This window comes from Choloepus didactylus, chromosome 22, assembly GCF_015220235.1.
Source record: "Choloepus didactylus isolate mChoDid1 chromosome 22, mChoDid1.pri, whole genome shotgun sequence".
Lineage (NCBI taxonomy): Eukaryota > Metazoa > Chordata > Mammalia > Pilosa > Megalonychidae > Choloepus > Choloepus didactylus.
The window spans coordinates 23,496,184-23,568,272 of record NC_051328.1 but is presented as its reverse complement, the minus strand read 5'-3'; the positions used below and the strand labels follow the sequence as shown (position 1 = coordinate 23,568,272).

At 41.7% G+C, this 72,089-nt stretch overlaps 1 protein-coding gene across 8 annotated transcripts; it reads right to left on the bottom strand.

Moving 5' to 3' along the window:
- Positions 1 to 26,829: 26,829 nt before the first annotated feature.
- ZFP90 (ZFP90 zinc finger protein) lies at positions 26,830 to 71,524 on the bottom strand. Of its 8 annotated transcripts, none has more exons than XR_005213827.1 (6): positions 71,368 to 71,524; positions 70,995 to 71,062; positions 51,388 to 51,514; positions 50,951 to 51,046; positions 43,657 to 43,724; positions 26,830 to 27,047 (listed from the first exon to the last, which is right to left on the bottom strand). XR_005213827.1 is itself a non-coding variant. In XM_037816064.1 (5 exons), the coding sequence occupies exons 2-5, from the start codon at positions 71,025 to 71,027 to the stop codon at positions 39,066 to 39,068; spliced, it is 324 nt and encodes a 107-aa protein (XP_037671992.1). In that variant the 5' UTR covers positions 71,028 to 71,062; positions 71,368 to 71,524; the 3' UTR covers positions 38,721 to 39,065. The 8 variants fall into 8 exon arrangements, 5 of the variants coding, with proteins under 5 accessions (XP_037671992.1, XP_037671995.1, XP_037671991.1 ...); XR_005213826.1 differs by lacking the exon at positions 26,830 to 27,047 and adding an exon at positions 38,721 to 39,133; XR_005213828.1 differs by lacking the exon at positions 26,830 to 27,047 and adding an exon at positions 39,384 to 39,978.
- Positions 71,525 to 72,089: the final 565 nt, after the last annotated feature.

Here is a 72,089-nt window from a genome sequence, read left to right as displayed (position 1 = left end):
TCTTGGTTCAAACCGCAATGAGTCCCTCCCTGTTCCCTTTGCTAGAGCTGCCATTATGCAAAATATCAGAAATAGATAAAGGTCATTTATTAGGTTACAAAGTTACAGTTCTATGGCCATAAAAGTGTCCAAACTAAGGCATCAACAAGAGGATACCTTCACTGAGGAAAGGCTAATGGTGTCCGGAACACCTCTGTCAGTTGAGAAGGCACGTGGCTGGCATCTGCTGGTCCTTAGCTCCTGGGTTCTGGTTTCAAAATTACTTTCTCCAAAATATCTCTGGGACTGTGTCTCTCTTAGTTTCTCTCAGCTCTCTGCTTGGTTCTTCAGGGGCATTTCTCTCCAATCATCTGGGAGTCCTCTGTTAGCTTCTCCAGGTCAAACTCTGGGCTTCATCTCTTAGCGTAGCATTTCCAAATGTCCTTCTGTCTGCATCTCCCAGAGTCTCCAAGCATCTGTGTCTGTCAGCTCTTAGCTTGTCTCCAAAATGTCTCTCTCAGCTTCTCTGCGCTTCTCCTCTCCATGAGCTCTCTTACAGGACTCCAATGATCTAATTAATTCCTACCATCAATGGGCAGGGCCACACCTCCACGGAAATAATTTAATCAAAGGTCTTATCCACAGTTGGGTGAGTCACATTTCCATGGAAACACTCAATCAAAAGGTTCCACCCAAAAAGATTGGGTTAAAAGATCATGGCTCTTCTGGTGTCCATAATAGTTTCAAACCAGCACATTCTACCCCCTGGACCCTAGAAAGACATGTTCCTTTCAAATGCAAAATACATTCATTCCATCGCAATATAGATAAGTTATCAAAATCAGTTACAGTTGTGGTTTGTCCTAAGTCAACATTCTCCTCTGGCTGTGGAACTGTGAAACTCAGAACAAGTTATCTGCTTCCAATATACAAGGAGGGACAGTCATAGGATAAACATTCCCATTGCCATAGGGAGAAATTGGAAGGAAAACAGGGATCATGGGACCGAAACAGTTCAGAAAACCTGCAGGGCATACTTTATTAGGTTTCAAAATCTGAACGTCATTTATAGAATGACATTTTATCCTTAGGGCTTGAGAGAGCAGGAGTTGAACCCCTTCCAAGGGCCTTCATGGCAGCCCTCTTCTCTCCAAATGCTGGGGTGAGTGCTCCAACATATCCACACATTGGGGAGATCACCTTCTTCTCAGCCCCACCCTCCTGAAACATCAGGGAGCCACCCGGACTCTGTATCTCTGGGGCAAAGTCTCTCCCCTCTCCAAACAGTGGGATCATGGCCAGGCTCTCCTCAGTCCCTGGGGAATGTGCTTCACCCTCTCTGATGCCTGGGGTGACAGCACTCTTCCTGAGCATCAAGGCGGAAGTCCCATGCTCTGCCACCGGGCAACTCACCCTTTCCAGGTGCATGGGTAGGTCCGCTCTCCTGGCCTGAGATCTCTTGACTCCAGATCTTAGCTTCCATGGTTCTGCTTTTGAAGTCATCCTTTTCTCAATTTGCCCCTTCTCCATCCCCTCCAGGCCAGCCTGGCAGTGGTTCCATTTATACAGATCTCACAAAAAATTTGTTGGCTTGGCATGAAGCATACAGGGGTCAAAACCATCAGACAATAAGACCTTCCACAAATCTTTCTGAGATAACTCCCCTTTGAAGGCCTCACCCTCATCAAACAAACCACTTTTCAGCTTCCTAACCCTGCTTTATTTTTCACCTTAGCCAATTATCACCTTCTAACTTAGTATATGATCTACTTTTTATTATGTTCATTGCCCTCCCACCTAATGTCAGCACAAGGAGGGCAGAGATTTTTAAGTGTTTTGTTCCAGAGCCTACAAAAGGTGCTCAATTGATAGTTGTTGAATGAATGAATGAATGAATAATCAAGTTGCTTGGTTGGGTCAGCCCACCCTAGGTTGCCTGATTTCCTTCTATTTTCTCTGTAAAGCAAACCCCTGCCCCTTTAAACTCAGGTCCTTTAAACTCCTGTCCCCTCCCCTGGGTACCCAGTCCCGGCCCCTCCCCAAACCCACCTAATTTCCCACCCTGAGATGATGCCTCAAACCTCCTTTCAAGCTGCACTTTTGGTGAATATTTATATACGACAAGCTTCACATTTGTGTTTCATCTTCTGCTTGCCCTCTGGGCCTGCCAGGTGCACAGGAGATTGTAAAACTATAGAATCAGCCACACCCATAGCTTCCTTGGAGGAGGAGGCCCTGGGAATCTTTCTGCAAACATTTCTATGGGTCAAAATTTGTGTTGATTTTTTCATTCATTCATTCATTCATTCATTCATGGACGGATCCCAGTTTCATGGAGTTGAAGAATATACAATTTGCAGAGGCCCTCTTAAAGAAGTATTTCTTTTGAACAAGAAAATAAATCACTACAAATCACAAATTTTAGAAAGCTGACAAATACTGCAAACATCACAAAATCCAGAAAAATGGTATTTTTATTAATTAACAATGTTGATTGCTTTCTCTAACACTTTTTTTCATGCATATTTTTTGGCTGCAAACTCTTGAGTCATCTCTTCCTATGACAATGATTTTATAATATTCCCTACTGAGAGAGAAGAAAGATAATTCAGTCTTTTCTCTAACATGGATAATTGAAAGTGTTGATTATCATTCACAATCTAGAAAAGATTTTTCTAAACTTATTATTGATAAGTTATGTAAATTTTTAGATTGTCACATTTGGGAAAACACCTTTCACGTTTCTTTCATGTATGAGTTGACTAATACTAGGGAATTTTATGTTTTTCTCTGGAAGTAACTATGTTTTGAGTTGAAAACAACTTACTAACCAATTGGATTTTGATGTCCTCATTGTAATGGCATGTTTTAAGTTTTATGTTATTTTCATCGATATCTAAATATTATGTCATATAGCAAGAAATTTAAACAGGAATTCTGATAAATTCTAATTCACAAGATTCTCGTCAAGAAGGAAATGTATGGTGCATCTGTAAGTTTATGCTGCGTATCATTTAACTATTACAGCATAACCAACCACCCCAAAACTTAGTTCTTAAAGCAACAACCATTGTATTTATTCACAATTCTCTGGATCAGCAATTTAGGCTGGGGTCAGCTGGATGGTTCTTCTGCTAGTCTCACCTTGGATCACTCACACAGCTACAGTCATCTTGCAGCTGGCCGGGAACCGGCTGACCTAAAATGGCCTCACTCACATTTCTGCAGTTTGGTGGGGGCTCTCGGCTGGGCCCCTCTCTCCACATGGTCTTCCATCCACAAGAAGGCTGGCTGGGGCTTTTTTATATAGCAAAGGAAGGGCTCTAAAAGGGCCAGAGCAGAAGCTACAGGGCCTCTTGGGGTCTAGGCTTGAAATGCCCACAATATCACTGTTACCACAATCTATTGCTTAAAGCAAGTGACAAGGCCAGGATAGATTCAAGAGGTATGATAATAGACTCCATATCTTGATGGGAGGAGCAAAAACGTCACATTGTAAAGAGCCATTTGAACAGGGAGTGGAAGAATTATTGTGGCCATCTTTGCAAATGATCTACCACACGTTGCATCACAGTGTATGGTTCTTGGCAGGATAAGCGCTTCCGTTTTGGCTTACATTGATGAGAACTTGAATTCTCTGCTGCAATTTCATACATCTGATAAATGGAAGAATTTTCCACAGACTTATTCTGCTTCTCTACATTTAAAATCTTGTTTTTAATGCACTACCACATACTTTTGGTGCCAGATGCCATAGGATTTGTTCATACCATAATAGGGCCTCTGGTCTTTCAACTTTTTATCATAATACTGGTAAGCAATAGTATTTCAGAAACATTTCTACACTAGGAAGACTAGCAATAACTTAACCATACATTGAAGTTGCTACAAACCACATAAATATATCTCACTAAACCAGATTAAATGTATCTCCAATGCAACTTCCCCTTAGTGACTAAATCCCCAAAATGCCCAGGACCATGCCAATGCCACCCAACAGGAGGAAAGGGTGATGGAGGGAAAGTCAGAGTGGAAAAAGATAGCAAGTTTAACCAATCACGGGTAAAATACTTAACTTTTGCAAAGTTTTAAAAACATATGACTCTGTGAACACATGGGTAGGGCCCCTCCCTGGGTCTTATGAGGGGCTTGCGTAAGTGGGCTCGAAGCTTTAGCTTCATTTGTTTCTTGGTAAATACCTTTGGTAGCAGAATTATGGCCCCAAAGGTGTCCATGTTCTGAACCCCAGAACCTGTGAACAGACTCCCTTACAGGGAAAAAGGAGCATTGCCAATGTGGTTAAGTTAAGGACTTGCAGATGGGAGATTGTCCTGGATTATCTGGGTGGGCCCAATGTAATCACAAGGGTCCTTATAAGGGAAAGAGGGAGGCAGGAGGGACCGAGTGGAAGGAGATATGATGATGGAAGCAGTCAGAATGACATGATGTAAGAAAGACTCAACTGGCCATTTGTTCTAGTTTGCTAATGCTGCCAGAATGCAAAACACCAGAAATGGATTGGCTTTTATAAAGGAGGTTTATTTGGTTACACAGTTACAGTCTTAAGGCCATGAAGTGTCCAAGGTAACACATCAGCAATCAGGTACCTTCACTGGAGGATGGTCAATGGCGTCCGGAAAACCTCTGTTAGCTGGGAAGGCACGTGGCTGGCATCTGTTCCAAAGTTCTGGGTTCAAAATGTTTTTTTCCCAGATGTTCCTCTCTAGGCTGCAGTTCCTCAAAAATGTCACTCTCAGTTGCTCTTGGGGTGTTTGTCCTCTCTTAGCTTCTCCGGAGCAAAAGTCTGCTTTCAACGGCCATCTTTAAACTGTCTCTCACCTGCAACTACTCTCTCAGCTTCTGTCCATTCTTCAAAGTGTCCCTCTTGGCTGTAGCAAGCTTGTTCCTTCTGTCTGAGCTTATATAGTGCTCCAGTAATTTAATTCAGACCCACCCTGAATAGGTGGGGCCACACCTCCATGGAAATTATCCAACCAAAGTCATCACACACAGTTGGGTGGGGCACATCTCCATGGAAACACTCAAAGAATTACAATCTAATCAACACTGATACGTCTGCCCACACAAGATTGCATCAAAGATAATGGCGTTTGGGGGGACATAATACATTCAAACTGACACATCATTGCTGGCTTTGAAGGTGGGAAGGGGCCATACACCAAGAAATGCAGCAGCCTCTAGAAGCTGGAAAAGGCAAATAAACAGTTTCTCCCTACATCGTGTTGATTTCAGCCCCGCAAGACCCATTTTGGACCTCTGACCTCCAGAACTGTAAGACAGTAAATGTTTGTTTTGAGACACCAAGTTTATGGTAATTTGTTACAACTGCAATAGGAGACTACTATAATACCTTTCTGTCTTTATTCATTCAGCAAAACTGCATTGAACACTTTCTATTTGCCAGGAGATCCTGGGGTGAACAACCAGAAGTGCCTGTCCTCATGGAGTTTACATTCTAGTGAGCTGTTAAATGAACAAATATATGTGTAATATGCCAGGTGGTATTGAGTGTGATGGAGAAGTCTGAGCAGGGTAAGGGGACTAGAGATTCATAGAGCTGGAGGTTTTGGTGGGATGGGGTGGTGTGCTCTTTGTGATCAGAGAAGGCCTCTCCAGTAAGGTGACATTTGAAGGCAACCATGGGGCCATCTGGGGGAAGAGCCTTCTACACAGAGGGGAGAATGAGGTCAAAGGCCTCAAGTTGGGATTCGACATATTTTGAAGCTAATTATATATTATTTGCTGAAAGATTAGCTGTAGGTACATGCAAAAGAAAGGGGTCAAGGATGACTCCAAGGTTTGCGGCCTGAGCAACTGGAAGAATGGAGCTGTCATTTATGGGGATGAAGATTGTGGGAGGCGTGGGTAAGGTGGAGAAGGTCAGTATCACTGTTATCTATTGCTGCAAAGCAAAGCACCCCAAAAACTTGGTGCCTTAAAACAATTTATTATGTCTTTCAAGTATGTGGGTTGGCAATCTGGCTGGTTCTTCTGCTAATCTTGCCTAGGATCAGTCATGTGGCTGAAGTTATCTGATAGCTCAACGGGGGCTAGAGGGTCAAGATGGCCTCACTCGCATGTCTGGCAGGTGGGGCTGGCTGCTGGTGCAGATGGCCCATTTCTCCTCCACATGGGCTCTCATCCTCAGGTAGGCTCCTGGGCTTCTTCACCTTGGGGGTTCCAAGCGCGGGGAAGTGAAAGCTGCAAAGCCTCTTAAGGCCTAGGCTCTAGAATTCACGCTCTATCACTTTCTACTGGTCAAAGCAAGACACAAAGCCAAAGCAGATCGGAGGGAATGGAGAAGTCAATGCTCACATTGCAAAAGGCATGGATATAGTGTCATCATTAAAACAATTTAACACAGTCAGGAATTTTTTTGTGGACATGTTAAGTTTTTGTTTTTTTTTTTTTTTTTTAATCATCATTTTATTGAGATATATTCATATACCACGCAGTCATACAAAACAAATTGTACTTTCGATTGTTTACAGTACCATTACATAGTTGTACATTCATCACCTAAATCAATCCCTGACACCTTCATTAGCACACACACAAAAATAACAAGAATAATAATTAGAGTGAAAAAGAGCAATTGAAGTAAAAAAGAACACTGGGTACCTTTGTCTGTTTGTTTGCTTCCCCTACTTTTCTACACATCCATCCATAAACTAGACAAAGTGGAGTTTGGTCCTTATGGCATTCCCAATCCCACTGTCACCCCTCATAAGCTACATTTTTATACAACTGTCTTCGAGATTCATGGGTTCTGGGTTGTAGTTTAATAGTTTCAGGTATCCACCACCAGCTACCCCAATTCTTTAGAACCTAAAAAAGGTTGTCTAAAGTGTGCGTAAGAGTGCCCACCAGAGTGATTTCTCGGCTCGTTTTGGAATCTCTCTGCCACTGAAGCTTATTTCATTTCCTTTCACATCCCCCTTTTGGTCAAGAAGATGTTCTCCATCCCACGATGCCGGGTCTACATTCCTCCCCGGGAGTCATATTCCACGTTGCCAGGGAGATTCACTTCCCTGGGTGTCTGATCCCACGTAGGGGGGAGGGCAGTGATTTCACCTTTCAAGTTGGCTTAGCCAGAGAGAGAGGGCCACATCTGAGCAACAAAGAGGCATTCAGGAGGAGACTCTTAGGCACAAATACAGGGAGGCCTAGCCTCTCCTTTGCAGCAACCGTCTTCCCAAGGGTAAAACTTATGGTAGAGGGCTCAACCCATCAAACCACCAGTCCCCTATGTCTGTGGTCATGTTAGCAACCATGAAGGTGGGGTAGGCAAATACCCCTGCATTCTCCACAGGCTCCTCAAGGGGGCACAAAATCCTTTTTTTTTTTTTTTCCTTGTTTGTCTTTTTTCTTTTTTTTTTTTTTTTTTTTTACTTTCCCTTCTTTTTTAAATCAACTGTATGAAAAAAAAAGTTAAAAAGAAAACAAACATACAATAAAAGAACATTTCAAAGAGACCATAGCAAGGGAGTAAGAAAAAGACAACTAACCTAAGATAACTGCTTAACTTCCAACATGTTCCTACTTTACCCCAAGAAAGTTACATAATATAGCAACATTTCAGTGAACTTGTTCCTACTACATCCATCAGAAATTAGACATGTTAAGTTTTGATGCCTCTTAGACATCTGTTCTAGTTTGCTAATGCTGCCAGAATGCAAAACGCCAGAAATGGAGCAGCTTTTATAAAAGGGGGTTTATTCAGTTACACGGTTACAGTCTTAAGGCCATAAAGTGTCCAACCAGAACAATAGGGTATCTTCACTGGAGGATAGCCAATAGTGTCTGGAAAACTCCGTTAACTGGGAAGGCACGTGGCTGGCATCTGCTCCGGAGTTCTGGTTTCAAAATGGCTTTCTCCCAGGACATTCCTCTCTAGGCTTCAGCTTGTCTTCAAAATGTCACTCTCAGTTGCATTTGGGGCATTTGTCCTCTCTTAGCTTCTCTGGAGAAAAGTCTGCTTTCAAAAGCCGTCTCCAAAATGTCTCTGTAAACTGCAGTTCCTCTCTCAGCTCCTGTGCATTCTTCAAAGCGTCCCTCTTGGCTGTAGCAAGCTTTCTCCTTTGTCTGAGCATATATAGTACTCTAGTAAACTAATGAAGGCCCATGCTGAATGGGTGGGACCACACCTCCATGGAAATTATCCAAGGAGTCATCACCCACAGTTGGGTGGGTCACATCTCCATGGAAACGCTCAAAGAATTAAAATCTAATCAACACTGATACGTCTGCCCACACAAGATTACAAAATAATGGCATTTGGGGGACATAATACATTAAAACCAGCACAACATCCAAGTGAAGATACTGAGTAGGCAGTTGGATATATGAGTTTGGGATAGAGGAGGGAAGTCCAGGTTAGAGATATAAATTTGGGAGTAATCCTATAGTAATTAAATCCATGAAACAGGATGAGAGAACTGAGGGAGGGAAAGTAGATAGAGAAAATGTTCGAGGACTGAGCCCTACTGCATTCCAACTTTAAGCGGTTAGACAGATGAGGAAGAATCAACAAAGTAGACTGAAAAGGAGGAGCTAGTGAAGTATGAGGAAAAGGAGGAGGGAAGAAGATCCTGGAATTGAGGAAAGAACATTTTGTAAGGAGCAAGGAGTGACCAACTGAGCCAAATTCTGTCCCTGACAGGTTGAGCAAGACTTGGACTGATAATTGGATTTCCTGCATGGAAATCATTGGTGAGCTTGATAACAGACATCGTGGTGGAGTGTTGGGACAAAAGTTGTTAAGAGATGGTATGAGAGAGCAAGAAGAAAGGAATTGGAGACACAAGCTTGGACAAGATTTTCCAGCAGTTTTGCTGGGAGGGAGAGAAGAGAAATGAGGTAATATCAAGAAGGAGATGTGGGATCATGATAGGAATCTTTCCCAACATTTTATCTGGAAAAATTTCAAACATCTCCAAAAAAGTTGAAAGAATTTTATAGTGAACACATATATACCTACCATCTGGTTTCTACAACTGACACTTTACTACACCTGCTTTATCATGTATGTATCCATCCCTAAGATAAGTTTTTGTTTTTGTTTTTTTAACATTGATAAATTACAGCTTGATTGAAAGCCGATGAGAAGAGTACAGTGGGGGTGGGGGGAAGATTGATGGTGCGGAGGAAAGGGTGGGATTGTTGAAGCAGTGGCTGAGTGGGAGAGAGGGGCTGGTTTCTCGTGCATAACTGACACGTTGGCATTGAAAAAGGACAGAGTAGTCATCACCACAGGAAGGAAGGCAGGACACACAAGGCCACAGATGCAGGGAGGTAGGTGCATGGGGCTAAGGCAGCTTGTGGAAGTTCTCCTCTGATGGCTTCCATTTTCTCATTGAAATCATCAGCTGAGGGTTAGCATGGGGGAGAAGTGTTAAAATTTAGAAGAGAGGGGAGAAGGTGTGAAATAATCTTCTGGGAAAGTGAGAGAGTGAATAGACTGAGAAAAACAGTAAGATCAACACTGAGGGGCCATTTGAAATAAATGGTCAGGCATTTAAAACAAGACAATGTGGTTGTGAGTTTTCTGCGGTCCTGTTCATCTGCACCGGTGCAGGTGAAGAGTAGGAGGGTAGAATTTAATGATGTTTTTCCCAGGCGAGTACAGTAAGAGTCAAGGGAGTTGAGGATGTATATAAGGGAGTGACTATAATGATAGAGTATAGAATTTCAGCCATATGAAGAAGAAAGTGAGAAAATGATAAGGGTGAGGGAGACGACGAAAAGGAGGCAGAATCAATGAACTGCAGGTCCAAAGGGGTCAAAGAATTGCTAGAGTGGGAGTACAAGAGGAGTGAGCTGGAATTAGAGGGGGCGATTAGCAGGCAAGATGCTTGAAGTTGGGATAATGGTGGGGTTGCAATTATTGGAATCATAAAGGTCAAGGCTATGGCCATGAGGAGTGGGAGGACAAGCTCACAGAGGGAAAAGAGATCAAGGGACCAAGAGTTTTTTTAAAATAGCCTATTGAGACATTGATTCACATACTATTCAATTCACTGATTAAAAGTGTGCAATTCAATAGCTTTTGCAGCAATCACAGAGTTGTGCATCCATTAGCCCAACCAATTTTAGAATATTTTCAATACTCCAAAAGGAAATGCCTCACCCCTTAGCCATCATCCTCCAAGTCCCACATTCCCCCCAGCCCTAGGCAACCATTAATCTAATTTCTATCCCTATGAATTTTCTTATGCTGGAAATTTTGTATAAATGGAATCATACAATACGCAGGCCTTTATGCCTGGCTTCTTTCTTTCACTCAGCCTTATGTTTTCAAGGGTCATCTCTGTTGTAGCATGGAACAGAACTTCATTCTTTTGATGAGAGCCTCTTTGTTTATATTGGGATCACTAAAAATGATGATTCTTAGTATCAGAAAGAAGGACAGAGAGTCCAAGGTTAAAATCTTCAAGGAATGAAGAGGAGTGAATAGGGTTTGAAGGTATCTGTTACAAGCAGGGCAAGACAGAGGTATATTTAGATTGATGACAAGAGAGTTGAAGCCAGTTTAGATAAAGAGGGGTTTACTCTGGGGTATCCGTGATAGAAAATGGTAAGGCTGGTTATAAGGAACCAGAGCCAGAAAATCAAGAATCAAGGTTGTGCTCTCAGGTCCACCAGGCTCTCTCGGTTCTGTTTCTCACGGCCATTCTCATTTCTGCCTCTCACTGCCCCTTCCCTCTCCCTCACAGCCCGCTTGCTCTCCCTCGACCTGACCCAACACCATACAACCTGCCTTACCAGCCTGCTCTGTCTTCTAACTGACTTCCCCTCCAGGCCCCAAATTTCCAGGACAGAGAAGCTGATTGGCTCAGACCCACCCTGGGTCTGCTGTCTTCTCTCAGTTCAGTCAGTCATGGCCTGGGGTGGGGGTGGTCACATGGCACAACCTGCAGCTGAGGCAGTGGGCAGGAGCAGATTCTCTCAGAACTGGATGTGGCTGAAGAGACTAGGAGCAGCCCCCTGGCTCCCCCAGGAAGCATAAATGCCAGAAAAACAAGGAGAAGGCAGGGCAGGTATTTTCAATGTCTCCCAGAGTTGCTGGGGTGGACCTCTGGTTCTCCACGGGGCCTGCTGGCTAATCAGGCCTGCAGCGCAATTTCTGGTGCTTCTGTCTATCCTGGCAATAAACCCTCATCGCTTGCTCAAGGTCATCTTCCTCAAGGTCATGGGGCAGACAGATGGTTCCTCTCACGGACCAGGGCTGGGGCATTTGCTGGGAACTTTTCTTCTCATTTCACAAAAGCTTCAGAAGAGAGAATTTCTGTCACAAGAGGTTAGCTGTAGGCACAACCCTGCCAAAGCCCCTTAGCTGGTTCGCATGGAGAAGACAATAAGAGAGAGAGGAAAATAAAAACTCGGGAAAGGGCTCTTCAAGACCCTCTGAAATTAGGGGGAAATGAGGGTAATCTTATCTTAGTTTATGTTTTGAAAGTATTATGAGTTGTTTTAAAAAATACACACTCATGGTAAAATAATCACAAGGTTTGAACAGATTCACAGTAAAATTAGGTTTCCTCTCAGTCCCTGAACTACTTGGTTCCCCTCCCTTGAGGCAGCCACTGTTGCTAGTTCTTTCTGAGGCCTTCCAGAGATGTGTTTGTACACACAGCATTTTACATGTAAGACCTCCTTTCCATTTTTAATACGCTATTCTGTACCTTGCTTTATTTCAGTTAATACATCTTTTGAGATTGTTCTCAATGAGAGTATAGTAAGTTTTCCCACTCTTTTTTTTGTTTGTTTACTGCCTTGTAGTATTTCAGTGAGATGGATGTCCATAACTTATTTAGCCAGTCTTCTATTGATGGATATTTGAGTCAATTCCAATCTTTTACTATAAACAATGGTTCAGTGAGTGTCCTCGTGCATACAACATTTCCCATGACAGAGAATCTATCTGTAGGATACATTCCTAGAAGAAGAGGTGCTGAGTAAGGGGGGGTATATGCATTTTAAACTTTGATGGAATTATCTAAATTGTGGTCTATATCAAACAGGGGTCCGTGCAAGTAACAAAAACTAATCTAGATATTTTAAGCAGAAGATTTAAGAGAGGGAATTAGGGGCTCACAAAACTGTTGTAAGGGCTGAAGGAGTGGGCTTTAGCCTGGCCTCCATGGAGGATCCCAGATCAATTCAGAACTAACCTTTCAGGGAAGCCAGTACCTCTAGGGTCACCTCTGAGCTGAAACAGAAGTTGGGATCAAAACATCACCATTGACACACCTGCCTCTTGATACCTAGGAAACTGGGGAGCGGACCCTGAATATTCACAGAAGAATCTCAGGTTTTGGCAACCTCACTTGCTAGCAGAAACAACCAAAAGAGCAGGGAAAATGGCCTTTTTCTTTCTTTCACCTTCCATGTTGCTCCTTAATTCATTTAACTGGTAGGATCTATTTTTGCACCTGGAACCCTAGCTGCAAGGGAGTCTGGGGAGTGTAGGGTTTAGCTCTCCAAGCTCTCCAACAAGAAGAGAGTGGAATGAGGGTTGAGAGAGCAATCTCCAGTATTTACCACACCATAGAGGTGATGCAAAATTATATTCTCACCAGTTGTGTATGAGAGTGCTTTGTCCACCAACACAGGATATTATCAACTCTTCAAGCTTTGCCAATCCAATCCATGAAAAACAGTACCTTACATTGTTTAAATTGCCATTTCTCTTACTAGGGGGAAGCTGGGCACCTCTCTTACAGCCCATCAAAATGAAAATCTCTGTGAATAGAATACAGTGTGAGTGCTGCCCCCTGAAGTTGTACAGCATAATGACCGTGTAATATGGCTAAACACATCTGACTTTCCTTCTATGAATTGTGTCCCTTTGCCCACATGCTGGCTTTTTCCCCCTGATGTATTTTAACTGTAAACACACACGGGGGCTGGGTATGTGGCTTCTTTGGTGCCTCAGTCTCCAAACATAGACCTTACCCAGCTAGGGGTAGGGAAGGGCAGCTTCTACTTGAAATGTTGCATGTATTTCAAGTTCTGGAGCTCTGGAACTTTGAAGTTAAATTGTATTGCGACTGCTTCCCCAATGCCAGTTGACAGAAAATTCTAGTTTACCTCCTGCCTGCTGCGGATTTAATTATGAATCACACCGGATGGAGAGATGTAGACACAGCGTGTCTAGTGAGCTGGGTTTCTGCCTGCTGGGCTTGTGTTCTTGTGGTTTATAGTGCCATCTCGGTTGAATAATAACCTTGCATTCATGCCAGGCCTTTTGGTCTTTGTCAAGGACCTACAGGGCTGTAAAGCCTGACATCCTCAAATTCAACAGCAGGCCTTTTAAGCCTGGTCAATCAATCAGGCTGCTAGTCAGAGCCACAGAAAATGCTGATGCAGAAAGCCCCAAGTACTCAGAAGAAAATGCCATCTGCCAGGAAGTATGGTGCTGAATGTTTTCTTCCTCTTGAAACTGTCCAGTTGCTTGGGGGCCTAGCAAGAAATGCTCTAACGACTTTTCTTTGAGTCCCCATCTAATGCACCAGATTCCATTATTAGGTATTCACTCCTTTGGCTTAAACCTTCCCCCAGTAACCCAGCACTCCCTCCTGACTTGCCCATTACTCAGTCTCCCCTCAGTCGGGCTCAGAGTGTTCTAGTCATTTTTGATCTACTCCTCCCCCCATCCTCTCCTCCTTCCAATTAATCCTGAAGCTTCCTTGACTATTCCTTCAGAGTGTCTCTACAGAATACAGGCTGTGTGACCTTGAGCAAATGATTCAAACTCTCTCTGAGCCTCAGTTTCCTCAACTGTAAAGAGTAGTCAACAATATCCTACCTCACAGGGTTTTTGTGAGAATTAAAAATAGTACATGGTTTTATTAAAATGAGATCATAGTCCATGTAAAAAATATGTAGTGCAAGCTGGTCCCTTCATTTCTGTTCCCTCCTCCATGACCCTAATTAGGCCCTTATTTGCCTCATTCCTGCAACAGCTTTTTTTTTAAATACAATTTTATTGAGACATATTCACATACCAGCCACAGCGTACAATCACAGTATCATCATATAGTTGGGCATTCATCACCACAATCAATTTGTGAACATTTTCATTACTCCAAAAATTAATAAGAATAAAAATAAAAATTAAAGTAGAAAAGAATACTCAAAACATCCCATACTCCTCCTCCCCAACCCCTCATTATTCATTTACTTTTTGTCCCCATTTTTCTACTCATCTGTCCATACACTGGATAAAGAGAGTGTGAGCCACAAGGTTTTCACAATCACACAGTCACACCGTATAAGCTGTATACAATCGTATTCAAGAATCAAGGCTTCTGGGTTGCAGTTCAACAGTTTCACTAAAAACTAAAAGGGATATCTATATAATGCATAAGAATAACTTCCTGAATGACCTCTTGACTTCATTTGACATCTCTCAGCCACTGAAACTTTATTTTGTTTCATTTCACTTCCCTCTCTTGATCAAGAAGATTTTCTCATTCCCATGATGCCGGGTCCAGGCTCATTCCCGGGAGGCATATTCTGCATTACCAGGGAGATGTACACCCCTGGGAGTCAGGTTCCACATAGTGGGGAGGGCAGTGAGTTTACCTGTCAAGTTGGCTTAGAGAGAGAGAGGCCACATCTGAGCAACAAAGAGGTTCTCTTGGGGAGACTCGTAGGCACAATTATAAGTAGGCTTAGCCTCTCCTTTGCAGTAACAATCCTAGCTGATTTTTTAGCCATCTCTTCAATGACCCTTTTTAACTCAAGGCCTCCCTAAAAACATCTTCTCAAACAGTTACCAGTCCCCCTGGCCAGCTCCCAAGATCGAGGGCTTGGCCTTCTAAATTGGTAGTCCTCAATGCTTGCGAGAATATCAGGAATTCCCAGGTGGGGAAGTTTAATGTTTCCACATTTTTCCCCAGGCCCTCAAGGGGGCTTCTGCAACAGCTTAACTGTGCCTGAGATAACTAGTCTCTCTCTCCCCCCATTCCCCTCCTCCTCTACACTACTGCTCAGGTGACTTTTTCTAAAACGCTTCTCAGGATCACGACCTCCTCATGCTCAAAAATTTTCAATGTCTACCATTGCTTTTGGGTATGGAGTCCAAATTCTTTAACCTGATAATTGAGGCTCTCACAAACTGGCACAAACCTGATGCAGGTCAACAAGCATTTCCTGAGTGCCTATTGTGTGCCAGCCTTGGGCTTGGCTCGGGGATGGGGATTCGGCAATGAATAAAAGTCAGGACCCTCCCCTGTCTAGTGGGGAGACAGGCAGACAAACAGACGTTTTCTATAGCACGTGGTAAATGGTAGGACAAAGGGAATCCAGATAGGATAAAGGCCTCTAAGGGGACATCCGCTTTTCTGGTCATGTCCACCACCCTGGCCTTGTCCAGTACACCTAATGACGACCCTATTTTTACCCCCAGATGGTAGAGCCTGGTGACTCAGAGTAGCACCAGGGAAACAAGGCCCTGCTGCCCATTATTGCATTCATTTGTCGGGTCGCTGCCAGGACTGCATACTCTTCAAGGGCATTCATTTATTGGATGGATCAATAAATTGTGATCTATTTACCCAGGGGAAACTGCTCAGCAGTGAGAAGGAATGAGCTACAATTACGTGTAATAACATGGATGGATCTGAATGTCTGAAAAAATCCAGGCACAGAAGAGTACATGTGTCCATTTACATACATTTAAGTACAGGTGAAACCAATTTACGGTGTTAAAGTCAGGATACAGAAGTTTTATGAAACCACACTTACTCTGATGTGTGAGGTGCTCTCTCATTTCTTTTTTAATTTAATTTTATTTTCTTAAGTACTGGTCATCCTCCAGTAAGTTGATAAAGGATCAAAATCCATAGGTTGAAAAACCTATTGGTCTAGTATCTCCATTAGAAACAAACTACCAACTAACCCTCCTCCAATCCCACTTTCTCCCCCTGCTCTGCCCCATGACGCTCCTCCTCTTCCCCCAAAGAGTTTCTGCCCACTGTCCTGCCCCTCCTCTGCCCCTTCTCCCTTCTAGCCCCAGGAGTTAATCTTGTAATCTTGACTCCTCCTCTACACAGAAGCCACACTCGTCACAGTCACCCACAGCCTCCACGGTGCCCATCTGGACACCACATCTCCGCCATCTTGGCTTTGCTTCTCGGTGGCGTTTAACCTCCTCACTCGGCACACGACCCCTCACCTCCTGCTCTCCTCCTGACTCACTGACCTTGCTTCTCAGTCTCCTATGCTTCCTCCTTTCTCTCCCCTACCCTTAAAGCAGAGCTCCTTTATTTATTATTATAGCAGTTGCAGGTTTATAGAAAAATCATGCAGAAACTACAGAGCTCCCATATACACCCCTCTCAAACACATAGTTTTCCCCCTTATTAACATTTTGCATTAGTGTGGTATTTTGTTACAACTGATGAAATAATATTTATTATAATGATGCTATTAACTTTAGCCTACTGTTTACATTAGGGTTCACTTTTTGTGTTGTACAGTTCTATGGGGTTTTGGTTGGTTGGTTGGTTGGTTGGTGTGGTAACTTACATACAACCTAAAATTCCCTTTTTTCCCCTTTCAAACATAATTCAGCAATGTGAATTACATTCACATCGTTGTGCTACCATCACCGTCACCCATTGTCAAAACCTTTCCATCACTCCAAACAGAAACTCTGCACCAACTAAGCACTCGCTCCCCATTTCCCTCCCCCACCTGGCTTTATGAATTTGCATATACTGCTTATTTCATATATGTGAGATCATACAGTATTTGTCCTTTTGTGTCCTTTTGTGGCTCATTTCACTCAACATGATGTCTTCAAGATTCATGCATTTTGTAGCATGCACCAGAGCTTCATTCCTTTTTATGACCATATAATATTCCATTGTAGGTAGATACCACATTTTGTTTATCCATTCATCTTTTGATGGACCCTCGGGTTGCTTCTACCTTTTGGCAATTGTGAATAATGCCACTATGAACATCGGCGTGCAAATATCTGTTTGAGTCCCTGCTCTCAATTTTTTTGGGTGTATCTAGAAGTGGGGTTGCTATGTCACATGATAATTCAATGTTTCACTTTCTGAGAAATTGCCACACTGTTTTCCATATCTGCTGCACCATTTTACATTCCCAAAACAGGGCTTCTTAGCTAGTTTGTACCCAAAAATCCTTTTGCAATTTGCTAAAGCCTGTGGATCCCTTCTCAGAATAATCCTTTTTAATGTATAAAATAAAAACAGATTGTGGTGATGAATGCACAACTATGTGATGACATATTGAGCCAGATTGTATACTTTGGATGGATTGTATGGTGTGTGATGATATCTCAATAAAATTGCATTTAAAAAAATAAAATACAGAGAATTATAAGGGAAACCAATTATACTGAAATATAATAATACAGAAATATAATCATCAAAATATTAAATGAAATGTGGTAATATATACATTTCCTTATTAATACACTAAATAAAAAGATCTAACTGCAAGTTTAGTAACTACTGTTATTTCAAAGCAGTGATGGGTGTGAACAATATTTCACGATACGTTCAGCAACTGCAATGTGAGATGAAAACATCTGTGACTTTGATGACGAAGACACAGGCCTTTCTAATATTACTGTGTGGTTCCTTGCATACCTTCATAATTGAAAGAAATGGCACATTTCGGTTACGGGTTAGTGAGAATAACAATGTATTTTTTCTACCCAAGTTTACGGACCCCTGAAATCCATTGGTGGCCTAAAACAACAGAAATGTATTCTTTCACAGATCTTTCTTCACCATCAGGAGTCATCCCAACAGCATTCCACCTTGTCCCCTTTTTAGAGGGCTGTATTCATTAGCTTTTTCTGTATAATAAGCCACATCAAAACTCAGTGGCTTAAAACAGTTGCTCAAGAGCCTGTGGATCAGCCGAGTGGTTCTGCTGATCTGAGCCATGCTTGTTTGCCATCGACCAGGCTCCTTCAGAGTCCACAGTCAGCCAGCAGGTAGGCTGGGGGATGGCTGATCTGGGCTGGCCTCACCCATGTGACTGGGCCATGATGCTCCAGCAGGCTTGCTCCAGAGGCAGAAGAGTGCCAGGCTTCTGGGGCCTAGGCCTAGAACCGGCTCGCCATCACTTCTGCTGCATTCTGTTGGCCCACACAAGGCAGCCCAGATTCCAGGGCTGGGGAAATGAACTCCACCCTTTAGATGAGAGGAGCTGCAAAGTCATTTTACAAAAGCAGAGGGCCCAGGGAGGGTTGAGGGTGGCCAACTTTGATGTCAATCTACTGCTAGAACATTGGTGCCTGGATGTAGAAGTTCAGATTATATCTCTCTATTGAGAAAGGAGTAGTATAATCTCCCAGTCTTGAGGGAGAGCAAACTGGATTCGAAACCCAGCTCTGCCAACTCCTTGTGAAGTCTTCAGGTGAGTTACTCTGTCTACCTGAGCTTCAGTTTCCTCCTCGGGTTGTTGTGAGGATCAAGGGAGGTAAGGCACGCGTGGGGCTGAGCACAAGCAGAGTGAGCTGTCAACACACAGAGACCCCACCCTTCTTAGATCACAAGGCCCACCCTGGACTCCACTGAATCCTGCCTCTATTGTCCAAGTTTGAGAAGGAGATGTAAAGCAGGGCAGGCAGAAGAGTTGTGCTTTCATATGGGGAACCACAAAATGCCAATTTCAGAGTGAGAGCTTTATTTCGGTTCTTTGGGAAGGGAAATGAGGAATGCAATCTGGTGAGCAGAGAGGGGGGCGGGGGTGGAGGAGGGGAGGGGGCAGGAGAGGCAGAGGGAAGTGCGAGGGGGAAAAGCTGAGCCATGGGAGGGGTTTTCCCTCACCCCCTAAAAAACAAGTTAATGCCGTTTTAGTTTGACGTTTTCCTGTTACTTTGGGTACAGATGTACTGTGTGTTCATTGTACGGAGTTAGAAAAATACATAGGCTTTTTTCACCCATAATCCCTCCAACCAGAGAAAATAATGACTAATATTGGCATGAACCTCAGTGTGTGCCAGGCACTGTGGCAAATGCTTTGCAATTTAGTAGCTCACATGACAGCCCCACAAGTAGGCATTGGTATCCCCACTGCACAGGTGAGGTGAGGAAGCAGGGGCGCAGAGAACAAAAGTGATTTGTTCAGTGTGTCCCAGCTGGTAAATAGCAGAGCCTAGATTCAAACCCAAGCTCCTTAATGCCACCTAATGCCAGAGGCTTTGCATGTCACCAGCGGACACAGCATCACCTGGAAACAGCTGCCGTATTTCCCTCCAGTTTTTGTTTTTTTTTTTTTTCACTTTCAGGAAAGTGGACCACAATCTCACTGTTTTCTAAGGCTATGTGGAAAATTAGTACTTGCCTTTCTCCAATTTTAATTTTTTGTACTATTCCCAAAAGAGTGAACGTTTGAGTCTATCTGCCCTTTCCCCTTTTTGGGTAACTTGCAATTTTGATATCATTTCAAAATTATAGAATTAAGTTGCAAAAATGGTATAAGAAACTCCCATAAATCTTTTACCCACATCACCAGTTATTTACCACTTGCTTTACCATTTTCTCACTATATAAATATTTATATATATGCATTTTTCTCAGAACTATTTGAGATTAGATTCGATTCATCATGTCCTTTAACCCCTAAATACTCCAGGGTATGTTTCCTAAGAACAAAAATATTCCCCTACATAACCACAGCCACAACAGCAAAGTCAGGACATTTAACATTGCAGCAACACTATTATCTATTCTATAGTCCATATTAAAATTCATCTGTTAGCTGTATATATAATTTTCCTGGTCCAGAATCTAACCCAGGAAACTGTATTGCATTTAGCTGTCATAGCTCTTTAATCTTCTTTAACCTGGAATAGTTTCTCAGCTTTCTTTTGTCTCTCTTGACCTTGACATTTTTCATGATATAGGCCAGTTATTTTATAAAATTTCCCTCAATTTAGGTTTCTTCCATTCCTTTTTCTATGCAAATATATACATACATGTTTTTAAAATGGGGATCATGTGGCACTATGTTTTTAAACTTTTCTTTGAAGTATATCACAAGTATAGAAAAGTGCACAGATCACTTTCCTGTGATGGCTCCATGAACTGGCAATCCTGAACACGCTCCCTTCCCAGCATCCAGAAAAAGGAACTGATCACGACCAGCCCCCTGACGCGTCCTTGTGCCCCCTGCCTGTCTCTCACCCCTACCTGAGGGCAGCCACCATCCTGACTTTTAAAGCAGGGATTAGTTTTGACTAATTTTGTGCTTTATACAAATGGAATCGTACAGTGAATAATGCTATTTTTGAACCTGGCATTTTCAGGTTAATGAAATGTCACAAACACTTTGCTGTGCCATTGAACGTTCTTCCTCAGCATCATATTTAATGGCTGCAGAATATTTCATGCAAAGAGTACACTATATGTAAACTATGGACTATAGTGAATAGTAAAATTATAATAATATTGCTTCACCAATTATAACAAAGCAGCTACACTAATGCAAAATGTTAATAATAGGAAAAACTGTTGGGGGGGGATGGTATATGGGAACTCTATTTTCTGTGTGATTTTTCTATAAACCTACAGCCTATCTAGTTAAAAAATACATATAAAATAATTTAAAAAATAAAGTTAGCAAAAAAAGTACAACAGAATTTATCTGGACAGCCCCTTATTGTTGGACATTTAATTTGTTTTTCATTTTTCCACATTATAAATCCCACTGCAGTTAACATCCTCCAAAGTAAGAGGCAACCCAGGGTATTGGTTAAAGCCCAGGCCTCAAAACCTGCCTGACTGAATTTGAATCCGGGCTCTTGACCCTTGCTAGCTATGTAACCTCAGGCAAACTGCTTGTCCTCTGGGTTTTCCCGTCTGTGAAATGCTGATGAGAATAGTACTTACCTTATGTGTTATTGTAAGGATCTAAATGTGTTAACACAAATAGAGCACTTAAAACAAAGCTTGGCACAAAGAAAATGCTCCGTAAATGTTAACCATTATTACCCATCACCGAGAAAATTTTCTACAATAGAAAAGAAAGTATTAAATTGACTCTAAAAGGCAATCAATGTTTATTTGTACTGCATTTATTGATAAAGCCACTGAGTAGAACTCGTGCCACAGCACAATGAAGAGAGAAAACCCCAGACTGCAGGACTGAAGTCCTGGTGTGCCAGCTTTGGCTTGGTCTGGAGCTGCTGTGTGATCTCTGAAAAGCCCCTTGACATCTCTGAGCCCCCATTTCCTCATGCAGCCCTGGGCTAACTACTGGATACTGTACGGTGTAAAGTTAATCAGGCTGGCTTTGGGGCAGGCAAAACTGGGTTTCAGTTCTGATTCTGCCACTAGAAACTTCGGCCAAGTTATTTGACCTCTTTGGGACGACACACTCCCCAGGCTGCTGTGAGGCCATGGAGAGGTTGGCAGAGGGCCAAGCCCCAGAAGGGTCCCATTTGCTGTGATTATTAAAGTCATCAACGCCTGCCCTGAACTGAAGTGTGAGGAAATTACAAACTGTCAAGTGCCATGCACATGGAAGGGGCTGTTATTATTGGAGCTAAGAGTGTGAATTCTTAAATAGAGGAATTTTTGGCAAAGGGCGGCAAGTCAGGGCGAAGCAGTAAACAATAGAAGCTTCAGGATTTGTGGGGAGGGTTATAAATAAGGAGCAAAATGGCTCCAGAGTGCATCAGCCTTGTTTCCTGAACTTGCCTGATGAGAGGATGATCCTGGAAGAGTTTTTAAAAATACAGATTCTGATCAAGAGGACTGTTGTGGGGCCTTGGAATCTGTGCTTTTAATAAATGCTCCTGGTAATTCTTAGAGTCAGGGAAACAGAGGGTTCTGTGGAGGGTGGGGCAGCACACTCCTTAGGGTGGCCGGGGGCTGTGTGTGTCAGGTAACCCCATTTGAAAATCATAATTACAATTTATTAAGCACCTGCTGTGTGTCAAGTGCCCAGTTCAGCATGTTCTTATAATATCTTACTTAACTGTCACAACAATCTCAAGAGGCATGGATTATTGTGCCCACTTTACAGATGGGTAAACAGATTTAAACAGACCCACAGAATTAAGTGACTCACTGGAGGTCATATATAGCAAGAGATCCAGGTAGCTCAGATTTCAAAAATCTTAGGAACTACCCCAGGTTGACGGGGCAGAGCCTTCAGCTCCATCCATTAGGAAACTGAGTATCACTGTACTTATCACTTCACCCTTTTCAGAGCACTATTTTTAAACAGCTTTATTGAGGTATAAACCACATACCATAAAAATCCATCCATTTCAAGGTTTGAACATACAATTCAATGGTTTTTAGTATATTCAGAGTTGCACAACCATGACCACAATCAATTTTAGAACATTTCCATTGCCCCAAAAAGAAACTTCGTGCCCATTTACAATCACTCCCTATTCCCATCCCCAGTCCTGGGCATCCACTAATCCACTTTCTTTCTATATATATTTTCCTTTTTAAGACACTTCATATAAATGAAGTTGTACAATATGTGGTCTTTCATTTAATATAATGGTTTCAAGCTTCAACTATGTTGTAGCACATATCATAACTTCATTCCTTTTTATGGCTGAATAATATTCCAGTGTATGGATGGATATATCACATTTTATCTATCAACTCATCAGTTGATGGGCACGTGGTTGTTTCCACCATTGGCAATTGTGAATGATGCTGCTATGAAAACTCATGGACAAGTTCTTCTGTGAACATATGTTTTCATTTCTCTTGGGTTTATGCCTTGGACCAGAATTGCTGGGTCATATGGTGTTGGGGACTGAATCACGTCCCCCACAAAAGGCATGTTCAGGTCACAACCACTGGCCCTGTGGGTGTGAACCCTTTTGTAAACAGGACCTTTGAAGATGAGTTAAGGTGTGCCTGAACCGAATGAGGGTGGGCCGTCATCCAATAAGGCCGAAGTCTTTATGAGCAAAGGAAGTTGGGCCCAGAAAGAGACAGGAGAAGAAGGCATTGACATGTGACAGAAAAGCTGAGGAACCCCGAAGGCTGCCAGCCAGCCTGCAGATGCTGCCCCCTGGAGGAAGCAAGCCTTTTAAACTCTGAAACCATGAGCCAATAAATGCCTGTTGTTAAGCCAACCCACTGTATGATATTTGTTTTAGCAGCTGAGAAACTAATACATACGGCAACATACGAGAAACTGTCAAACGGTTTGAGAAACTGTCCCAAAGTGGCTGCACATTTACATTCCTACCAGCGGTGTGTATGGGTTCTTTCAGAGCACTTTTACAAACATAAACTCCTTTAATCCTCACAACTCCAGAGACAGGCAGCTTATCTGTATCTTCCAGATAAGGACACTGAGGGACAGAGAAGAGACCAGCACATGAGGGCTGGGGCTCCACCCCCAAGACTACACTTTTCCTTCTGGAGCCTGACTTTTACAATGGAAACAGTAGGTTCCAGGTCTTTGAGAGGTGATGAGAGAAGGAATCTCTGGGTGCAAAACTTTGGCATGGAGATGGCAGCCCTCAGTTTTAGGGGTGGAGACATCAAAGCCACTTCTGTTTTTGTTTTATTAGACAACAGCCAGAGCCAGGTTCTGACTAATTAATGATGATCAAAGTGCTCTGACAAGAGAGTGCTCTGCAAATGCCAACCATCAATTATTCACATCTGGGCCTCTGGAGTGGAGGAGGCTGCCCAGGAGTTGGAGAGAGATAAGTCTTTGCTTCCCCCTCAGCTTGCACGAGCCTGAGTGTCCTGCAGGACTCAGCTTCTCAGTTTAGAAAATGGGGTCAAATGTGAGGTCTCATTCCTTTAAGCTGCCAGGTAGGGGCTGGAAGAAAGGAGCTGGCAACCTGAGTCCTTTCCCCTTCAAACCTGAGGCAGTACATACCAAAGCTGGCAAAAAAATAATTAATAATAGTACCAACACATAGTTCAGGTGTTGGCAAACTTTTTCTATGAAAGGCCAGATAGTAAATACCTCAGCCTTTACAGGACACATGGTTTCTGTTGCAATTACTCAACCCTGCTGTTGTATCACAAAAGCAGTCACAGACAATGTGTAAACAAATGAGCATGTGGTGTCCCAATAAAACTTTATTCGTGGACACTGAAATTTGAGTTCTGTATCATTTTCATGTGTTACAAAACATTATTATTATTCTTTTGATTTTTTCGAACCATTTAAAAATGTAAAAACCATTCTTAACTTATGGACAGTATACAAACAGATGTTGCCTCAAAAAGTTAAACAGAGTTACTCTTTGAACCACCAATTCCATTCCTAGTATAGACCCAAAAGCAACAAAAACACGTCTGCACAAAAACTTGTACATGAATGTTCATAGCAGCGTTATCCAGAAAAGCAAAAAGTAGAAACAACCCAAATGTCCATCAACCAATGAATGGATAAACAAAATGTGGTAGATCCATACAACAGAATATTATTTACCATAAAAAGGAATGAAGTATTGATGCATGCTACAATATGGATGAATCTTGAAAACATTATGTGAAACATATAGTGAAAAAAGACAGACATATTAGATGATTCCATTTACATGAAATGTGCAGAATAGGCAAATCAGTAGAAGCAGAAACTAGATTAGTGGCTGTTTAGGGGTAGGGGGATGGAGGGGAGAGAGAGTTAATGGGTACAGGGTTTCTTTTTAGGGTATGAAAGTATTCTAAAATTGATTGTGGTGACAGTTGTGCAACTCTGCAAATATACTAAAGACTACTGTATTGTATACTTTAAGTGGGTAAATTATATGACATGAATTATATCACAGTAAAACTGTTTGGAAAAAAAACAGATGGTGGGCTGGAATTTGCTGACCCTAACTCAGCACACAGTTGTTTAGACTTTTACAGAGCACCCTCATCGTGCTGTCACAACCACCCAGGCGTTAACCTCTTTTAACACCTGAGAAAACCAAGGCTCAGAGAAGGAACTGACCTGCTGTGGACACAGGTAACCAACAAACCAACAGTGAGACGGGAGTGGAGCCCAAAGTCCAGTGCTCACCGCAGCACACTCTTTTCAAGGGTTACGTCCAGGGGTTAGGTGGCCACTCTCAAAGCCCCAGAGGAGAGCAGAGGACAGGAGGGGCTCTCTTCCTAACACTGTCCCTCCCTGATGCATCTCCACCACTTGCCCCACTCAGTTTCTGATGTGCCCCTTCTCCCGGGGCCCCTAATCCCTCCCCATCCTTCTCCCTCCTTCCTCCCCAGCACCGCTGAGCAAGCCTGTCCACCCCCTGCACCTTGAAAGAACTGAGCCTTCTCCAGAAATTTGGCCCATCATGACATAAGGAAACTGAGGCTCAGAGAGGGTGAGGAACCAGTCGAAATTCACACAGTTGATCATCTGATTTGATTTCCTTGATATTTTCAAGAATGAAAGGAGAAAGGTCAAGGGGCTGCAGGTTTGGGGAGAGCAAAGCTCCATCCTACTCCTGATTCTTCTCCCCACAGCATCCCCCTGTCATCTTCCCCTGCTTTCATATTTCCAAAGCTACTACTACAGAGGGAGGCTGAGGTAGAGCATATTCTTTTAAAAAATTAATTGTAGAAAAACCAGAAAATATAGATGAAGAAAATAAGGAACACCCTTAGTCTCAGCCCTCGGAAGTAGACATGGAGGTGCCCATGGGGAATATTTTGGAGAGGTCGTTCAGAGGTTAGACCCTGGAGCCAGAAACCTGGGTTCAAATCCTGGCTCCATCACTTATGATCTGTATGACCTCAGTTTGTTCACCTGTTATTAACAGTGTCTACTCAAAGAGTTGTGGGAGAATTATGAGCTAATGGCTTTTAAAACAGTGCTTGGACCACAGTCAGCACTAAACACCTTATTGCATTTTCCCAGTGTTTTTTGTTCATATATTTTTCCCTTACATAAATGAAATAATTCTAGTATCCACAACTTTATAACTTGGATTTCTCTCCCTTGACCTTCAGCGAATTATAAACATCTTTCCATAGCATTAGAAATCCTTCTATAGAACATCTTTTCAAAGACGGTAAATATAGTATTTCATCCCCTGAAGTGGGATACTTAGGTGTGATATCCCCCCACTCCCCTCCCAAACACTTTCCTCTAAATACTTTTCCCCTTGCTTTTGGCCAATTACCACTTGAGGAGAAATTCCTAGGGAATTTGCAGAGTCAAAGGGTATGCAAGTGCTTGAGGTTTTTGACACATAATTGTCAAATTATCCTTCAGAAGTTTCCCTTGCACCAGCCCAGGAGAGAAGGCCCCCTTCTCTCCAGGGCCATCCCTTATCATTTAGGACAATCTATCTTTTCTGATCCAGCAGAAATACTGTTTGCTGCCTTCTTGTTCTAATTTGCAGTCCAAGCATTTCCTAATGGAATGCAGCTTCTGGGCCTGGTTGATCTTCTGCTCATGGTTCTGCTCAATACCATGATCTTCTTGTGTGGCCTAGGGCTGGTACCCAACCTCCTTAAACCAGGAAGTTTCCTTTACAATCCCCAAGTTAAACAGGGATTTCTAAAATAGATAATATACATGAAAACCCAGCCCCAGCCTAATCTGGGCCATTCCCATTATTTGAAACTTGGCTGCAGAGATTCACAAACAGAGATGGCATCTCAGAAGACTCTTGGAAGTAATCGGTGCACACGGGAAAACAGGCTCGGGGAGGGGAAGTGTTCTCCCTACTAAGAGAAAGTCAGAAACTCTTAGAAGAATAAGTAACAAACGTACGCAGGCAATTTACAGAGGGGAACACCTAAATATATAGAAGTATGCAAAGAGATGTTCAAACTCATTAATTATCAGGGAAAGGCACACAAAGAGGAGACACCACTCCCAGACTGGCAAAAAATTAGGAAGTTGGATAATGCCAAGTGTTGGTAGGATGCGGGGAAATGGGAGCTCCTGTGCCCTGCGAATGAGCGTGTAGACTCAGGCAGCCTTTCACCATGAGACCCAGCCATTCCACTGCAGGAAAAAATCCCTGGGACCTTCTCACACGGCCCAAGGATGTTACTGCAGCGGTGTTTGTGGTAGCCAGGAGCTGGAGGCAAACTGGATGCTCCTCCCTGGGAGAAGAGATAGGTAAAATATGGTGAAAACACACTTTCAAATAACTTTGTAGCAGTTCAAAGCAATGAATTAGACCAATTAGACTTTCCCTAAACAAAGGCCCTTGGGCCAGTTTGGCCCTGTTGCCTCTGTTTGTTTGGCCCACAAGCTAAGAATGGTTTTTATACTTCTAAGTGATTGGGAAAAATAACCAAAAGAATAATAATATTTTGGGACATGTGAAAATTATATGAAATTCTAATTTCAGTGTCCATAAAATTTTCTTAGAACCCAGCTGTGCTCATTCCCTTACATACTGTCTATGACTGCTTTGGGGCTGTAACCCAGAGCCGAGTATTTACTACAGAGGTCATCTGGACTGCAAAACCTAAAATATTTGCTATCTAGCCCTTTGAGAAAAGTCTGCTGACCCTTGAACTAGACAAACACACAGAAACTTGGATAGATCTCTAAACTAGACAGCTGGTTGGAAAAAGTAAGTGTATCAGTTATCTGTTGCTGCATAACAAATTACTCCAAAACTTAGTGGCTTTAAGCAAAAATAAACATTAATTATCTCACATAGTTTTTTTATGGGTCAGGAATTTGGGAGCAGCTTGACTGATGCTGGCTTATGGTCTCTCTAAGTTGCAGTTAAAATGTTGGCAGGGGTTGCAGGCCTCTGAAGGCTTTGCTAGGGCTAGCAGGTCACTTCCTGGATGGCTCACCCAAGTGGCTGGCAAGCTGGTACTGTTGGCAGGAGGCCTCAGTTTCCCCTGGACCTTTCCACAGGGCTGCTTGAGTGCCCTCATGATGTCAGAGCTGGCTTCCCCTAGAGTGGGTGATCCAAAAGAGAGCAAGGAGGAAGCTGCCAAGTCTTATCAGCTAGCTGCGGAAGTCACACACTGTTATTTCAGCAGTATTCTATTGGTTGAAGATCAGCCTTATTCATTGTAGAAGAGGACTACTCAAAGGGGTGAATACTAGGAGACAGGAACTACTGGGGACCATCCTGGAGGTGTACTACCACAGTAAGAAACAGAATACGATCTATAGCAGGAGATCTTTTAATTAAAAAAGTAAAATCACACTCACATGAAACAGCACTACACATTTGACAAAGCTGCATACAAATTCAAGGATCTTATTAAACGGAGTGGGGGAGGAGGGTAATGGGAGTGGGAAATGGAGACAAAAAGAAATGAATGAATGAATGAAACCAGAGAGGGGTCTTGCCCAAACCAGATATGAGAGCAGACTGTGAACTGAGATGATTGATTCAAACTTCTGCACCCAAGTCCCTTGCCCCCGCAAAAATGAGAGAATGAGAGAGAGAGAGAGGTTGAGAAAAGAAGCTCCTTGTCCAAGATCATGAGAATGCAGCCTCCCTGACCTGGACGTGCCTCTCTGCCTGACATATGCCCACTAAATTCCTCCTTGACCCGCAGAGTCTTTCCAGAGCTCTGGTTCCTGCATAAATAGAGAAGGCTTTGCCTGCAGGAAGGAGGGTGGGGACAGGCAGAACCAACCTGGGAAGTAAAGGTTCAGTTAGTACCCAAATAATGGTGCTGTGGAAGGCTCAACCCCCCCCCACCCCGGCCAGCTTTCTTCCCTCTGCAAAGGGGCTCTGCGGATGCCTCCAAGTGCAGCCTATTGGGGGTGAGAGAATTGAAATTCTCATTTCTTTAAAAACATATTCTGTGACTCTAGGACTTGTCCTTTTTTTCTTCACTTCTTTTTTTAAAAATCTCTTAATCCTCACAAGCTCTGCCAGGTAATAACTGTTATTTCAAGATGCCCAGAGTTGAATGGATGGCTTTTTAACACTTTCACCTCCCTGTGAAGTCATTCATTCATTCATTCAGCAAGCACTTATTGAGCACCAATAAGTGCCAGTACTAGAGATCCAGCAGTGAACAAAGCAGGAAAAGCCCATGTTCTCATGGAAGGTGGGAGTAGTGGGAACAGATGGGGTGAAGAGATAGAAAGTCACTGTGTTAGAAGGAGTGGTGGTCAGGGAAGCCTTGCTCCCTGGGAGGTATTTGGACTGAGACTGAAGGGTGAGAAGGAGTCAGCCCAGTGAAGGACAGGTTTGGAGAGGAAACAGCAGGTACAAAGGCCCTGAGGTGGGAATAAGCTTGGTGGGAGGCAGCAACCAGATCAGGTAGGTCCTCATAGCTATTGGTCAATGGAGTTTGGAGTTTATTCTGAGAGTCAGATGGATCTGACTCCACCATTATTAAATTACGAGCTCAGGCATGTTAGTTCACCCCTCTGAGCCTCAGTCTGACCACCTGTAAAGTGGAGTTGATGGAAATTCATCCATTGTGGTAGGCAGCCTCTAAACTGGCCCCCAGTAATCATGTCTCCTGGCATCCACACCCCATGAATATGCATTGGACTTAGTGACTCACTGCTAACCAATCCAATATGGCAGGAGGGTGGGATATTAGTTTCCTATGGCCACTGGAACAAATTACCACAAACTTAGTGGCTTAAAAGAACACAAATTTATTACCTCACAGTTCTGGAGATCAGAACTCTAAAATGGGTCTTACTGACAGGGCTTCAGGGGAGATTCCGTTTCTTTGACTTTTCCAGCTCCTTGCAGCCACCTGCCTTCCTTGGTTTGTGGTCCCTTCCTCCCCATCCTTAAAGTGCATCACTCCAGCCTCTGCATCCATCATCACATCTCCTTTTCTGTCACTGAATTTCCATCTTCTGCCTCCCTCCTTCCCTTTACAGGACCCTTATGATTACATTGGACCTGCCCTACAACCCAGGACAATGTATCCCATTTCAAAATCCTTAATCACATCCACCTAAGTCCCTTTTGCCACATAAGACAACATATTCATAGGTTCTGAAGATTAGGACTTGGACATATTTGGAGGGCCATTCTTCTGCTTAATGCAGATGGTGTATCACTTTTGTGATTAGGTGATAAAAAGAGGGTGGATTTTCTCTCAGGTGCTCTTGCTTTCTCTCTGTGTGTCTCTTTTTCTCAGACCACTCACTCTGGGGAAGCCAGCTGACATGACATGAGACAGCCATGTAGAGAGGCCCACAGAACTGAAGCTTCCAGTCAACAGCCAGGGAGGAACGAGGTCTGCAAACGACCATGTGAGTGGGCTTGGAAGTGGGTTCTGCAGCCCTAGTCAAGCCATGAGATGGCTACGGCCCCAGCCAAAGCCCGACTGCAGACTCCAGAGGGAACCCGAGCCTGAATCACCCAGCTAAGCAGCTCCCAGATCCCTGACCCTCAGAAGTCATGGGGAAGAAAACATGTTTGTGGTTTAAGCTGCTAAATTTTGGGCTAATTTGTAACACCATAATAGATAACAAATATATTCATTCATTCATTCATTCATTCAGCATATATTTATTAAGTGCCAAGCTTTGTTCGAGATATTGGGAATACAGCAGTGAATAAAGCAGAAAAAAGCCTTGCTCTTATGAGTCTTTCATCCTACCAGGGGTGACAGACAGCAAACATAATAAGTAAATTGTATGGTATGCCAGAAGGTGAAAGCGCTACAGAGAAAAAGTAGAGCAGTGCCAGGGAGACAGGCTAGTTGAAACAGTGATAACTGAGCAAAGACCTGAAGGAGATGCGGTGGAAACCATGTTCCAGAGAAGGGAACAGCAAGTGCCAAAGTCCTGTGGCACGAACATGTCCAGCTTTTTGTGGCAGCAAGGAGGCCAGTGTGGCTGGGGTGGAGTGGACTAGGGACAGAGTGTTGGGGAATGAGTAAAGGGGTGAGGTGATGATTAGATATTGTATATTAAGCTTTTTTAGTCTAGCAATTGTTCAATAAATAAAAAGTTATTTTTTCAAAAAATAAACTATACAAATTTTTCTTAAGATTTTGTGAAATAATTTCAGGTATACTCAAAAAGAGACAGATAACTTAATGAACACTCATGTAACCACAACCTAGCCTAATTAAAAAAAAAAAATTCAGTAGCTATGGTTAAAGCCTCCTATGTACCCTTCCTCACCACAACTCTCCCTTCTGCCCCAGACATCAGCCACTGAACTTAGTGTTGATCATTCCCACACATGGCTTTATATTTTTACTCCATATGCATGTTTCCATAAACATCTTTAGCCTTGTCTTTCAGGACATGTTGTGTCATCCTATAGTTTTCTTTTTTCACTCAACATTTTTTTTTGAGATTTATCCAGTATGATATATGAAGCTTGAGTTAATTCTTTTCACTGCTGTATAGTACTCCACTGCATGAGTATTTAGTACAATTTACTAATATATATTAAAATAATTAAAAATAATCATCATGCCATTACACCTAAGATTATCAATAATTTCTTAATATTATCTAATACCTAATTCATATTAAAATTAGCCCGACTGTCACAAATGTGTCTTTTTACAATTAGTTTATTCAAATCAGGATCCAAACGAGCTCCACCTGATGTATTTGGCTGTTGTATCTCTTGAACCTCTTTTATTTTAGAACACTCTTTTCTTCTTTTTTTCCCCTATCATGGATTTTTTTTGAGAAACTGGACTATTTATCTTGCATCCTGGATTTGGCTGATTGCTTCTAGTGATGTCTTTGCTGCATCTTTCTTGGGGGGTGAGTGGGGGGAGGGGACAAGAAACCATCATAGATGGCCAAGTGATCAAACTTCATGTCACCAATAATGGTAGAAACCTACACATGCCTCTGGATATGATGTAATTGGACATAGATAACATTGCCTCTGCAATGGCATTACCCAAAGTGACTTGTCTGATCCTGACTGTGAAGAATAAATAGGACAAATTCAGATTGTGGGCCCTTTTACAAGACAAGTTGCCTGGACTCTTCAAAAATGTCATGAAAGAAAAAATAAACATTGATCCAATCCTGGATCAAGACCCAAACAAAATCACAGCTATACAGGACATAATTAGGACAATTGGGGAAATTTGAATATGGGACCGTATATTAGATAATAGTATTACATCAACGTTGAGCTTCTTAGATGTGGTTATGAGGTGGTGGTGGTGAAGGAGAATGCCCTTGTTCTTAGGAGATGCAGACTGAAGTACTTATGGGTGACGTTTGTTTTAGGATGTCTAAAGTAATTCTCAAATGCTTCAGCCAAAAATAAATAAATAGATAAAAAGTGTGCGTCTGTGTGTATAAGTAATCTGGCAAAATGTTTTTACAATTGGTGAATCCAGATGAAGAGGTATATGGGTGTTTACTGATTGTACAGTATTTAAAACATTTGTTAGTTTTCACAATAAAAAATTTCAAACTAAAAAGTTGTGAGGAAAAAAAACGTTTTGCTCAAATTGCTTCTGGAGCCTGCCTCCTGCATCACATCAGGGGAACTTCGGATCTGCGTGTCTCGCTCCTGGGTAATGGGTCCTCCAAATCTGTCCCTTCCGGTGCAGAAGTCGTGGATGGAGACCGCGAATTTCAACACCGTTGAAAGAAAGGATAAAAGAAGGAAGAAAGCTGCAGAACAAGTTCCAGGCTCCGCCGCCTCCCGGGCGCCCACTGCGGTCCGGCACCGCCCCCTGGTGGCCGCCGGTCAAGCTCGCGGCACCCCAGGGCCCTGCCGCCGCTCCTGCTGGGGGACACGTCGGGAGAGCTCCCCTGTCGGGCCCGCGCCCCCGCAGCCCCAGTCTGTTCACCTAGCCCGGCTACGTTCTGAGTGCTTTGCAGATATTAGTACACTTAAACCTCATGGCAGCCCTAACAGGTGGACTAGAGTAGTACAAACTGAAGCTCGGAGAGGGGAGGTGATGAGCGCAAAGATGGCACAGTTCGTAGGAGTCACATCTTCTAACTCCAGGTCCAGTGCTGTGGCCACTACAGCCCAGACGCTAAGATCAAATCCTAACAATAGTAATACAGGTCTATAGTGCTGTGGGCTACCCACTGGGCAGGGTGTTAACTCATTTAACCCACAACAGTCTTAGGAGGTAGGTTCTCTCAATATGCCCATTTTACAGTTGAGGCCACTGAGGCACTGGGACCTTAAGAAATTTGCCCCAGGCAGAGAGCAAGGGATGTTGACTGGGAAAACATTGATGAGCCTAGGAATTGTCTGTTTAGTCTTTTCATAATGGTTTTTTTTTTTTTTTTTTTTTTGAGCACTTGCTGGGTCCTGGACCCTTAACGAATACTTGAATGTGCAGCAAGAAGAAAAGAAAGAAGACAAAACAATGCTATTAAATTGGAAAATGAAAAAATGCAGAGCAAATTTACAAAAAAGAAAAAAAAAAGTGTTCCTGAAAATAAAGTCTTAAAGAAGAGAATGGAAGGGCTTAAAATCAGTGAGAAATAAAGTGCATGCAAACAATTGATCACCCTGGGGGGAGGGGAGGAGAGATAGCATAACTGAATATAAATATTTTCACTGCAACTAGCCAGCCTAACACACAGCCAAGTCCTAATTTAGGGATTGATGGGGAGCCTGGGGGCCAGAGAAGGTCCAGAGCACCTCCACACACACACACACACCCCAGCTCTCAGGCGGCTACTGCACAGGGTTTCTAGGGAAGGCACCAGACTTGGGTGCACTAGGGCACTGTGAGCGATTCATGCCATCCTTACCGGGGCTAGACTTCAAGGCAAAGCAGCCTTTCCCAGAGGCCCATCCAGGGACAACCATGAGGGACTGCAGGCCCCAGGGCCAGCTGGGTCTCCACACTGTTAAAAATCTCTCTCACACACACTTCTCAGCTTACATAGTCAAACAAGATAACTGCAGAAAGTTTGTAGAAAAATGAAGAGCACAAGTTTTTATCATTTTCACTCCTACCATCCTTATTAATATTTTGGTCTATATCCTCCATGAAACATTATCCTGCAGTTGGGAAAACCGGTTAAGGGTCTGAATAAATGGGAGCAGAATGTTAGACTGAAAAGGAAAACAAAACAGAACCCCTTCTGAAAGAAGTTCTAAATCAGTGTTTCAAAATGTGGTTCCCTGAGGAACTTGATAGAAATGCAAGCCCCAAGATGATTCTTGATGCAGGTTGAAGTTTGAGAACCACTGAACTACAAAATGATGAGATCTCTTAAGAGTTCAGTGATATTTTAAAAATGAATTTCTATTTCTCTAACCACAATAGCATTGGAGAAATGATGAGTGTTTTGACTCACCAGAGAATGCCTGGTGTGGGGACGGTTTTCCCACTGGTCAACTTTCCTCGAGATAACCAGTAGCAGAACCCAGGCTTTCAGGTGGGTTGGGCAACATTGGGGGTAGGTCCCTTCATGTTCACCCCCCACTATTTTGCGGGTTGTGAGATGAAATTAGTCCCTCCTCCTCCTCTCCCCACCCCTTTCTGCTCTCCCCTCCCTTCCCCTACCTTCTTGCCCATTTCCTCCAACTGGGGATTTTTACTCCTCACCCCTTTTTCCTGAGTCTCCGACTGCCTATGAGGGGCTTGGGACACAGAGGACACCACCTCCTCACGAGCACTCTGGGGCATCTGGTTTCCTGATGAACCTTGCGAGGACCTCAGTGGTGGAGGGCAAGGACTTTGCTGGCAGGGGGGAAGGGGGAAGTCTGCGGCCTGGGGGAGGAGGGTGGGCCTAGGTGTGGGCCATTGGGAGGGCGGCCTGTCCCACCGAAGGGCCCCAGGGCTGCATCCTTCTTGGCCGGCCAGCTACTGTCGGGTTGGGACGCTGGGTTCCTGGGGCGCTCCCACCTCCACCCCCGAGTCGGATCCCTGATCCACTGACCTTGCAGCCTCTGGGCAGAAGTGAAGGAAGCATCCCTGAGAGCTCTGGGTGGGTGCCCAACACAAAGGTGGGGGGCAGCAAATGAGCACCCCTTATCCTTCCCGACCTCTGGTCCAGCTTCCTTGCATCTCACATTCCCACTTCTGCCCCTAGGCTCCCACTCAGGCTCCCCTGGGTCCAGGGACTGTTCTGGGGCCGGCCAGTGGTGGGTGGAAGTTGCTCCTTTCCAGAAGCTGCAGAACTTTTTCCCACACAGGCAGGGTGTCTGTGGCTGTGCAATCTTGGGCCCAGAGCTGGCATCAGGGCATTACCCGCGGATTTGAGCCAGAGACTCAGTGGGATGTCTGGGGAGCAACTCCACCTTTCCATCTTAGGTGTATTTCTTTACCATTCTTCCAGTGTTTGCTCTTTGCCCTTTGGAGATAAAGTGTCTTTGGTCTTTGGAGGCTTTTACTATTTCTATTCCTTTGTTTTTCAGCTGCTTTACAATACAATGCTTTCCCTAGGTGTGGTTGCCTATGTATTTATCTATCCCTTAGGTTTGTAGAACTTTTTGGATCAGTACCTTTTTATCTTAACTTGGTTTTGAAAAACTTTTGGTAGCTCTTCAAATGTTGCCTGTTCTATTTTCTTTTTCCTCTCCTCTGGAAGTCCAATTACACCATGACTCTTATGTTTCTTATGTGGTTTTCTGTACTTTTTTTTCTCTGTGCTTCAGACTGATTTTTTTTTTTCATTTTTATACCGTTGTCTAATAACTCCAATAACTAGATTACCCATGAGTCGCTTCCAGTTGTCTGTTCTTTTTATCTTGGTTTTATTCTTATGTTGGTTACTTTCTTTTCCTTCTTCTTTATTCTGGTAATGTACATATAACATAATTTACCATTTTGAAGTGTACTATTCAGTGGCATTAAGTACATTGCCAGCATTGTGCAACCATTAACTCTATCTGGTTCCAGAACTTTTTCATCACCCCAAACAGAAAACCTGAACCTATTAAGCGGTCACTCCCCATTCTACCCTAACCCCAGCACCTGGCAACCACAAATCTGCTGTTTCTATGGATTTGCCTAGTCTGGATATTTCATATAAATGGAATCATACAATATGTGACCTTTTGTGACTGGCTTCTTTCACCTAGCATAAGGTTCATCCATGTTGCAGCATGTATCAGTACTTCATTCCTTTTTATGGTAGACTAATGTTCTATTGTGTGGATATGCCACAGTTTTCTTACACATTTTCTGTTTTGGGTTTTTTTGTTTTTGTTTTTTTTCATTCTGGGAACCTGATTACATTTACTTTGGGCCTTCTTAGTCAATGGTTTAATGCATTTATCTTTTCTTCTGTACTTTCCACCTCAGTTTCTGCCAGTTGCATTTTTGACAATTTCTCTCACCTTTAGTCCAGTTCGTTAATTCTCTCTTATTTTATATGTAATTTGAGAGCAAACACATCAACTGGATCTTTTAAAAATTACTAATTTTTTCTATATGCTCTATTTGCTTTTTTGCCAAGTTCACTGTGTCACTTTTTATGCTTTCTTGTGCCTATAGATATTTAAGAATTGCTATTTTATTTTTCTCTGATAATTCCAATCTTTCATGTTTGTGTATCAGTATTTGTTGTCTGTTTCTACATGTATTCATCCATGATGTCTCATTTCCTTATTATCTTTAAAAGTGTGCTGGAAGTTTCCTCAAAAAATAATAGGAATAATTTAATCCCTGAGATTATACTACCTGTCTCTGAGGACAGGCTCCTGAGCACACCATTGGTCTCATCCATGTTAAGAGTTCGAGACAGAGGCTCCCTACACCTCCAAGATGACCAGAAATTGGGAGACACATCTATGCCGTCTGTACCTCCACTTTAACATTTTCCCCAGTGTGTCTTCATTTGGAGTCACAATTCAAACATGGGGTGACTTTTTCAGACTCCCAGCTTTCAGCACTTTACATTCACATACACCCCTTATCCTGCAAGTCCACCACCCTCACAGCAGGGTTTCATAGGTGTCTCTTTCCATCAGCAAATGCCTTCAGGCGGGGATTATAACTTCCTTTCTTGATTCTTCTAGGACTTGATCCCAGATTCCTCACTCTCTTGTTAGCTCTTTGATGCATACAACATTTCAACTTCTTAAGTTATTTTCTGTGAGGCGTTAGTCCTACTTACCTAGGCCATCATCCCTAGGTGTGTAACCCCTCCCTCAAGGCCTCATCCCCAACCCCCCCAGCCCCCCACCCCCCGTAGGCCTTCCTGCACAGGACCCTGGTTGTCCCTAGGAAGGGAGCAGAGGAAGGAGATAGGGTCTGTGTTCCTTATGTCCCTGTTTGGGGGATCACTTTTCAGAAATGGGAGAAATGATGACTTGGAGTTTCTCCGCTCACCGAGACAAATTTATACGGTTCAACTTTTACCCAACGTATGGAGTAGGTTAAGAGAAAGTAATGGCGGAAAACGGGTGTGTGTTCAGGTGCCCAGCGCTAGGCCACGACTGCCCAACCCAACCACACGAAATCTACCACGCCCTCTTCCCCGGAAATGGCCACTAGGGCTGCAGTGGGGAGCATGAGCAGAGGACAGTCCTCTGGGCACAGCGCTGGAGAAGAAGGGGGCTCAGCCCCGTGCACAGGGGAGCCAACGAACACTCACAAGAGGCACACATGTCTGCGGGTGCGCAGACCGAGAACGAGCGCGCACAGCACCAGCTTCGCTCTCTTCCCACCCACGCCCACGGCCTCCACCGAAGTCGTCACACCCGGAAGCGGAAATGTGCTCGCCGCTTAGGCTTCTGGGGATCGCAGTCTCGAGCCGCGCCATACGGGAAGGGCGTTTGGATGGGCTGCTTTTTTCGAGCGTGTTGAACGCATCTGCGGGAATCCCACTCCCCACCCACTAGTAAAATGTAGGGGGTACTGAAGTGGGTTTCCTTTGGACACTTCTTTATAGGGCACACCCAAATCTTCCTGTTATTCTGCATTTGATAGCATAAACCTTTCTCACCTGGGCTTTGTCACCATTAAAAGGTTTCCTACGTCCGCCACGCCGTCGAATCTCTTATCCTGGACAAAAACCAATTTTGGGCTTCCTTTAGGTTATTAAAACTTATAAAACCTGCCTAGTTTAAAACTCCGAATTCATTCCTTATTCTAAGATCCCGGTGTGCCTGCCCGCCCCCTGTTAATTCACAAGGGGGGCAGCTAAAGGTCCCCTTTGGACTCAAGCAGTCCTCGCCTCTAATCCCTCTCCAAGTGGGACTGCCCCTAGTTTGGCCAGGCAGTCACTGAGACAGACCTACGGCTCCTGCCCATCCTCTGTTCTTCCTCTTTGGGGAGCTCCGTGTACGGGGGGAGCATACATCCGGGTTTGCTGCCACAGCCGCAGCGTAGTTAGCTTCCCTTTCATTCTCAAGGCTGGTAATTGGATGCTCAATTATATGGTCACCTATTCTGGAGCCACTGAAATCCTGTCTTGTGCTCTCTGGAGGCGGTAGTGCGGTAGTGCGGTCCTGTCCTTTTCTTCCCAGGCACAAATGGGACCCTGAGTTCTTCGCTAGGAGCCACTCCAGCAGCGCCCCGCCCCCCTCCAGAAATCTCCACAGTTGTGAGGCACCAACCATTGTTCAAGTGGCCACCCGGAAGTGGGCCTGTGATTTCACTGGGGATAGAGACGCCAAGCTCCCCCTCCTTACAGGTGCCCCCAATATCTCTTGTCATTCTCTTGGTGCCTGAGTCCCTCCCCTGATCCCGTGGAGAGGGAACAGGGGCTTCACCCCAGGAAGCATAAAGCCCCTTGCCTCTGGACCATAACCTTCTTAACAGAGGATGCAGATGCAGAAGGGGAACAAGTGGTCGTGAGTCTCACACCTCCTGAGTCCTGTGGGAGAGTGTGCTCAGTCCTTGTGGCACCCTTTAGAATGCTCAGGCACATGGCACTTTGTTTTCACCTTTGGGCCCTTATCAGCAACTCCAAGTCAATAGAAAAGTCCCAATAAAATACCATCTATGTTTCAAGTCCAAATTTCATGACTTCTTTATCCATTAAAAGTTGTTTTTCCAAAATTACAGGGATTTCACTAACATTTACTAGGAAAAATTAGTTTATCTCCTTCCATCCACTCCTGCAAATAATCACTTACGTCCTTATCTACAGGAGGGCCTCTGCTCCCCACACCCCGCCCCCATTTCAATTGGTCCCTAAAAAGGTTTCTGGGGAATGGATATGACATTGCTTGATCCTGACAGTTCCAAGGCCCCTCCTCAGCTTCTCACCCTTGAAAGCATGAGTGCCCATTATTTCTTCTAGAGCCTTCAGGTACGCTGATGCTGGGTGTACAGGTCAACGGGCTTATGCCATTGGGAACCAAGCTGGTAGACAGCTTTGTGGGAGGAGAGATAAGAGCAGAAAGAGACTTTAACTGTAAAAGATTTCAAATGTTCAAAGAGGCACAAAAAACAAGTACCTTAGAATCATTCTCTTTTAGCCGAGGTTAATATTTTTCCATATTTCCTTTTTAAAAAAAATAAACAAAGTGTAACAGAATTTAAGCTGTCTTTTATTCCTTCCTATCTGTCTCCCCCTAGAGGTAACCACTATTCTGAAGTTGATTATTTTCATACTTCCCTACTTTTACTTCATATATGTCGATAAACACACACACAATGGATTTTAAATGTTGTAACATACCACACTATATGAATCCCTCTGCAACTCTATTTCAGATTTTTTTTCAGTATTTTAATCTTATTTAGTACATGTAATTAGTTCAGTCACTAATTAAATATTTGAAGTATCTCCTGTGGTGGCAACACAGCACAAAAAAAAAGATACAAAACATCACTGCCCCCAATCATCAAGCTTGCTACTTGTGCACTTTTCTGTATCTATGTTATGCTTCAATAAAATTTACCAAAAATCTCTACTCTCGTGGAGCTTACATTCTAGTGAAGGACATACAATAAACATGTAAAATATATTGAATGTCAGGTGGTGGTAGGTGCTATGGGAAAAACAAAGCTAGGAAGAACAGGCATGCCATGGACCGGGGCTGCTATTGTAGTCAAGGAAGGGCTCTTTTCGTAAGAGCAAAGATCTGAAGGAGGTGAGGGGCTAAACCACGTGATATTTAGGGGAAGACGATCTAGGCACAGGGAACAGCAAAAGAAAACTCTCAGACAGAACCTTGCTGTGTGTGTTTAAGTCATTGCAGGGAGACCAGCAGGCCTGGAGAAGAGAGATCAAGAAGAATGAGGAGTAATGAGTCAGATAACGTGGGGGCAGTGAGTGGTGATAATACTATGTATGGCTTCAACTTTAGCTGTTACTGAGTGAAATGGAGAACTATTAGAGGGCTTTGAGAAGATGAGTGACACCTTAGATTTTTATAGTATCACTCTGGGTGCTGAACAGCAAACACAGGGAAGCCAGGATGGAAGCAGGGAAACCAATTAGTAGGCTACTGCAAATATCTGGGCCAGACATGATGGTAGCTTGGGCTAGGGTAGTAATAGTCCAGGCAATGAGAAATGGTCATGTTCTAATATCCTGAGTCAGTAGACATGACTTACTGGAGCTTGGATATGGGAGTGTGAAAGAATGGAATCAAGAATGGTTCCCCACTGCTTGTTCTGAAAAAAAAACTGGGCCTGGCATAGGTGTGTTGAGTTGTTTTCTGCTGAGCTCAGTCCATGGGCTACTGGTTTCTGCTGCCCTGTCCTTGTTCATGATGGGCTTTAGAAGTAGGAAGCAAGAAATTCTAGTTTCCTATATTGCAGCTCTAAAGAGCATCTGAAACACTGGAGCTGTGATCCTCAAACCGAGCACAGGACTGCTTGGAGGCTTTGGGCGAAAAAATGTTTCTCTCGTTTTAGGCTTCAGCAACTGGAAGGATGGGGTTGCCTTTTAAACCAAATGGAGAAGACGGAGGGAGGAACATAGGGCTGGGAGAGGGAGATCATGAGTTCACCTTATTTGACATGTTAGATTCAAGATGTCTGTCAGATATCCAACTCGAGTAGGCAGTTGGTTATGAGTATGGAATTCTGGGTCAGAGATAGAAATGATGAAATTGTCAATAGATAGATACTTGAAGCCATGGAACAGATGAGAGCCCCCAAGGGGGTAATGTAGAAAAGAAAAGAGGTCCAAATACCGAACCTTTGTCTAGACCAAAGGGAGATAAAGAACTGGGAAGACGTAGCAATGAGTCAAGTACAGGGAAATCTAGGTAAGTGTGATAACCTGGAAGCCAAGTGAAAAAAAAATGGGTCAAGGGTGAGAAGTGAGCAATTGTGTCAAATAATGTTGCAAGGTCAAGTAAAAGGACTGAAAGATGATCAATGGATTCAGTAACACGGAGTCCATTAGAAACATTTGACAAGAACAGTGACTGGAATGCATACAAGAGAATGGGAGGAGAAGAAATAGAGACAATGAGTATTAAGTATTAGATACCTCTATTGAGGACTCTTGCTATTAAGTGAAGCAAGAAATGTAGTAAGGGAGAGGGGGATAATGAATAAAGAATGTGTGTGTGTTTAAAGATGAGGAAGATTACATGTTATTATGCTGATGAGAAAGACCCAGTAGACAAGATCCATTATTCCTTCTCCTAGGCAATGCAGTAAAGAGGACAATTGTGAGCAATGCCCTTAATTAAGCATAGGATCTCATTCATTGGAGGAGTTCGTCTTAGGTAAGAGAAGTCAACCAGGAGGCAAGGAGGCAAAGAAGAGTGCATGGACACAGGAGTAATTATCTTCAGATTACTTACATTTTTTTCAGAGTACTAGGAAACAAGGTTGGCAGGTGAATGAGAAGTGGGGAGGTTTGAAAAGAAAGAAGATATAAAATAGGAACTTGGGAAGTGGGACACTGACTGGACCAGGAAATGAACTGGGGAATATATATATAGAAGTGGAATTGCTGGGTTATGAGGTACACTTAGCTACAATTTTACTGGATATTGCCATATTACTCCACAAAATGATTATACCTATTTACCTTCCTACCAACATGTACATGAGTTCACAGCCCTCCTTCAAGACTTAATTTTTGCCAGCCTAATGGGTGAAATAGTATCTCATTGTTTTATTTTGCAACTTTCTCATTTCAAGATTGAGCATCTTTCCATTTGTAAGCTAATCTTTCTCTACTAACAGATCTCCAACCAACTGCTCATTAAACAAGACTTTATATATTGAGTAACCACAATATGCCTGGTATTGTTATAAGCAGGGGAACAAAAAAGTTAGCCTAACTGGAGTTCACAACCCAGCACAGAAAAAAGAAAACCAAGCAATCATAAATGCAAACTGCGGTGGGTAACATGAAGAACATTAATAGTAATCTACGAACATGTAAAAGAGGGAGACCAATCAAGTTGAAGCAGAGGAGTCAGGGAAACCTTCCCTGAAGTGACACTGAGTTCTAACAGATGAGCAAGAATTAACTAATTCAGTATTTGTAGAAGTCCACTGCAGCTATAAAGAACCAAGCATCACATCAGCAGGACTGAGACATGCATAAGTATTTCCTTGTCTTTCAGTGCTGGCACAGAGCTGCACTGAATGCTCTGGCAGATATGCCACCTGCCCTGTGGTCCTCTCCCAGACACACCCAGGAAGGGGGGTGCAGAGCAGCAGTGGGAGACTGGCTTCTCTTGGCTCTCTTTTGCAATTTTGAGACTATTACTCCTGCATCAAGGTAGAAAGCTTTATTTTATGAGTCTCACATCGTCTGGATATACCACCCTCTACATGCTGACACAGTAGTCCCATTTTAGATTTTATTTGAACTCATTCTGGATATTTTCAGAAAAAATCCAATAGAAAAAAGGTGGGGGTACTTAGAGAAAAGTATTCAATGTCATTATTATAAAAACCAATACCAAAACTAATCCAAATTAACATCTCAACAGGAGACTTGTTAAGGAGATTACAAGACTGCAGCAACATGGAAAATATTTATGATAACATTCTAAAAAGTATGATACAAGATTTTACCTACAGTATGGTCAAATGTAAATAAGTAATATATTTAGATAGTACAGTTATGGGTGAATTTAGGGGATTTAATTTACTGAAATAGTTGGGAAAAGCATTCTAAGACTTCAGCATTTTGTCTTTGCTCAGTCTCCAAACCAACCTGTCACAACATCCCTTCATCTACTCACCCCCAGTGACACTGTGCTATATAAATAGCGCCTTAACATAACAGGGCTCTGGTGACATCAGGGGTAGAGGTTAAAAGCTATGCCTGTGGAGCCAGACAGTCCTGGGTTTGAAGCCTGAACCCTGGGTTTGAAGCCTGAACCTGCTGTTTGGGTATTACCTTGGGCAAGTTACTTTACTTCTCTGGGGTTTCTTTTTCCATTATCAAACAAGTTTCTTCAATGCAATCAACTAGCTTAAGCAAGGAGGAGAAGTATTTGAACTGCTAGTGAGGAGCTCACTGAATTCCAAGAAGAGCTTCAGAAATCAAGCCAGGTCCAAGGTCTTCAGGGATTGAAAACAACTGCCAGCCTTTCTTTCCTACTATAATAGATCTCCTACCTCTGGTAAGGAATTGGGCCCCAGGCAGCTCTTACCTTAACCTTCCAGGCCCAGTAACCCCTAAATGAAGTTTCTCTAGCAGCAGAACTTGAAAAAAATTCTGGCCCAATGAGGTCGTATGCCTGCTGCTATTATTATTACTAAGCCTGGCAGATATCCCGATGTGTTCCTGGGGTGAATGAAGCAGGGATTGTTACAAGGAAGAGGGAGAAAGAAGCTGGGCAAAGACAAAAGCTACCACAACACCCATAAGAGGGATGTTTTAAGGATTAAATGAAATGACTTATGGAAAGCTCTTAGCACAACAGGTAGTAAGCATTCAATAAATAGTACCTACTATTCAACTCACCTGGCTGTGAGGAGTTTAGCAGTTAATTCCTCAGTCTTGATGCACAGTTCCTTAATTTTAGCCAAGTTCTGAAAATTGAAAAAGACAAACTGACTCCCATTCAACCAAAAAGGCTATTTATTGAAATAATACAAAAATGTTACAAGGATACATTTGATGTGGTCCTAAAAAGCTGGGTGTTCATAAGCACATGGCGTGTGGTTACTGGGCCTAGGAAAGTCCTCTGCTCAATCAGCCACACATTCATCTCTCCTTTCAAGGAAGATGTACTGAGGTCCAGATTGGTTGAATTTAGGCCAGGCTCCACACACAAACCAGTGGTCTCTCTGTCTTCTGAAACTCTTTATAAACTTCTATAACATTGGGGCAGTACTTAATGGTTACAATTCATGCCATTTCTGCAAACAGCTTACTTTGGAGATCCCCAAATAATCATCAGCAACATGAGTTCCTGACGCATCCTAGCCAATCAGAAGGGGAGAGTCTGGGTAGAATTACCCATTGCCAAGCTGTGTATCAGACAATACAAGCATGGCTTTGGCACTGTGTGTGTGCCAAGCATGAAGCCTCATAAGGTTTCCTGAATGGTAAACATCTTGGAAGGGCAGATCTACCACAGAGTACACCTGGTTTCACAGGTGGTAGACTGGGCTAGCCATCCCACATTTCAGCCACATACACAACTTCTCTGCAAAGAATGACAAAGAATGCTTGGGAGCTGCCTCATGCTGTCCAGGATGAGAGAAGGGCCAGGGGGCCTGCTATCTGGCATGCAAAGAAGCCAGGAGGGGAAGTTCATGATCAACACCACCTGCATCACCATTCTCCACAATTCATCATTATGGCTGGGAAAATTTCCGTATCTTAAGGGGATGTGGTGCTTCTGTGAAAGGCATCAACGTCCACAGTTGCTTCAAAATTTGTCTGCACTTTTGGTGCCAATGAACGAACAAAGGTTCTGGAAATTCCTTTAGGAAAGCCCTCAGGTGTCAGGGAAATAATAAGGGCCAGAGTGGGACACTGAAGTTTAGCTCATGTTTCACTGATGGAAAAGCACCATGGATCTAAAAGGTTCTGTTTTTTTTTTTGGTGAAATACTTCCTTAGCACACATGAACCAATTACTCTTTCTTCAAAGTGAATCAAGACAAAATTCATGTTAGCAGGTAACTGGATTTATGCTTCTCCAAAGTAAAATTACTGTTGGGTAAAATTCTCATTTTCCCTTAGTTTTGTGTTGTTTTCCCGAAGATCTGATATAGGAAGCTTGGGCAGTGCTATTTCATGGGAATAATTTATGAAAAGCACAAAAAGGGGACTTAACTGTGCAATTATTAAAATTGGGAAAAGGAAAACAGTAACCAGTAGTTTAACCATTTAAAGTCTGTACCATTTTGGTTTGTAAGCTTCCAACAAGTTGCTTTAAACAAGTCTGTAACAAATTTGTATGTGTTTCACTTTTTACACTTTCATGAATCCCCAAAGTGTCCAACTCAGGGGTGCTCATTATGCTTGTGCAACTGATTTAAGATTTATTTTAGATCCCTCAGAATCCCAAAATACCTTTTTAGTGGTAAAATCATGGGAGCCAAAGATCCAGGACACCTGCATTCTCCACCCAGCTTTGCCATTATAAGCTGTATCACTGTACAAACCACTTCACATCTTTGGCTTTCAGTTTCTTCATCTGTACAATGAAGTGGTTGGACTAGCTGATCTAATTCTTTGAATGGTGAAATTTCTGGAGGTGAAATTGGTTTCCATGGTGAATTTAGTATAAGAGCTGCAGTTGGATGCAGTTGTTAAGTGGTTTTAAAAATGAGGTCATGACTGCAGGAGTTTTATTTATTAAATGGCTGTAAACAGTGGAGGATACAAGTCAAGGTGTTAAAAGCTGGGAACCCCCTGCATATGTATATTTAAAAGTTACATAATGTCCAATATATAGGTGAATCAACTCCAACTGGTTATATGTGATATTTCCAGAAGTTTTTTTTTACTAAAGTCTGTAATGAGATCTGAGAATGTGGCTTTTATGTATTAAAAAAACATTTTGCCTACTGGCACAGAGTTTTCTCCACATGTAACATACAAAACACACACATAATTCATTACATTCTCAAGTTTTCTCTCCAGTAAGAATGCAGGAGATAAAACAATATTTTAGCTAAAAGTTTCTGCACATTCCTTAATTTTAGGATTCTTAGAGTTTATTTCTAGTATGAATTCTCTGGTGTTTAGTAAGAGCTGAGCTTCGACTGAAGTTTTTCCCACATTCCTTACAAACATAGGGTTTTTCTCCAGTATGAATTCTCTGATGATCATGCAGGTTGGTTTTCTTTCGGAAGGCTCGCCCACATTCATTACATTCATAGGGTTTCTCTCCAGTATGAGTTCTCTCATGCTGAATAAGGGATGAACTTTGACTGAAGGCTTTTCCACAATCAATACATTCATAGGGTTTCTCTCCAGTGTGGGTTCTCTCATGCTGAGTAAGTGATGAGCGTCTACTGAAGGCTTCTCCACATTCATTACATTCATAGGGCTTTTCTCCAGTATGAATTCTGTGATGCTCTATGAAACTTGTACTCCTTTTGAAAGCTTTTCCACACACATTACAATGATAAGGTTTCTCTCCAGCATGAGAAATAGGTTGCTGACTAAAGGCCTGCTCAGAATCATAGGTGTTCTCTCCAGTATGGATCCTCTGATGGTCAGTAAAGTCTGTAATGTTACTGAAGTCTTCCCCACAGTCCTTACAATGATAGGGCTTTACTTCAGTGAGAGTGCTTTCATCTTGAGTAAGAGATGAGCTGTGCTTGAAGTCTATGCTGTAATTATTACTTTGGTAAGGCTTGCCTCTTTTATGAATCCTCATATGTTTATAGAGGGATGGGCTCTGACCAAAAGCCCTCCCACATATGCTACATTCAAAAGGTTTCTCTCCAGTATGAGTCCTCTCATGCTGGACAAGGGAAGAACATCGACTAAAAGCTTTCCCACACTCCTTGCACTGGAATGGTTTCTCTCCACTATGCGTGACCTCATGTTGAGTCAGGGATGTGCCATGCCTAAAGGACCGCCCACATAAATTACATCGGTAGGGTTTTTCTCCAGTGTGAATTCTCTGGTGTTGAACAAGGGAGGAGCTGCGCTGAAAGGCTTTCCCACAGAGACTACACTGATAGGGTTTCTCTCCGGTATGAGCATTCTCATGTTGACCAAGGGATGAGCTATGCCTGAAGGCCTTTCCACACACATTACATTCAAAGGGTTTCTCCCCAGTGTGAATTCTCTGGTGCTCAGTAAGCTGTGTCTTCCAGAGAAAGGTTTTCCCACAGTCGGTACACTGATGGTGTTTCTTTCCAGGACAAATTCCCTGATCTGTACCATTGGGGAATCCCTCTCCTTTATGAGTTTTCTCATGTTTACTAAGTGATGATCTATGAATAAAAGCTTTTCTACATTTATTACACTTATAGGGTTTCTTTTTTGCAAGGATATCACTCTGACTAAGTAAGTCTGAATTATGTCCCAAATTGTTTCCAACTATATCACATTCATTAGGTCTTATTGTTGAAGGAATATTCACTTGTGTAACCAGATCTGTGCTCAATCTAGAGTGTTCACCAAATTTTTTCTGCTCAAAACTTTCCTCTGGTGTGATTATTTTCTTCTGGGTGTTAGCAGAAGCATCTGGCCCCAGAAGTCTCTTCCAATTTTCCTGGTGCCTCTCTAGTTGACTACTAACATTCCAGACATCTTCTAATGCGGCATGTGAGAAATCATCTGTGCTATGGCACACTTCAGATATGCCCTGCTGCAGATTTGATGATTTGGCTCCAGGCCTGGTCTCCCAGTCTGAAAGAAATCCAAAGTGCAAAAAGTCCCCTAATCCCTCCTGTTGAAACAACCTGCTACAGCAGAAATGAGGAAATGAAAGAGGTATAAATTACACATGACTCTGTTGTGAAATTAGTCCCACAGCCTGGGGACAAGAGGCAAAATGGAGGAAAGGAAGTGAGGATAGATGACAGTAAAGATTGGAGATCTACAGTATGTGATAAGTCAGGAGAATGAAGCAATCCCATCTAGGAGGACTGGTTAGGGAACAAGGGAATAGGTGAGCATGAGAGTATAAGGCATAGATACAAATGGAATAAGATCAGAGTACAGCTTGCAGGCTCCTATCTACTCTTCGTGATTCCTGCCCATTTTACAAGCCACCAGAAAATCTATTTTCCTACTACATACACTTCATAATTTCTTCAAAGTCACTTCTGAGGGTCCAGATCTCCTGCAGAGAAAGTCTACAGTCATGATCTAACTGAATGATTCTTTGACATACTTGAGACTGAGGACTAAACTTCACAAGGTGAGAAAAAAATATTTCAGGAGGCAAATTATCCTTGCCCTTACAACTGGAGCTGCAGTTTTAGTCTACTCGAGTTTGGGTTTTACACTAATCACCTCTCTTGACCAAAAAGGATTTATTTCAATATGCATAATAAATTGACCTTTGAACCCATTTACCTTAAAATACCAAAAGTAAAGAGTTAATTAATTTATAGGTTCTAAGAACAGCAACCTTGAAAAACTACAGAGAGGGAACTTTCTGGGGTGTTGGAAATACCACATATTGATAGAAGTTTGGGTTAGATGGGTGAAAGCATTTGTCAAAACTGAATGAAAGGTACAGTTGAGTCAAGTATTTCATTGTATGTAGTTTTTTCTCAAAAAAATAAAAATAAAAAAGACCAAACCAAATATTGAACTCTAGTTAATGGTATGCATATTGAAATATACAGCGGTGAAATGTACTCATGTCCACAACTTAATTGGAAATGCACCAAAAAATAAGGTGGGTTGATAAACAAATATAACAAAATGTGAACAGCTGTAGAATCTAGGTAATAAGTATGTGGATATTCACTGTATAATTCTTCCAACTTTTCCATATGTTTGAAATTTTTCACAATAAATGTTGAGAGAATAAAAACAACTAAGGGGCCCCAAACCCCCAAACTCCTTACCCTGGAACTAGACCCAATTCTAAACTCGTAGGGGCAGGGAATGCTTTGTATTTCTTTTAGAATCCTTCTCAGTGGGACATTCAAGAAATGCTTGTTGAAATGAATGAATTGAAAAAGTTCTCTCCTTAGCCAGATTCCGTAACAATCAATCAAGTAATTTTTGACTACCTTCTAGATGCTCTGCAATAGAGAAAGAAATATAATAAATAGACTCTTCCACCAGGAGCTTGAAATCCAACAATAGAAACAAGTCAATCTTTCAAAAATTAAAAAACAAAACAAAACAAAAATCACTGAATAGTATATTATTAAATCTGAACTTGTGTAGCAGAGATAATCTAAATGGTACTTTTTATCAAGGAAGAAATAAATAAATGTATTAGTACATATTATGTTTCATGGATTAGGTATACCCTGAACTCAAAGAATATATGACTTTGGATAGGTAGAAAGCATTATATAATGAGGTAAGGTATATGTTACTTATAGGGAATACTAAAAGACATTCAACTTAAGTAGAGCTTGTTTTAGCAGAAATGGAAAGACAATATTGGAAGTTTAAATTGAAAGAGTTTCTATTTTCTATAACAAGGTGCAGGGAATAATAGCTAGATTTTGTCAGAAGTGGGTGTTTTATGAAGATAAAGCATTAAAATTCAATATGGTCCATAGACTAATGAATGGATAAACAAAATGTGGGATATCCATACAACAGAATGTTATATGGCAATCAAAAGGAATGAAGAACTGATACACGGCACAATATGGATGAACCCTGAAAATGTTATGCTAAGAAGCCAGTCACAAAGGCCACATATTGTATGATTCGATTTATATAAAATGTTCAGAATAGGCAAATCCATACAGTTAGAAAGTACATTAACAGTTGCCAGGGGCAGGAGGGGGCAGGGGATTGGGAGTGACTGCTAATGGGTTCAGGGTTTCTTTCTGGGGTGATGAAAATGTTCTGAAATTAAATGGTGGTGATGGTCACACAAATCTGTAAATATGAAAAACCACTGAATTGTATACTTTAAAAGAGTGAATTTTATGGTAGGTGAAAGATATCTCAATAAAGCTGTTATTAAACAAAAAAGAAAAAAAAGAAAAATCCCAGTATGGATTATAAAAAGAAAAGATGGAGTGAGCAATTCCAACTGGGAATTATAGCAATCTAAGCACAGGCCTGATTTAGGATGTTACCAGTAACAGTTAAAAGACAAGAAAATCCAAGGTATTTTTCAAAGGAGGAAAATAATCTGGAGAAATCAAGTGGAGGGGTTAAAGAAAGAAGTAGAGTATACTGATTATGGTGTCTGGCCTAAGGAATTAGAAAGTGGTATCTAATGGGTGAGGGTAGAAATGGGTAATGAGCAAGGTAACAAAAGGTAAGATGATTAATTTTTAGTTTTTTACATATTCAATATGAACTGAGTAGGACTTCTGAGAAGAGAGGTCCCATGAAAAGAAAAAAACTGTGGCCAGAATACAAGTAAGGAAGATTTCCAAGTCTACAGCATGAAATAAATAGCTGCAACTACCAGAATGAAGGCACCCTTTAGGGAGATTATATAAAGAGCAAGAAGAGGAGGCTAGAGGGCAGATGTCTTCAGGCAGATTTGCTTAGGGAGAGAAAAGCAAGGTAACCCAAAGACCTAAAAGCCAAGAAGCACTTAAAAAGCAAGGAGCACAGGAGAGGATGACAATACTGGAACAATGAATCAAATCAGAATAAAGGGGAGATGGAAGGAAGATGGTGTTGTTCCCCAAACAAGTGTTTTAGTAGTATGGTCAGGAAAAGAAGTCTGAAGGCAGGTTATAAAGGGAGAAAATAGACTGTGGGTATTTCCTACAAGTCTGGAACATCCGACTGAAAGCAACAAGACAAAAAGAGGAGATATGGGAATATTTCTGAATAGGTATGAAATGGAATCTCTAAATGAAGAGACTGAGGATGCCAGAGGAGAATATAATCCAATAAATGGGGTTACAGGATAAGCAGAGATTCTATTTAGAGTTTAGGACAAAAGGCTACTTTTAGGAATGAAGGAGGAGTATCTTTTCCTCTTAAACCTACTAACAACAGGAGCATCCTGTTGTAGAAGAGACAAAGGAGTCACCCAGGAAAGCTCAAACCAAATGGCTTCAGCCTCTCTGTAGCTCTAGGAGCTCCCAAATCAGCAATTTGAAGGCACTTCTCTCCTCCCTAAGCTGTGCCATTATCTGTGTTGATTCCTACATGCCTGGTTCTCACTCATTTACCTGGACAGAAAGGTCTTTGGATTTCTCCTTCTGATATCCATGGCTCTTCTCCTTGCTCCAATTTGAAGATCACCTCTGGCTTGGAAACTTGATATCCTGCTCATGGGTAAATACACAAGATTTGGTTGTTTGTCAAGTGGACAGAGAACCCTCCTATAAGTCAGTACTAGTCCTTGATTCTCAGGAACGCTGAAGGAAAAAAAAGGTGCAACTTAAGGAGTCATGTAATAAAATTGTCTATTTCCAATTCTGTAAAATACAGACCTTTTGTCTGAGAGTAGGATCACAACCCATAAAGCTGGGATACAAAGAGATTAACAAGCTCAGACCCCTGAACACCCTGCTCACAGTTAGCTAAGGTATGAGCACCACAACCTTAGCAGTTGAGAAAGGAAAGACCCACCAACAGGTAAGACACTGAGGGAAGACATCCTTACCAAGTGAAACCAGGTGGCTGTAGTTCTCCAGCATGACATCCCTGTACAAGCTCCTCTGAGCAGGGTCCACGTGGAGCCATTCTTCCTGGGTGAAGTCCACAGCCACATCTTTGAATGTCACTAATTCCTGTAGGATCAGATTCCTGCTCAATGAGGGATCAACTCCACAAACATTCCCACAGCAATACTGGGAACACACCATAGGATCTATCAGAAGTGTGACCACATATTTGATGTTCTGAGGGGGCCACACTGGTGGTTTAACTACAGAATTTTGTACGGGATCTAGCACAGCAGGCAGGACAGTCATGTGAGGCAACTGTCCTCCAAATCTGTATCTCCATTTAACTTTCTTCTTGTTTTTCTTCAAACCTTCTTATACAATCGCCCATTCCTCACTGCCAGTTTTTTCCCTTGTGGAAGTGTTACAAAAGCCAAATACAGTGGGGAGTAAAAAGTGACAGCCTTCCCTTACCCCCACCACCAACTTCACTTTACTCCCCAGAAATAATCACTATTAACAGTTTGGTGTGTATCTTTAGAGTACCCTTTTCATGTTTTACACACACACACACACACACAAATTTCTTTTTGTAAAACACTATACATATTGTTCTACAACTTGCTTTTTTTTTTTAATCATCATTTTATTGAGATATATTCACATACCACGCAGTCATACAAAACAAATCGTACTTTCGATTGTTTACAGTACCATTACATAGTTGTACATTCATCACCTAAATCAATCCCTGACACCTTCATTAGCACACACACAAAAATAACAAGAATAATAATTAGAGTGAAAAAGAGCAATTGAAGTAAAAAAGAACACTGGGTACCTTTGTCTGTTTGTTTCCTTCCCCTATTTTTCTACTCATCCATCCATAAACTAGACAAAGTGGAGTGTGGTCCTTATGGCTTTCCCAATCCCATTGTCACCCCTCATAAGCTACATTTTTATACAACTGTCTTCGAGATTCATGGGTTTCTGGGTTGTAGTTTGATAGTTTCAGGTATCCACCACCAGCTACCCCAATTCTTTAGAACCTAAAAAGGGTTGTCTAAAGTGTGCGTAAGAGTGCCCTCCAGAGTGACCTCTCAGCTCGTTTTGGAATCTCTCTGCCACTGAAGCTTATTTCATTTCCTTTCACATCCCCCTTTTGGTCAAGAAGATTACAACTTGCTTTTACATTTAACTATATCTCGGAGATCTTCCCAAAGTAGTATATATAACTTCACCTTATCCCTTTGAACTGCTTCATGGTACTCCATAGTACAGAGGTATCAAAATATAACTACCGCCTGAAACCAATGGTGTCCCATTGAACTTCAGAATAAAATTCAGACTTCCCTGTCACTCACCAGGTTCTAGCCATGCTGATTCTTGCTGTTCCTTGAGTACATCAACTTGTTCCCACCAGGGCCTTTATGTTTGCTCCTCCTGCTACCCTCAACACCTCTACATGGCTGACAATTTGTTATTGAGGACTCATTTCAAGTGTTGCCTCCTTGGAAAGGCTGCCGTAGCACCTCTCTCTAATTTGCATTCTATCATATTACCATTTAATTTTCCTCATATTCCTCAAATTCTCATATTCCTCAAATTCTCAAATTCTTCAAATTTTCCTCATATTCCTCAAATTCTTGCTATTTGAAACTCAGGAACCAAAGAGATTCAGATAAAAAAGGACACTTGTACTTCTATTATCTGAGATTAGCTTACTTGTTGTTGTTTATCTCCTCCCACTGAAAGCTCCATGGGAGCAAGGAGAACAGGGAACTTATCCATCTGGATCAGTCATATGCCCAGTGCCTAGAACAATTCCTGGCACAAAGTGTATGCTCGAAAAAATACTTGGCAAGTGAATAAATGGACCAGTTCCCTGTTAATAGACATTTGGATTGTTTCCAATATTTTGCTATTACTAATATTACCGTGATAAATATTCTTGTGCAAATATGCTAGAATTTCTCTAGGACAGACAACTAGAATTGGAATTGCTAAGTTAAAGGTCTTTTCACACTTCTACCCCACTCCAGCCATGCTTCTTTTTCTTCTGCCCCACTGAAAGTAAGCTGGCTAAGACGCCAACACCTCCCATTGTCAGTTCTGATGGTTGTGGGTTGATCTTTGTCTTGCCTCCCTCGGCCTTGTTAAGCCATGAGACACCGGTGATCATGCCATCCTCAAAATATCTCCTCTGGTCCTGGTTAGACTTCTATCTCAGGAAGTATAAAATAAAGTATAGTAAAGGCAATTAGTTTGAAAAGACACCGAGAGCAGAGCTGTGAGTTAGCTGGAGCAGTGAGAGAAGGTTTCATGGAGATTTCTGCCTTATCTGGTGCCCTTTTCCTCCATTTGTTTAGCTATAGCTAAACTGGACTTCTTTCAATTTCCTTGAAGGTACCATTCTCTCCCCCTCCCACCAGTCTATTCCTTAGCTAATATCATTTCATATTTCAGATGTTAGTTAGTGGATCTTAAGTCATCAATTCCCCTATTATGTGCTTTCACCACTTTGCACACCCACAAGTACTCAAATAAACCTAATAATCAATTTAATGCTTGTCTTCCTGGTTAGACTGTAAGCTTTATGAGAGCAGGAATTATACCTTTTTTTTTAAGCCTCTAAAACACAAGTGCCCAGCAAGTACCTGCCCCACAATAAACATCTGTTTACTACATGGTTGAACTTTAAGCAGAAAGATGAGATTAGAATTTGAGAGAAGATAGGAGTGGCTCCATCTCCTATGGAGTGAAGTTCATGACTACATCCACATATAACACTGGTTCTTCTGTACCATATTCCTGCTCAGCACTGCAGCTTGTATCCCCACCGGTACGGGGAGAGGATGAAACATGGGAGATTTTTCTGACCAAGATCAGGCAACTGACTGTGCTAGGTAAGAGGACTGTAGATATTTACTAAGTGCCTGGCTTTCCTATAGACAGAGTGGTAGAATAAAAATGCAAATGAAAAGCACTGCAGTCCTTGAATAGGTTTCAGTTTATTTTTAAATGTATTATTTATCAGAGCACGATATGAGACAATACACAGTAAAGAGAGGCACTACAGATGTTCAGAGCAGGGAAGCATGGCTGAGAGGGAGGGAAATCATCAAGGAAAGCTATGCACTAGGCCTTAAGAGGCTAGTACCATTTGGAAGGAAAAAGCAAAGATGGGAATCCAGTCCAGGGACTGAGAAGGGAAGATGAGCCTGGAATGTGCCTGGCCAACAAAGAAAAAGGGGCTGGACAAAGGCAGACATTTTAAATTGTAGGAACTAACACCCTCTCCCTAATGCCTACCATGTCCTCTAATCATACAACCCCTTTAGTTTAGCAATGAATAGTCATCTGTCAACCTGGATTTCTCTGCTCTGGTCCCCAAATTGCACATGTGGGCTCCTGCTTTTACTCTGCTTCCCCAAGGAGGTTTCGCTAACAGTAAAGAATATGCTGACCATTAAACAAATGTCTAGTCTAAGCTATGCATCATTTCTTGCCTTGACAGGATAACAACTGGCTTCTGTTCTTCAGCTCTTTTTTCCAACACACCATCAGAATCACTTCTCTAAAATACAATGATTTGATCATGCTTACAATCCTCTAATTTATTTCCACTTTTTCCTCTGCCATCCTCACTCTAGTACATGCCACCATCATCGTTTTCCTGGACTATTACTACATTCTCCTAACCAATCTCTCCTTTTTCACACTGGCTCCCCAACCAAGTCTAGTTTCCATATTAACCAGAATGATCTTGTTAAAATCTGTCAGCTCACATCACTCTTCTGCTTAACACCCACCAACTGTGCCCCAACCAACTCCCAGTAAAAGGCAAAGTCTTCACAGAGGCCAATACAGCCCTTCACAACCTGGTTCCCTGCTACCTCCCTGGTTCCTTATTTGGAACTCATCCCCTACCTACCACTCTCCTCTTCACTCATCCCACCCTCTACGATTTCTGGAATACACTAAGCATGCTTCTGCCTCAGAGCTTTTGCTGAGTGTTCCCTTGCTTTGGAGCCTCTTCCCGAAGATATGCACATGGCTCCCCACTAACTTCCTTCAGCTCTTTGTTCAAATGTCACCTCATCAGAGCAACCTTTCCTGACCACCCTACATAAAACAGCACCCCCATCCTGCACTATCACTCTCAATCCTATTTTTCATTTTCATAGCCCTTACTACAGAACATAATCAAAATTTTATTTGTTTATAGTGTGCATCCCACTTCAGAATGTAAACTCCAAGAGAGCAAGTACATTGCCTATCTTCTTTATTGTTGAATTTCCATTGCCTAGGACAGGCCTGGCATAGAATGGGTGCCCCACGAGTATTTAATAAATACTTGAGATGAAAAATAAGATTCCGCAGCACGACCTGCAGAACGCTTCATGACCTGGTTCTCACCTTATACCCACAGTTTCATCTCTAGCTTCACCTACTCTCATACACCATAATTTGGCCATGCAGTAGAGTTACAGTTCCTTGAAGCCAAAATGCTCTCTTCCACCTCTGCAAGTGCTGCTTCAGAATGCTCAGCCTTCCCTCCTTTGCATAGCTAATGTTTACTCTTCTCTAAGACTTGGTCAAGGTCTCTCCTCTGAGGCTCCTTTCCTGCCTCCAGGTCTGAGCTAAGTGCTCTATCATATCCTCACAGCTCCCCTTTCTGAACTTCTCTCCAGTACAGTTAAGACACTAAATTATGGCTGTCTGTTTACCTGTTGCTTAGCCCACCAAATTCTGTGCTCCTAGAGGGTTAAGACCTTGTCTTAGGCACCATCAGATCTCCAGAGGCCAGAATCAGTCTGGTACATAAAAGACAATCTAAGATTTGCAAAATTAAACAGGCAAAATGTCCTGAAATCCTTGATGTAAGTTAGACAATATGAGTCAGATCAACTTTAGGGTACTCCTAAGGCTGCAGACTGTACCTTAGACTGTAATAAAATTACCCAGTTAACACCTAGACAGCTGCCTGCCCCCTTTTCAGATAAAACTGGGCCTCATCATCAATCCCTTTAAAAGATTAACAAAGTTATCAAGAAGTATCAGATGTTCCATTTCCTCATGCTAACATAAAAAGGACCTTGGCTAAATAAAGGAGCCCAAAGCAAAAAACTATTTACAGCATATACTAGGTTGAGAAGACTCAATTTTGCGGGTTCTAAAGGCTCACATCTAATAAATGTGTGCATACTTGGGCAAATCACAGATCTCCTGGAGATCCAGTTTTCTCATCTAGAACATGAGTTCCCGGAATTGGAGAAATAAGTGTTAAGAGCTGAAGAGGTGAAAGGGCACTTCCAGAGAGGACAACACAAGGAAATATTAAGACACACACTTCTTCCAACTCTTATTTATATGACAACTCTAATTAGAGGAGAAATAAATTCAAACTGTAATTCAGAAATGCACTTCGCAAAGTTGAAAACCAGAGAATGGCAGCTGATAAATAAAAATGATCTAATTTATAAACTATCTCTTCTAAGACCTAAGTTAGTTTGCCCGAATAGAATACATTATATTTATTGCTTGGGTATGGTAGAGCATTTTCCCTCAAATACTCAATTCTATCTGATACCAGACTAATAACAGTTTGCTAAGCTAAAGGCAAACAGTATACTAACAAATGAGAAAAGAAAAATTATTACTGTTAATCTTGATATACCTACACAGATGTCCTATTTCGCTTAACAGCATTACTATCTACAGCATTCCAAACTGGAAACCTGGTCCTCATCCAACATTCTTCATTCTTTTTGCCCAAGGGTTATCAAAGGCTTCAAAAATGTCCCCTGCATTCAATCCTTCAAATCCAGCCCAAATCTTCCCTTGCCAATGATGGCATTAAACGAGGTAACAGCATTCTAGATCTGTATGGACTAATCTGGTAGCCACTGGCCACATTTGGCTACAGAACACTTAAAATGTTCAACATGGGATGATTTAAATTTGGATGTAGTGTAAATGGATTTTGAAGACATATTCAAAAAAAAGAAAGAAAGAATGCAAACTAGCCTATTAACAATATTTAAATATTGATTACATTTAAAGGTATGGGAATAAACAAGATAGTATGAAATTATATTATTGAAATGATATTATTTTGTATATTAGGTTAAAATACATTTTAAAAATTAATCACACCTGCTTCTTTTATTTGTTAAAAGTGTAGCTACATGAAAATTAAAAATTATACATGTAGCTTGCATTATATTTCTTTTGTATAGTGCTGTTCTAGATTGTCTCCCAGCCACAGACTTCTCTTCACCCTAGACCATCCTCTCCAGGTTACTGAATCATCTTTCTCTCAAACTTTGCCTCCTCCCATTCACCATACACCCCACACTTCCACCACTTGGACTCTCTGCCATTCATTCCCTATTCACATCATTTCCTTTTGTGTCTTCTTGTCTTGGTAATTCTTTTCTGATCATAATGCACTTTCTTCCCTCAATTCTACTGCACAACTTCATAGTCATCCTTGTAGAACAAGTTCAATGTTCTCTTTCCTTTTGGAGCTTTTCCAGATCCTCCATCCTGCCCATCCCTCTCAGCCTTTGATGTACGTCTCTATTTCAGAACTATAGCCATTTATTTATGTCTTTCTCCATCAATACCTCAAACTCTGTGATGACTGAGACCACAACCTTTTCATTTCAGTATCCTCAACACCAAGCATGTTGTGATTTCCCAGAATCACTTGGGCAACTTTCCTAAATTCCCCATGCCCAGACAACACTGTCAAATATCTCCTCAAGTGATTAATTGTACAAGAGCAACACCTAATATTTACAGAACACTCATCACAGGCCAGTCACATAAAAGAGCTCAGTCATTTATGTGCACCCTCTCACCAAATGTTCTCACTGAAGCCTCACCACAGCCCCACAGGAAGCAGGTACTACTTCCTGACTGGTTCTGAAGTGTGACTGGTTAAGAACCACTACCTGGCACAGAGCAGGCACCACAGAAATGTCTGCTGAGTCAATGAATATAGCCTGGGTAATTCTTACAGAAGGAAAATGAGGAGCCATTTTGAGAGTGAAAACAATTATACATTAGTGAAGTAAATTCTTGGATTGCAAAAGCAGAGCCAAGGTGAAAACAATGGAATAACTACAACTAAAAGCTGGTTCCTTTTGAACATCAGACAAACAGAAAAATCTCAGGCAAATGGTCAAAAAATTAAAATAAATAAATCCATTTAAAGATATGGGAATAAACAAGATAGTAAACTATGCAGCAGTAAGTTAAGAAATGTAAAAAATCTTAATGAAAGGGACAATTTTTACATTCTAAATTACCAATGTTGCCACACAAAAAAAGTAGAAGAGGAGGAAATAGAGATTAACTGTCCCCAAATTATCCTCTATAAAAGTTCTAGATCTAAATATTTGATAGGTAAATTCTTTCAAAATACAGAAAAAAAAATGAAAAGCAATCTGAATGTTTTTACAAATTAAGGATGACATCAAAACTTGTCAAAGGGAACACTCACACACACCCTTAGGTCTATCTAACTTAAGAATACAGAAATAAAGAAATTTTTAATTGTATATTGAAAGAATAATCTACTGTAACTAAATGAGATTTTTATCCCAATATCATTTATAATAGTAAAAAATTAAAAACCTAAATGTCCGACCTAAAGGGTTAAATAAATTTTGGTACATTAATGCCATTAACAGTGACAAAAAATAGGAAAAATCCTTATTTAAAATGTTATGAAATTTAAAATATGATTGAAAACATTTAAGAGAAAAACCATGCATAGGGAGAAAAGAAGAAAATTCATCAAAACAGATACAGATAAAGGAAAAGGATCATAAAAGAATTTTTCCTATTAAAAAGTCTACTATATATATATGCTCACATACTTTTTTATAATAAATATTTTAATCAAATAAAAGTAGTACAAGAATAGAAAAGTCAGGAAAAGAATCAAATTTTTGAAGTAGGTCTTAGAGGAATGTTTTAACATACTAACTTCTCAAAGATGAAATTTCTTAAAACTGTTCAGTGAAGGTCACAATTGTTTTAAGCAATTATTTTATCAGAAGATTTAGGGTCATTGTAACAAAAAATATATAATTTTTATGTTAGAAGTATAAAATGCAGAAATAATGCTGCTGCTTAGGGTTAAGTGGTTATGAATGTTCATAAGACATCCACTGACTGCGTGTGTACTCTGGAGGAAGGTGTTGAAAGGAGTTGTCAAATGGCCTGCTCTAAAAGAGCTCAAAGCCTAGTAGAGATGGATGGGTAAAAACACCACTCCATCTGAAGTAAGAACAGAACTCTGACAGATGTGCATGGGTGCTATGGGAATACACAAGACGGACACCTAACATGAACCAGCAGGAGTGGCTGAGCTGAGACTTGTAGATGAGTTCCAGTGGCTGAGAAAGGTGACCTCCGGACAGAGGGCCTTGGCTCAGCAAGTGACTTGGTTTTCCCTGGTGTCCCAAGGACATCTTGTCTGAGTTTGGGTGACCTGAGCCAAGTTTTGCTAGGTCTGTTCATCCTGGTGATCTGACCACAGAGCTCCTGGAATCAACAGAGATGAGGCCCCGAGTCCAACTCCTTCCCATCAAGGGAGAACACCAAGAAACTTGGTCTCCATAAACAGCTTTTTTCTTATAAAACTTACCCCACTTCTTACTGTTCTGGTGGGTTAAACTGTAAGATTAGAAAATGCTTTTTTCCCTAACTAAAAATGTAGTACATGTATAATGAAGAGCAGGTGACAAGGATACATAGTGTTTACATAGTTGTCATAGAAAGTGTGGGAAACCAAGTCTTCCATGTTGCCTGTGGCATATCTAGGGTGGTGGCTTAGAACGCTAAGCCACAGGCCTGCATGGAATGCCATGCAGGCCCGCCCTGTAAAGATATGTGTCTTGTGACTATGATGACAACATTTACCATTGTCCTAAACCTAGCTTGTTCCTTCTGATATGCAACAGGATGTAAACATAGGTATCTGGTGGGCTCTCCCGAGCCTGAGGACATTTAGCATATACTCCCTGATCTTCTGAAATAAATAACTGGAGCAAAGGTGCATTATCGTCCACTTAGCACAAGATGCCGTGGGCCCCCTGCTCCCTTAATTCTTAACTTTGTGTCTGTGTCTCATTCCTGCGCCACCCTGTCAGCAACAAGAAAGACACCATCGATTCTAACAGTATCCTGGTTCTCCCATCTCTGCTCCCATTTCCATCCCATTGCCAGAGTCACTTCAGGTATTTGTTAGGCGGAAAGGTCCCACCCAGACTTGTGGTGGATCAAGATGGCAGCCTAAGATGCACCAGGGTGCTGTTCCCCCACTAAATCTTTGAACTACTAGCAAAAACTGGAAAAGCCATCTTCTCAAAACTCCAGGAAACAGTTACAGGGTTGCAGTAACTTGGCAAGTGATTTGGCAAATGCCAAATCAAGAAAAAGCAGCCCGAACACAGTAGGTGAAGCTCATGGTGCTCTTGCTAGCTGCTCAACATGGTGTGCGTGCAGACAGCCTACAACCCCATTGTGGGGCCCTGGCCCTGATCCTGAGGGAGCAAAGTAACCCCCATGCATATACTGAGGTGACAGTGTGTCAGTGACATCTATCTGGTGGAAGTTTAAAGATTAAGCCAGGAAACTTGTCTCAGCTTGCCCTCCCAGAATTTATCCTGAAGACAGAGAAGCAGCTTGAAGATAGCTCAAGCATTGTAAGAAACAGTTAAGTCCAAGTGGCCTGAGGGAAAGGACTACCTGCATTAAGTCATAAAATAGAGCTCCAGGAGGGGAGTGAGGGTCCATTTCATGGGGAATAGAAGGGGTATTCCACTTCCTATAAATGGGGGAATTCCTAAGGCCACTAACAAGCACATGCCCATGAAAAGAAGCAGGCTCCACAGCTCCAACCAGGCTCGGATAAGACAGGGAGAACCGTGCCCTTCGCATTCACCTCTGGTTGATCTTCTTGACAGAAGAGCTAAACTCTGAAGGAAACCACCAGCCAAAGCAGGGCCAATTTGTAAAGACGATGAAAGGTGCTTTTTGCTTTGGTTGTTTTGTTTTTGTTGGCTCCTGGCACTCAAGGAAATCTGTCATATCACTAGCTGGATACAACCTTAAGGAACAGACAGCTCAGGGACTAAATCCCAGAGTTCACAGTTTAAAATATTAAAATGTACAGTGTGCAACAAAAGATTACAGACAAACAAAGAAACAGGAAATGATGGCTCACCCAAAGCAAACAGATAAAACTCCATAAACCATCAATGAAGAGAACCAGATTTTGGATATACTAGACAAAAACTTTAAGAAATGATCCTCAATATGCCCAAGGAGATAAAGGAAAACAGAGAAAGAACTAATGGATTGGTGATGGCAGCACAACATTGTGAACACAATTAAAAGCAATGAACTATATATTTGAATATGGTTGAAAGGGGAAATTTTAGGTTGTATATATGTTACTAGAATAAAAGTTTTTTTAAAAAAACATAAGAATGTAAAACACAAACAGTGAACCCTGTGTAAATGATGGGCTACAGTTAATAGTATAATTATAAAAATGTTTTTTTCATTAATTGTGACAAGTGTACCACATTAATGGAGGTGTTAATAAGGTGTATGGGTCTAGTTTATGGATGGATGAGTAGAAAAATAGTGGAAGGAAACAAACAGACAAAGGTACCCAGTGTTCTTTTTTACTTCAATTGCTCTTTTTCACTCTAATTATTATTCTTGTTATTTTTATGTGTGTGCTAATGAAGGTGCCAGGGATTGATTTGGGTGATGAATGTACCACTATGTAATGGTACTGTAAACAATCGAAAGTACGATTTGTTTTGTATGACTGCGTGGTATGTGAATATATCTCAATAAAATGAAGATAAAAAAAAAATGTAGCTTATGAGGGGTGACAATGGGATTGGGAAAGCCATAAGGACCACACTCCACTTTGTCTAGTTTATGGATGGATGAGTAGAAAAATAGGGGAAGGAAACAAACAGACAAAGGTACCTAGTGTTCTTTTTTACTTCAATTGCTCTTTTTCACTCTAATTATTATTCTTGTTATTTTTGTGTGTGTGCTAATGAAGGTGTCAGGGATTGATTTGGGTGATGAATGTACCACTATGTAATGGTACTGTAAACAATCGAAAGTACTATTTGTTTTGTATGACTGCGTGGTATGTGAATATATCTCAATAAAATGAAGATTAAAAAAAAAAAATAAGGTGTATGGGAACCCTTTATTTTATGCATAATTTTTCAGTAAACCACAACTTCTCTACTACTACTACTACTACTACTACTACTACTACTACTAATAATAATAATAAATAAATAAGAGTCAGAAAAGGAAACAAGTATTTTCAAGAAAAGAGGTGCTTAATTCTAGACACATTTCTGGATGAGCGCTCTTGATGGCTAAGTGCTTTCTTGATATCACTTTATCTATCTTGGTTTTATTCGCTTGCATAGTAGACATCCAAAAAAATACTGGTTGACTGACAATCTCACTTGGTGAAGAAGATTAAAATAAAATAGACCCAAGTTAAAGAAAAAAAAGAACACATATGGATATGAGGAAAACAATGAATGAACAATATGAAAATCTATTTGAGATTCTCAATAGGAACCAAACAGAATTACTGGAATTGAAGACTACAATAACTGAAATGAAAAATTCCCTAGAGGGTTTCAACAGTAGATTGAAGCTGGCAGAAGAAAGGATCAGTGATCTCGAAGACAACTGAAATGATTCAGGCTAAGGAACAAAATTAAAAAAGAATTTTAAAAAAGCAAATAGAGCCTAAGAGACCTGTTTGACACCATCAAGAGTACCAATATACAGCAATATAGGAGTCTCATCAGAAGAAAGACAAAAGGGGTAGAGGAATATTCAAGAAATAATGGAAGAAAACTTCCCAAATTTAACAAAAGATATGAATATGCACATTCAAGAAGACAATGAACTCCAAACAGTATGAACTCAAAGAGAACTACAGCCAGAAACATAATAATCAAACTGCCCAACACCAAAGATAGAGAGTTCTGAAAGTTGCAAGAGAAAAGCAATGAGTTATGTAAAAGGGAATCTCAAAGAGATTAAGTACCTATTTCTCATCATAAACCACGGAAGCAAAAAGGCAGTGGTATAAATTTAAAGTATTGAAAAAAACAATTGCCAACTAAGAATTTTAAATTCAGCAAGACTTTCTTTCAAAAATGACAGCGGATTAAGACATTTCCAGATAAACAAACTAGTAGTTGTTTAATAGTATGTTGTTTAATTTCCACATATTTGTGAATTTTCCAGTTTTCTCTTTGTTTTTGATTACTATCTTCATTCCATTGTGGATGGAAAGATACACAGTATGCTTTCAATATTTTTAAATTAATTGAGACTTGTTTTGTGGTCTATCCTGGACTCCTAAAGCTGAGGGAATTTGACACCACTAGACCTATCCTACAAGCAATACTAAAGGAAGATCTTCACACTGAAAGGAAAGGACACTATACAGTAGGTCAAAACAGCATAAAGAAATAAAGACCTACAATAAAGGTAACCATATGGGTAATTATATATGCCAGTATATGTACTTTTTGTATGTAACTCCACTTTTTACTTCTTACAGGTTCTAAAATGCACAGGCATAAAAATTAAGGACAAACCTATGGTTTTGGACATACAATGTACAAAGATGTAACTTGTAGCAAGTACAAAAAGAGGTGGGAGGATTAGAGGGGGATAGGAACTGTACATGTATGCTACTGAAGACAGGTTGGTACCAAATCAAACAAGAGTATTATAGATTTAGGATGTTAAATTTTAACCCTATGGTAACCACAAGGAAAACATATGAAAAATATATTCAGAAAGAAATGAGACAGGACTAAAATGGTACAATGTAAAAAATCAAATAAATATGAAAGTAGGCATTAATGAAGAATTGAGTGGTAAAAAAGGTGTAAGACTTATAAAGACCAAATAGCAAAATGGCAGAAGGGAATCCTGCATTTTCAGTAGCTACTTTGAATGTAAATCGATCAAACTCTCCAGTCAAAAGGCAGAGACTGACAGAATGGATAAAAAGCATAACCCAACTATATGCTGTCTAAAGAGCCTAACCTTAAATTCAAAGACACAAGTGAGTTGAAAGTAAAAGGATGGAAAAATATATACCATGCAAACAGCACCCAAAAGAGATATAAGATAAAACAGACTTTAAGTAAAACATTGTTATGCGGAATGAAGAAAGTCACTATTAAACTGATAATGGGGTCAATTCAACAAGAAGACAATAATTATAAGTATGTATGCACCTAACGGCAGGGCTCCCAATTATATGAAGCAAACACTGACAGATTTCAAGGGAGAAATAGATAGTTCTACATTAATAGTAGGAGACTTCAATATAGCACTTTCAATAATGGCTTGAACATCCAGAGAGATGATCAACGAGGAAACAGAAGACTCGAACAGTACTCTAAACCAACTTGACCTTACAGACATATCAGCAGCAGCAGAATACACATTATTCTCTAGTGCACATGGATCATTCTTCAGGAAAGACCACAGGTTAGGTTACAAAACAAGTCTCAACAAATTCAAAATTTGAAATCATACTGTGCATTTTTCTGACTGTGCTGGTTTGGATGTATTATGTCCCAAAAAACTCCATGTTCTTTGATGCAGTCTTGTGTGGGCAGATGTATTAGTGTTAATTAGACTGGAATTCTTTGATTGAGTGTTTCCATGGAGATGTGGCTCAATCAAATGTGAGTGAAACATTTGATTGGATAATTTCCACAGAGGTGTTACCCTGCCCATTTAGAATGGGTGTTAATTGGATCACTGGAGTCATATAAAGGAGTTCACAGACAAGGCCCTCAGAGCAACTAAGAGTGACATTTTGGAGGTGCTGCAGCTAAGAGAGGACAAAATGCCCCAAGAGCAACATTTTGGAGAATGCCATTTTGAAATGTAACCTGGGAGCAAGCGGATGACAGCCACAAGCCTTCCAAGCTAACAGAGGTTTTCCAGACACCAATGGCCATTCTTCAGTGAAGGTACCCCCTTACCTTGGACACTTTATAGCCTTAAGACTGTAACTTTGTAACCAAATAAACTCTCTATAAAAGCCAATTCATTTCTGGTATTTTGCATAACGGCAGCATTAGCAAACAGGAACACTGACCAAAACAGAATGAAGCTAGAAATCAAAAACAGAGGGAAAACTGGAAAATTCACAAATACATGGAAATTAAACAACATATTATTAAACAACCAATGGGTCAAAGAAGATATTACAGGGGAAATTAGGAAATAGCTTGAGGCAAATGAAAATGAAAACACAACATACCAAGAACTTATGGGATGCAGCAAAGGCAGGGCAAAGAGGGAAATTTATAGCTCTAAATGCTTATATTAAAAAGGAAGAAAGATTTCAAATCAGAGACCTAACCTTAAAACTAGAAGGTTCTAGAAAAAGAAGAGCAAACAAAACTCAAAGCCAGCAGAGGGAAAGAAATAACAAAGATTACTGTGCATATAAATGAAATAGAGAAGAAAAAATAGTCAACAAAACCAAAAGTTTTGGTTCTTTGAAAAGATCAATAAAATCAAGAAACCTTTAGCTAGATCTGCAAAGAAAAAAGAGAGGACACAAACAACCAAAATCAGATATGAAAAGGGGGGGGGGGGTGTTACTACAGATCCCACAGAAATAAAAAGAATTATAAGAGCATACTATAAAGAACTATATACCAAAAATTGATAACCTAGATAAAATGGACAAAGTCCTAGAAATACACAAACTATCTATACTGACTCAAGAGGAAAAGAAAATCTCAACAAACCAATAATGAGTAAGGAGATTGAATCAGTAATCAAAAACCTTCCAACAAAGAAAAGCTCAGGACCAGATGGCTTCACAGGGGAATTTTACCAAATATTCTAAGAAGAAGTAATGCCAATCCTGTTCAAACTTCAAAAATATTGAAGAGGAGGGACTATTCCCTAACTATTTCTATGAGGCCAATATCACCGTAATACTGAAGCCAGATAAAAATACACAAGAAAATTATAGAACAATACCCCTTATGAATACAGATGCAAAAAATTTCAACAAAATAATACTGACCCAATCCAACAGCAAATTAAAAGAATTATACACCATGATCAAGTGGGATTTATCTCAGATATGCAAGGGTGGTTCAACATAAGAAGATCAATTAATGTAATACACCAAATTTACAGAATAAAGGGGAAAAAAACCACATGATCATCTCTATTGATGCAGAAAAGGCATCTGACAAAATCTAGCACCCTTTCCTCGAAAATTAGGAACGGAAGTAAACTTTCTCACACGATAAATGGCATATATGAAAAGCGCACAGTTAACATCTTACTCAATGGTGAAAGTCTGAAAACTTTCCGTCCAAGATCAGGAGCAAGACAAGGATGCCCCATGTCACCACTATTATTAACATTGTACTAGAACTTCTAGCCAGAGAAATTAGTCAAGAGAAAGAAATAAAAGGCATCCAAATTTTTAAGGAAGAAGTAAAACTTCCCCTATTAGCAGATGACATGATCCTATATACAGAAAATCTTGAAAAATCCATGACAAAGTTACTGGAATTAATAAATGAAGTCAGCCAAATAGGGTACAAGATCAACACACAAAAACCAGCACTGTTTCTATACACTAGTAATGGACAATCTGTAGAAGAAATCAAGAAAAAATTGCAGTCACAATAGCAACTTAAAGAATCAAATAATTAGGAATAAATCTAACCAAAGATGTAAAGGACTTGTATACAGAAAACTACAAAACAGTATTGAAAGAAATCAAAGAAGACCTAAATAAATGGAAGGATATTCTGTGTTCGTGGACTGGAACTTTTATTGGAAGTTTTATTGGAACCAGAATATTACAGAATATAGATGACATTTCTACCCAAAGCGATTTATAGATTCGACACAATCCCAATCAAAATTCCAACAGCCCTCTTTTTGGAAATGGAAAAGCCAATCATCAAACTTATATGGAAAGGTAAGGGACCCCGAATAGCCAAAGCCATCTTGAAAAAGAAGAATTAAGTTGGAGGACTCACACTTCAGATCTTTAAAATTTATTACAAAACCACAGTAATCAAAACAGCATAGTACTGGCTCAAGGACTGACATATAGAAAAATGGAATACAATTCAGAATTCAGAAATAAGCCCTCACATCTATGGCCAACTGATTTTTGACAAGGGTGCCAAGTCTACTCACACCTCACACCATACACAAACATCAATTCAAAATGGATGAAAGATGTAAATGTAAGAACCAGACCTATAAAACCTCTGGAAGAAAACACAGTGAAGCATCTTCAGGACCTTGTTTTAGGCAGTGGTTTCTTAAGACATTACACTCAAAGCATGAGCAACAACAACAAACAACATAAATGGGAATGCATCAAAATTAAAGACTTTTGTGCATCAAAGGAATTTCCCATGAAAATAAAAAGACAACCAACAGAATGGGAGACAATATTTGGAAACCACATATCCAATAAGGGCTTAAAATCCAGAATATAAAATCCTACAACTCAACAATAAAAAGACAAACAACCCAATTAAAAAATGAGCAAAATACTTGAATAGATATTTCCTCAAGGAAGATACAGAAATGGCAATAAGCACTTGAAAAGATGCTCAACATCATTAGCCATTAGGGAAATGGAAATCAAAGCCACAATGAGATACCCTTTCACACTCATTAGAATGCCCATTTAAAAAATGGAACGTTATGAGTGTTGGAGACAATGTGGAGAAATAAAAACACTCAATTCCTTGCTGATGGGAATGTAAAATGGTGCACCCATTGTAGAAGACAGATTGGCGGTTCCTCAGAAGTTAAGTATATATGACCTGGTAATACCTCTTCTAGGTATATACCCAAAAGAAAAGAATTGAAGGCAAGGACTTAAACAGATATTTACACAACAACGTTAATAGCAGCATTATTCACAATTGCCAAAAGGTGGAAACAACTCAAGTTTCATAAAACGATGAATGCAGAAGATGTGGTATATACACAGAATGGAATACTAGTCAGCCGTAAAAAGGAATTAAGTTTTGATACATGTGGCAACATAGATGAACCATGAAGACATCATGTTGAGTGAAATGAGCCAGACACAAAAGACAAATATGCTATGATCTCACTGTTATAAAACAATCAGAACAAGCAAAATCAGAATTAGAAACCAGAATATAGGTTACCAGGGAATGGGGAGTTAATGCTTAAATTGCACATGGTTTCTATTTGTGTTGAAGGAAAAATTTTGTTAATGGATGGTGGTAATGTTAGCACAACATTGTGAATGTAATTAACAGCACTGAATTATATACTTGAATGTGGTCAAAAGGGAAAATTTTAGGTTGTATAAATATTAGAATAAAAATTTTAAAAAAATAATAGGGTGGTATATGGGAATTCTATATTTTCTGCATGATTTTTCTTTAAACCTACAATTTCTCTAATTAAAAACAAACAAACAAAAAACACCTTTCCAAGAAGCTCCAACTTCTCATCTCTTGCTCTTACACACTAATCTTTAAAACTAAGAAAAATAAGTTCCCTGCTCATAAACATCAGGTCAAGCTACAATGGCCTCCTTGAACACACCAGACACCCATCCTGCCTTAGGGCCTTTGCCAGCCGTTCCTTTACCTAAAGCATTCTTCTCTCAGACATCTGCATTGCTAAACCCCTCACCCTCTTAAAGTCTGCTCACATGTCACCATCTCATGTTGACATGAATGGGTGGCTGAACGAATAACTCCTATCTCCTGTTGCCTGTTGCTCACACTTATTGTCATACAGTACAATGGTTTCATGACTATGCCCCTTATCTTCTCACCCCCAACTCTCCTGACCCACAAAGTCAATCACCTCTTCCCCCACCTTTCATTTTCACCTGTCTAGACTCTATCTATCAAGCTGATATTCAAGGGTGACTACACTAAATCCTTCCCACTGAAAGAATTTTCTCTCCTCTCTCAACCTCTGGGCCTCTGTAACACCTGACACTACTTCTCTTTTGCTACATTTCTGGGTGATGCTGTCTTCCCCCATCAAATTAACTTCCTGGATAAGCAGTAATCCAATTACTCATCTTTTGTATTCTCCTGAGGGTCCATGCTCAGAGAAGGGTATTCAGTGACAAAGGGAAATTTCTCCCTAAAAATCCCTGTGGTAGGGCCACTGATCTCTTCTGTCCTTCATCCCTGTTCATCACCTGCAGCCTGGGTAAGGTAACCCAAGCAGACTGTCAGACAATTTCAGGAGCATATAACTGGACCAGAGTGCTTCAGGAAAAAAGTTTTAAACAAGTTTAAAGCAGTCCCTAAAATTCACAGAGCACATATCCACTTTCAGTTTTTCTAGAAGACCATGGAATCCACATTCGACTGGAATCCAAGCCCAGCTCCATTAAAAGGGCAATCCCCCTGTAGAAAGGACCATAACTTCTGACTGAGTGTTAGTCATCCTAATCCTCACAGTCTATTGACCAAATACTTTGTATGTAAAGCTGATAATGATTTGCACTGGCTTCCCTCAAACCAAATAACTGTCTTATTTTAGTGCTGCTATGTGTGTTATTTCTTAAGGCTCACCCTTTTAAAACAAAAACATGTAAGTAAAAAATATAAAGGCATTATATTACTTAATTACAGTGTTTAATTTACTGTAAACTGCTTTTAAAGTCAGTATTTTTATCTGGATTGAACTTGATTGTCTCACACACTTAGCAACTAAAATCTGTCATTTTTCCTTAATTCTAAAGTGTGGATTAAAATATCACCTGGACTGTGTTATATTTTCACCCATATACTCTATGTAATTCAATGGATAACCTCAGAGATGTGAATTTCTAGAAACCACCCCCATCCCCCCAAAACGAATGGGTTCACAAATCAGCCTATTACGACAAAAGCTGCACTTCTGGGGATGTCCACTACTATACCTTTGTTAAAACAGGAAAAGATTTGAAAAGCTATGGGACAAGTCTTCCCTGGTTTTTTGCCTCCTTGTCAAAGAAAGTCCACCTCTGGCCTCTTCCTAGGCATGTCTTGGCCAAGCCTCTGCGACCCCTTAAGATTCTTCTATGGCTCCTGAATGAGAACTTAAGGCTCCTCTCCTTCACTGTCGCGACAGCCACTTCCTCCTATACAAACAGTTTGGGATTCTGTTACCCCACCCTCTCCATTTCTTACTGACAGTTCAAAGAATTGGCTTGGTATTCAGGACTCAACACTGACACTTCCCAACATACCCAACCTTAACTCCTCACATGACCACGCCGCCCTGGTCCCCTCCACCTCACAGTGCAGTCCCATCTGGGAAGTCCGCTGACACTCCTGCATCCACAGAATCTCTTCCCCCAGCTCTGGATACCTTCGAGCTTCGCCTAGCTAGGAAGCTCCAAGGTAAGGGGGTCCTAGGTGGAGAACAATGCCCCAAACACCGTTCCCCCCACCCCGGAACCTAGCTGGATGCGGCCCCTCAGGGCGGATAAGAACGCGCTGCTCACCTGGGGCGCGCCGGTCGGCGGCCTTGGAACCATTCCCGCCTCTTTGGAGCCCCGCTCCTGGACAGGAACTGGGAAGAGAGAAGAGGGCAGACTCACCGGGCTGCAACAGCGCCTCCATCCCATCCCGCCCCGCCCCGGCCCGCCCCACCTTCGCCCCTCAGTCTCTTCTCCTCCGGGAAGAAAGGTGTGGAGGACAATGGACCACACCAGGGCCTGCCGCTCCCTCTCCCCCAAATTAAAAGCTTCGGCCGCGCCCTGGACACCCGTCCCCAGCCACGCCCAGGTCCACCCCCAGGATGGAGGGCGCGGCCCCGCAGACACCCGCCAAACCCATGAGAGGTGTCTCCCCGACAAGCGAACTCGGAATCACCACCTTCTGGAGGCTCTGGATTTCTTGACCTCCGGCCCACTCAGGGCCTCGGGCCCGCTCCTCCCGCCCCAGCTCCAAGCTCCGTCCTCTCCGATTCTGCCTAACAGTGGGACCGCCCAAAGCGGCCCGAGCCGCACCGGGGCCGGACAATGGCCGCAGCGGCGGGACTGAACCGGAAGTGCGCCTGCGCACGCGGAGCTTCGCCCCCGCAACCCCCAGGGGTCTGCGAACTACACTTCCCAGAGGCCCCCGCGTGCTGGTCGCGCAGTGGCGGCCTCGGAGGACGCCGCGCCTTCCTCGGGATGTTTGTGTGAGGGTCCAGCGAGGTTGAGAGTGTGGTTTTAGTATCGTGTGCCCGCCGCAGATAGTCACGGAGCGCCTCCTCTGGGCCATAGGCAAGGTGCCAGTGGCGGAAAACAGTGGTAGAACTGTCAGGAAATGCCGTGCTCCGTAGAGCGAGCGCACGTGTCGTAGGCGTACAGAAAGCGTATCAAGATACTTTCGGATGCTGACTTGGGCCATTGGAATAAGACAGTGAACGGAGTGGAGCGACGTTAGGGTTAGTATGGGGAGGCCTCTCTGGGGCAGTGACATAGGAGCCAATCACAGGGACATGCAAAAGAGCATTCCAGACTCAGACTGAGGGACCAGGTGGCGCCAAAGCCCTGAGGTGGAAACTGGCTTGATGTGTTTCTGAAAAAAAGCCCAGTTTAACTAGCAGAGTT

Coding starts and splice junctions, on each gene's coding strand:
- ZFP90 (XM_037816063.1), bottom strand. CDS start 71,027: ATGGTTCCAAGGCCGCCGACCGGCGCGCCCCAG. Junction 51,515..70,994: donor CGCCGACCGGCGCGCCCCAG/GTGAGCAGCGCG, acceptor CTGATCCTACAG/GAATTAGTGACATTCAAAGA. Junction 47,517..50,950: donor CCAAAGACCTTTCTGTCCAG/GTAAATGAGTGA, acceptor GATTTCTTTCAG/ACTGGGAGACCAGGCCTGGA.